Genomic DNA, 66,807 nt, shown 5'->3' with positions numbered 1-66,807 from the left:
ATAAACTATTTTAATACTCGTGGGTTTTTTCTTTTACCTAAATTAAACAGGCGCAAATCAAGGTTTAAATTTTATCTACTTGTCACTTTAAAAGTATTTGGATTGTACGGTTAGATATGTAATCTTATATTTAAATGTGCGACATGAAGTTAGAATAAAACAGGTATAATCAATGGTATCTTTTTATTAATAGACGATAGTTCATAAGATTATCCTGCTTCCAAGTAATCATCTTAACGAAACCGATCCTCACAAATATATATCTTCATACTTATGTAGATAGATGCTTTTTTTCATATCTATACAATTATTGTCGGGGAAATTTAAGGGTGTTCGCCGGTTGCGCTCTCCAATTTAAAACCACTAGCGTAATTGTAATGACTATGCCAAAAGATGTTTTGTGAAATGTTTTTCAGAGAAACAACTAAGTACTCAAGACTTTCATAACGTAAATTGTGGTAACATTGGTTTACCCAATCGTCGGATACCCACATCCGACCCATTAACATTTACATGTTATGTTATGTTACATGTTAATCAACCAATCGTTGGTGTCCGACGATGGGTTTACTCAAGCCATTTATATTACGTGACCAACCACATAATTATAACGTTTTCAGTTTTATAAGATTTTTTTCCTGTCCATATTTATTTTTAATTATAGTCAGTTTCGTCTAAACTTTCATGTAACGATTGACTTGACATATATTTTTCACATTCTTAAATTGCATTGTGTATTTATAAAGTATATCTCTGTGTAAACTAAGGTGAAAAAAGTTAGCACGTTAAATATCATTTAGCCCCGTATATATCTTTATCATAAAGGGACTATTACTTCTATGATTATAAACAATTCCAAATTTAATGCATAAAACTGCGATCAAAACACTCGATATGTGTAACTAAATAAATTTGTTTTAATAGTGTATACATGAGAAAACTCTCGTTCACCGTCATAATCTTTAAAGGTTTTCTGCGACAATATCTGTCTATTTTATGTCTGCCAATTTCTTTATAAACTTAGTAAACATGTTTATAAACAGTAAATGTATAAACAATATAATTATATAAATAAACTGCGTCACAGATTTATAATTTAATACTTAAAAATTACTTGGGTTTGAAAACAAAATCTTAATATAGTTGATTAAGAACTGTTTACCCAGCTGTGTTATGATATTAATTAATCAAATTATGACAGAGGTGACCTTGAACTACAATTATTGGTAGAGATGATTTCAATATTTCATATATTGCCTATATGGTTTATCAAAATGAAAATTATAACAATTATTTATTTCAGTTTATAGAATGCATAACATTTCATGGTACAAATCACTTAATTATTGTCATGAGTAAAACAACAACAAAAATGATAAAATAAAAAAAGAAACTTACAGGTCGTACAATTTTATCGTGTGTTTTTCTTAAGTCTGTTATAAGTCGCCGACGACGAATTTGATAATAATCTTCTTGATTTCCAATCACCGGACTTTGTATACTTTCGACTTTGACAGAATTACTGTATGGTTATTTATAGCATGTAAACGCGGGAAACCCAATAATTACAAAATAAGAATTATTTTAGTACGGAAAACCGCTAGGGCCATCGTGGTTATACTTTATAAGTATTTTACATGATAGAATATGGGAAACTAATTTTACTTTTGTCAATAGTTTTTTGTTTTTCTTTTTCTTTTTTGTATACTGAAAACGTCTAAATAAAATTATAAATTAATAAAAGGTAACATTTGATATCAAAAGATGTGGGAAATAAACAAGCTATATATAACTAACACTGAAAATGTAATTAACTGCGTGAAACTTTTAAAAAAAGTCGAAATATTTCAGATGAAAATCATTTAATGTTGACTTTTAAAAGATGCAAAAAATGTTAAATTGGTCAGTACTACATAGAGGCAATTTTTTTTCTCTTTTTTTTCTCTTTAAATACAGGATTTATTTTTATCGAGTGGCATGAAAATAAATATGTAACATATTGACTCGCTATAAGTCAGCTAGTGATTTAAGAAGAAGAAGATTTAAGAAGATTTTATTAAGGCACAAACATAATGTCTATTGCCATAAACAATAATGGCGTGTATACATACATATAAACATATTAACATATTAACAAATGCATAAAAGATCTAAATACGAGAAAAGTAATATTACATATATAATATCACAGTCATGAAATAAATATTAAGACTATTATAATTAATGTTTGAAATTAGTTGGAATTAGCTACCAGTTGTTTCTCTAGCTAAAGTTGCATAGTAAATAAATTGAGATAATTTCTTTATAACATTCTGTTGTGAGTTATTCATTAACATTTTAAATTTGTGTACATTTGGCCAAGAGCAGTAGTATTTAGGTAAATATTCTCTTGGTAGATCAATGTAATACGGACAAGCAAGTAAAAAATGATATTCCGTTTCCACTACATTCATATTGCATTTTAAACAAAATCGTTGATTTCTTTCAATATTTCTAAATCTTCCTTCTTCAATAATTAATTTATGAGCAGAACATCTAAAACGTGAAAGGGCTATTCTATATTTATTATTTATAATACAATCAAGATACTTCTCTTTTCCAAACGTGCTTTTAATTAAACTATACGTATCAAGTTTGCTAGAATTATTAATTTCAGAAAACCATTGTTGATAATATTGATCATATATACGTTGGATAATAGACTTAAGAAAAATAGAATGTGGGTTATCAAATAAGTAAGAAAAGCCTAAGTCTTGAAGGAGACATTTTACATCATTGGTCCATTTATTAACAAACTGATTGTTATTATCTGTCATCATCATAAGTTTATACAAAAATGAATCTGGATTCTTAGCAGTTCTAAACCAAAACTTTACAATACTAATCTTACGTAAAACCAGAAGGGGAACTCTACCTAATTCACCATATACGGTAGCATTACATGTTTGTTGTCTAACACCTAAAACTTGCTTCATAAACTTTTTATGAACTCGCTCAATATCTGGTGAATTATGAAAGCCCCATATTTCAGACCCATAGTTAAGAATAGGCATTATCATAGAATCAAACAGTTTAATTTTTTCAGAAACATTCAATGACAAGTTATCAAAAAGCGAGTTGAGTGCATATAAAGCCTTGAAGGCTTGCTCAGATAAACATTTTTTGTGCTTGATTAAAGCTACCGTTTGAGGAAATTGTTACACCCAAGTATACAAAGTTTTTAACAATATTAAGAATTTTATTATCGTAAAGGAAAACATCATTTGAAGGCCTATTGCCCTTTTTACATATCATTACAACTGACTTGTCGGGGTTAACAGTTATTCCCCAGTTTTGACAATATAAATGTAGTTTGTCTAATAATATTTGTAATCCTTCTTTTGTATATATGAGAACAACACAGTATCATCAGCAAACAATAAAAGAAATAATTTTAAATCTTCAATAGAGAAAAAATCTATATTGTCATCGTATAAAAAGTCATACATATCATTAATAAAAAATATAAACAACAGAGGAGATAATGGTTCTCCTTGTTTAACGCCTGTGTTACAATCGAAAAATTCACTTAAGGAGCCATTTACTCTTACACATGTTTTAACATTTTCATACATGACTTTTAACATATTTACAATTCTAGAAGAAGCTCCGTGTTTTATTAGTTTTAACCATATACCATTCCTATAAACAACATCAAAAGCTTTACGAAAATCAATAAATGCACAATATAATGTTTTATTTTCATTTTTTATTATTTTATTTATAATTGAGTTAAGAGCAAAAATACAGTCTATAGTGCTTTTATCTTTACGAAAACCAAATTGATAGTCGGACAGCAAATTATTACTTTCTGCCCACCCTCGTAGGCGAGAATCTAACATAATTGAAAATATTTTTGAAAAAACACTAGTTAAAGTAATGCCTCTATAATTATTTACATCACTAGAGTTTCCCTTTTTATGCACGGGAACAATAATTCCTTTTGTCCAGGTTTCAGGATAAACACAATTTATATACATATAATTGAACAATTTACAAAGGGTTGGTGTAATTATATCTTTACACTCTAAAAAAATCTCACTTATTAAATTATCAACACCTCCGCTTTTCCCGCACTTTAATGATGAAATTGCTTTTTCAGTTTCTGAGATAGTAAACTCTTTATCTAATTGTAAAATAACATTCTCTTCTAAACAAGCCTCAGCCAAATTACTCTCTGTTTCATCATTGCTAAATACATTGTCTACTGAAAAAAAAGGGTTTTAAAATGTTCAAAAAATTCCTCTTTGCTAATGTCACTCGCTGTTGATTTCTTATTTTTCATTTTACGTATTTCTTTCCAAAATTTTTTTGGTTGATGTTTTGCTAAATATTGTAGATTTTGCTTTTGATTTATATTGTATTTTGCACGTGCTTTCTTTTTTGAAATTTTATAACAATTGCGTTTAGTTTTTAATAACATTGTGTTTTCAGAAGATTTGTTTTTCCTATAATATCGATTAGCTATTCTAAACTCCCGCCGTGCCACCTCGCAGTCATTGTTAAACCAGGGACTTTTATATTTTCTTTTATTTTCATGTTTCTTATTTTTTTCAATTGAACACTTCTTACCAAAAATATTAAATGCTTTGTCGTAAAGAATATTTGATATTTGAAATACACCATCATTAACACCGATTTCCTGCGATACAATATTGCTTACAATATTATCTATATTACATAATTCTGATAAAATAGCAGATCTATAACAATCAGTTTTATTTTCATCCCATACGATTTTATCATAAAAACAACTATTATTACAAGAACATAAATTTGTACAAGGATGTACAGTTATATCTATTTCAATAGGACAATGTGTCGATTATAGAGTATAAATCGTGAACTATAAAGTTTGAAACAAGGGGGAACAACTCGTGCGAGCATAATGCATAATCAATCAGGCTATTGCCGTTCGGTGAAAGGTTCGTGTAACTACCAATACCGGCATCGTCACCAACCCTACCATTTATAATACATATATTGCTACTTTGACATAATTCTAATAATCTGTTCCCGTGTGTATTGATAACTGTATCCATAGAAAATCTATGGGGAATGTTAGGATTGTTATCACAATCATCACTGTGTTCAATAGTTGAAATAAATTTATCAAAATATGAACTACTTTGAACGTAGTCTAATTTACTACCACATCTAGAGTTTAAATCACCTATTACGGCTAATTGACCTATTTGAGAGTATTTACGAATACCTTTTTCTAAGACTTCAAAAAAAACCCTCTTCATGTAAAGTATAATATATGGAATTACTAGGTGGTATGTACAAGCAGCATAAATAAATATCAGTTTGTAATTTAAAGAACATTTTACATAGTTTAATCCACATAACTCCACTAGTATCTGTTTCTATCACTGAGATACCCTCTTTAAATTGTTTTCGGTAAAAAAGACAAATTCCTCCATGACCCCTTTTTGACTTCAAACTTTCAGGCCTTGGTACTGTCACACATTCAAATTCATCTATTTGATATATCTCATTATCTTTTTGCCAAGTTTCGCATAGAAAAATAATGTCAAAGTTAACAACAAAATTAAGAAAAATCATCGTCCTTAATACAATTTTTAAGGCCCTCAACGTTCCATGAAATAATGGAGAGGTCATACTTTTCTCGTAAATCCTAGTCACTAGACACGTTCCGTGCATAACTGTCGGGGTTAAATAACTGGTTATCGATAAATAGTTTGTCTCGCACCAATACCGCTTTTCTACCTTGATTTCTCGCTTTAATAAGTTCCGGAATTAACTGTTTTCTTCTTTCTTTGACCTCTGGGGGAAACTGTTCTGACACGTTATAATCACTTTGTTTTAAATTAATGTTTTTCAAGGCATTTTTTACAAGCATTTTTGAATCTGTATTTTTAAATTTTACAACCACAGGTCGAATTTTCCCTTTGACAAAGCTGCCAATTCTATGGGCTTTATCAATTTCAATTCTGCTACTTGCTCCTGATATATGTAATACTTTTTCGCAGAAATCAAAAATCTTATACACACAATTCTCAGTACTGGATACTGCCGAACTAGTCAAGTGTGACGTCATCGACGCATCGGTAGTGCCTGCGTCATAAGCACTTGAATTGCCTCGACCCATCCATGCAGGTTTTTGCGGCCCTTGATGTGTTTTGGGATATTCGATGTTACTGTCCCGGCGAGGATCTTCGATATTGGACTCGTTAGTCACACCAAGAGACGATAATGCTTTTATCTGCGAGCTGCCCTCCGGAATGCCAAAAATTAAGAGATTGTCACGCATGGAGCGACATTTAAGATCTATAACTGACTCCTTCAAGCTACTATTTTCATTGTTTATGTCAGAATTTTGTTTTTTCAAAGATTTAACTTCACACTGTAAATGTTCAATATTCTTCTTATTAACATTGGTGCAGACAGAAAGTGTGTCGTATTGGTCACTCATGAATTTTTGGCTTTTTTCAATACCGTTAATTTTCGACTCCATGCTATTCAGTCGTGATGTAAGGTCCGTTATTGGACTTTGAATGCTATTTAACTGGTTTAACTTTTGATCAACTTTGTCAAGCCTTTCCAGAATACATTCAAGAATGTCATTATGTTGACTTGTTTGTGTATATGGAATGTTTTGCTGTAAATGCACAGGCGAACCAGAGTTCAAATTCATGTATGATGGCGTATACGGGTATATTGGGGGTAAAGAGTATGACTGATTACCATGATTGCTTGGCGAAGTTTGTCCCGGCTGCACGGGTAAATCGATGTGCTGTTTAGGGTTGTTTGTCGCCATCTTGTTCTTTGTTTTTCTCTTACCGCCAGTGTCCGTTTCGTTCGGAGTGATGTCTTTGCGTTTTCTGCCCATCAGACAAAAACTAAAAAGCACCAACTTATTTCACACATTGTAATCCACCACTAGTTCAAATTGTTAATTAAAAGATATCCGTTTTGACTGTTAAATTAATTTTTTATTATCCGATTTACTGAGAAGAAAAAATTACACCGCCATTACAACGCATGCGCAAACTGGCCACTAGCTGATAAGCCCCGCCTAAATTCACCTGGTATCACCTCACCGTAGTATCATTAGTAAATAGAATTAGAAACCAGACGGCTGCGTTGTTTAATCTCTCTACCCATGCTTGTCCAGTAACTATGCTATAGCAGACATTACAAAATATTTTATGAGTTGCAGTATTATTTTATACATTTTTCTCTTTTTGACATACCAATTTGAAAGACTTGCCTACGATTTTGTAAATTGGCTGAATTTAGAAGAAAGTAGTCCGGCAAGACACAAGTGTAAATACGGAAAATATGTTTCACTGCAATGAAGTTTTCTATATAAATCCAAATATAGTACATTGATAAATCTAACTGGTCAACATTGTTCACTAAAGAAAAACTGCTAAACTCATATAAGTAATTTCTATTAGATTTAGATTTTAATAGGTCATCAATGGTTTTATTGTTCTGATGTAGATGTAAGATGTAGAATTTGTTATATTTACTATCATTGTAAAAAAAGAAATTTACGTCTGGACGAAATTTTCTCTATATATCTAAAATAAAATCTAAAATAAGTGGTAAAAAATTGTCACTAAAAGTTAAACTGGTCAGCAGATTCTTCTATATGTTTAACTGGTCAGCAGATTGTTAACTGGTCATCAGTTTTTCGCACAACGTATTGTACGTTTAATCTGCTGACAATAATTATAAACCTTTTTACGACGCGGTCCGTTGCTATGAAAAATCGACCGGAATTAGAATTTTCACGCGCATGCGCAATCTGCGTAGGGCAGAAAATGCTTCACCCTACATAGAAATATAGTAGAAGTTCATAAACAATTCCGAGTTAGTTCAAGGTAAACGGTACAAAATTATATAAAATAGCTTTCAACAAGTATAAAAAAGATGACTGTATAGCTTTGTGGCGAAGAATGCCATAAAAAGGCATGGAAAAGATACTTGTTTAACAATTACGACCATGGACCTGACACTGAGATCATTTTTTAAAGAAGATGTGGAAATATATCTATTAGCAAATGAAAAGTCAACTTATTTGCTGTTGAAATAGTTCATTTAAAAACAAAAGAAATTATATAACATGAAATCGAGATTAATTATCATTCAGAAAAAATATCAGAACAGGTGATAATGCATTTTTAGTGTTCAAAATATATCTGACTACATCCTTTATTTGATTTGCCTGTGATGCAAACAGAAAAAATTAAGTCACACAAATAGATTTTAAATAATTATTTTTTTTCCAAAATCTTGAGAAGTTAAGATGGGTTGTTTGGAAAAGATATATTTAACACACATTTTATCCGCTTCTTCGTAATGTTATTTTTAATAATGTACGTCACACATTTTTTCTCTTCTCAAAATCCATAAACATTGATCGGTATATTAAAAAGTTACATAAATTACCATTTTAATAAGCGTAAACTGATTAACTATTTCATGATATTTAAACGTCCCGGTTGAATGAACAAACTTGACACATGCCGCCTGACCAATCCAGTTATTCAAAGGAAGTGTACAATACAGAGTGTGTAATATTATGTAATACAGGGGTAATAAAATTTTACCTTGTACTACACCCTGCTATTTCAATTTAAATTACTGATGGAAAAGTAGTCTAATGATACCTTAAACAAAAAAAATGTGTGTGCCCGTTTTGACCATTAAATTATTATTCCCGCACATTTTCGTAGATCTGTTAAAAAATAAATTCACGTTTTCAGTACTTACCGGCTTAAGTCATCCCAAAATTAATATTTTTGGGTGACATGACATGAAATCGCATCTATTAAAGCCTTAAAGTATGATAAACTGTAGACATCGTTATTGCTTTTTGCCCTACGCAGAATGCGCATGCGCGAAATGCAACATTCGTTGCTATGGAAAATCGTATTGTAAAAAGGTATGTAGAATAAGAAGAAAATACGGCAAAAACCACTTGAGCAATTTTTTTTATATTTTAGTTGCTCAGCAGTGGTTTTATTGGTTTGCGAAATGAAGAATGTGTTACATTTACTTTTATAACAATATAAATAAGAAATTCACGGCAAAATTACATATTTATATATAATTAGTCAGCAGTTGTCACTGTAAGTGTAACTGGTCAACAAAACGTTAAATCTGCGGACCATATAGTATAGGAAGGTAAAATGTGGCATAAACCACAAAGCATTTCAAAGTGTAAGGTTTACTAACTTTTTTATTTCACATTTCACGGCAAATATCGTTTACCTCTATACATCAGCAGTTTCTCAGTGTTGAGCTAAAATCACTTTGGCTATATATAAAACAGGTGGACACAAAATCTAGTATATCTTAGCCCGGCACGCAATGCTTCTTTTTTTTAAATCTAACCATATTTATTTACTTCGCCTCCAGGTTCATCCTACTTTTCATGAAAATATTGAAAATGTATTTAACAGTAAAATATTGTGTAATGAACAAAGAAAGTAATTGACACATTGCAATCGTCACTTATGATACAAGTAAATTACCAATTAGAGGTCAAAATATGCAATAATAGCCTCTACTGAGTTAGTAACGCTTTAGAAATATGGTGATAAATACTGCAAAAAACAGTCATTAATTGCACATTAGATATAAATTATCACTTGAATCTTTTATCTGTTTTTCTTTCTTAAAATTTTAGTACAGTTTTACCAAGTTTAATTTTCATCTGAAGGCAATAAGACATATGAAAGCGTTAGGTTCACCAAGTACAAAAATGGCCCCATCTTAGATATTGATTTGGTAGGAAGTTGGTAGTTAGATATTCGAATAATCAACTAACTACTTTCTGGTAGTTGGTTATTCGTTTTTCAAAAAACAAATGCTATAGCTTATCAATTTTTATCGTAACGTACTAAGAATCTTAAAATACAGTAATAATATGACTAAGCATTTAAAGAAGAATTAAAACAATTAAAATCGGTGTGTTAACTAAATGTAATCTTATACACTGCAAACTAATAAAAAAAAGTTATATTGGTTTCGTGCAATTATTTTTCTGTTTATAAGTATTTCTTAATTGTATTGGATTTCTTAAAAACAATAATGACCTTTTATTGTTTTTATGACCTCTAGGCAACTGACTTCGTCACAATCAAGTCTTACAAAACGTCGATAATAGTATACTTGAAAACTAATGTATTACGTTTGTAACGAAAACATGTACTTTTTGCCACGGACGCGCCCTCAGGCGCGTTCAGAGCTATGTCATCTACACATGGGATTTTGTCGGCTACAATCAACCGAATAACAGTCCAAGAAATAACACATGAATTTGATCCTATGAAACTCCCTTACTTTGTCGGGATATCTTAAAAACTTCCATATTTAGCCTTTTCAATTTCAAATTAAGTTATCCAAGTTAAAATATGAATGTATTTGATTGATAAAAACGCTGTAGCTCCGTAGTATTATTGCGCAATATGCAAATAACTACTGAAACGATTTACCGCTGTCGAAAAAGTAGGACAGCAAATAATGCTATAATTAAGGAGTAATCTAAATAATTCCTAGAAATTATAGGTAGGAAATAAATATTTCTCCATTAAACAAACCAGTTTTATTAACAGATCAAAAGTTTTTCGTGACTCAGCAATTCTAGAATATCTCGCGCATTAATTACATTATTTTCTATGTCACGATATGATTTAACCTGCTATCAGCTAATGTGATTTGTGATAGATTATAATAGATAACACTATTCTAAAAATAGATTTTACCCAATCACCACTACATCACCTGTGCTGACTTTCGGACAAGCGATTAGGTAGTACACATTATACATGTAATAAATCAGCAGATACGTATACTTTGTTTACATGCAAGTTTTATACAATTGTAAGAAGCAAACAAGTTGAAATGGAATTTAGTGTTAATTGAAAGGGACAACTAAACACTGTAGTGCTTAAGTGACATTGAAATTAAAATAAAAACGATGTGCTCTGGCCTCTACATCTTTACCTTGTAAATAAAAAAAAATCTATAACTACAAAATTAATTCCTGATGATTTCAACCAAAAATATTTAAATGAGACATATCCAAGAGAAATTAAAATTAAAATACTAATTACTTATATTTTATTGTCTATATGCCAACTATGATATAACACGAAGCAATTCTAATTAACATTCTCGCATGTATTGTGTATTATGCTTGAAGTTTATTTGCATGGTTTTATTTTAGAAATATTTCGTTGACAGTTTTTTCTTTTTACAAATAGATCGAAAAGGACACTGATTTCAAATTAGACCGGAGTTTTGAGTAATTATATCTGGACGTGTTCTGCTTGAAAGTAGAAAATCCTAATGATTTCAGATTGGGACACCCTAAATCGATTGCTCTACAAATCTCGAACTTGTATGGAACAAATTGTCTCTGTTATATCTTTTGTGTTTTTCTTTTTCTGAAAAAGCCTTGCATGTCCGTCGCATTCAGTGCATTCAGCACTTTGATTAAGTCAAGCAATCAATATGACATTGCTAACTTCTATTTGATACGAATGCATTTTTAGCTCGATTGTTAAGTCTTATACATAGTGTATCGTCAACAAACTGAATATACAACAAACATACAATATGTCATTGTGTTACAAGCAGCATAAGTACATTTTCAGCATCTCAAAATATATGTGTGGAGAGTGAAATTAAACTTAAAGTTTAAACAAGTTTGAAGGCTATAATGCAAAAATGCATAGATCTTTTAAGTACTGATATTTAACAGTTGCTATAATTTAACGACATATAGTAATCGCTAATACAAATAGGGTATGCATCTTCGATATCATGTATATTACAATACAAAAATAATCGTTCATTTCTTGGTGTCCTGTTTACACCAAATTTTCCCGTTATGGGTGGGCAGGGAATGAGCCGGAATTCTCAGCTTCTTAATAAAAAAGTATGTCTTGTGGTACAAGATCCAGGTATTTTTCATCATCAAAGGTTGATTTAAAAACTTTGTACACTATTCCTTCTGATTACTCAGAAAAATTTCGTTTAAAACAATTACTTTTGAAAACAGTCGGGAAACATATATAAAAATTCATAGTTATCTAGAAGTTATTTTTAAACAACTTAACCAGTTGTTAAACTTTTTTTCTAACTGCCAGTTCATACAACGAGCTCATGATGATGATGTTTTTAGAATTAAGTGGTTTACAACAAAAATTTTAATTTGACAATATGGATAGCCTTCAAGTTCTCAATAAATTGAGAAGTTACTTAAACGTAATGGTACTTTAAATATACGTTTGCAAAAGTTCAAATGCAATCTCTTTCTAGTTTCTAATATTTGCAAAATGGAACCAACAAATGCATCGAATAACTGACAAAGCACTTTTGGTCATAATAATATTTTTTACAATTATACAACAAAACGTTGAATGCTGTTTTACCAGATAAGTATTCACTACATTATGTTGGCATATTTTTGCCACCAGATAACCATATATCTAACTAGTTAATTAAGAGGTTAACTGGGTACGTAACTAGTTGACCTCTTAATTAACTAGCTAGTTATGTATTCATCTGGTGGCAGAAATATGCCACCATAGTAATCCACTATTTATATTATCTTGTAAGATCAGCTATTTTTCTTCTAAGAGGAAATAAACCGAAACTAGTGACATTATCTCCTCTTGTCTAAGACCTATCGCATATTAAATAAAGATCTGAAAAAGAATTACAATGTTTACGCCACACATGTCTCTTATGAATCTCAGAATTTTCCCTTGTATACCAATCGGACTGGTCTGCATCATTAAAGGATCGTATAATATGGTTCCTTGCCTTTGTTTGCTACGAAAAGTAGTGTAAGGAGAAGGAACTCAATGCTACGTTAGTAAATTTTCAGGTCAGTTAAAGTAAACAACGTACTGTTAGTGATTTTATGTTTTACTATTACCACGGTACATGCTCCTCCTTGTTAATTTGTGTCATAATCAGTATAGTTAATACAAACACAAAACTTTGATTGATAATGTCTGGCAGAGCCAGACGTCTTTACTGTCTAAGAATAGATTATGATATAATCAAAAGATTAACCAGAAACTTCAATTACGCTGTCATATAGAAAACAATTGTAGCAAACGTTATAATAGATGACACAAAGTTGGACAACAAAAACCACCAAACCGTCCAACCAAAGGAGGAACGACAACCGTGAAAAGCAACTAAAAGTTTATTTGTTTATTTACGTCTCATCCATGCATATTTACATAGTACAAAACATTTACATAATACATATATAAAAAGCATGGCCAATCTATCGCAGATTTATAGGAGACTATCGTTATACAACTTTAAAAATACTAGATAAAATCAAAAATACAAATGATTAAACATTTTTGATTGTTACTGAGTATATTCTTTTCTTATTTATATCTTCAAAACTCTAATGATATACATTTTGTATTCCATCCTGACATATAAACATAGATAAAATATCATGTTGTAATAAATGATGTGTGAGACAGTAACATTTCTTTACCTTTACTTGTTTAAAAAAAAATAAAAATAAATAGAATAAAATTTAGATTACCATTGCTAATCCATACTTTAAGATCTGCCCTATAATCATGAAGATTAATATAACTGTTTAAAAAATAAAAATAAAAAATAAATAAATAAAATACACCTATAAAGACCTATATCAACCCTGATCAGACCAGAGATGAACTGATAAGCAATGACTAAATGGTTATCTACGTTTAGCTACAAACATATAAGAAATTTCCTTTTAAAAGTTAAATAAAATGATACAACATTTTATGTATATTTTTAAAAGAATTCTACATTTAGATAATATATATTTCAGTAAGCGTAACCTTATTAATGATACAAAGTACCAAAACGTGAGAGAAGTATATTATAGCAGGTTTTGGCAGTTAATTTGGCAATTTCGGGATTTGAGAGTACAAACATACTTTTTTGTTCATCATTCATATTAATAAAATCAGCATTGATATCCTTGGCTTTATCAAATAAGACATTTCTAAGAAGTTGGTAAGCAGGACATTGTGTTAACACATGTATTTCTGTTTCAACATTTTGTTTACAAATTGGACAAATCCTGTTATTAACATCTAAATTCTCATATCTTCCTGTTTCCAGACGAAGGGGTGCAACTCCACATCTAAATTTTGCTAATGCTGATCGATGCTTTTTAGGCATTGGTAAATATACATATTTTTCAGTTTCATACTGACATTTAAACAATTGATATGTGCGTAGTTTATTTCTGGTACTACCAACAGAACCAGTTGGACTAGATATACGTTGTTTCCATTCATTAATAAACAAATTCATACTATTTTGCCCAACCATATCACAAAATTTCCTAGATGACAAAACATTACATGTATCTAATATATGTGATAAATTTATCAATTTTAAATGTTCTACAAAGTTGAACTGCCAGTTTTTACATCTAGTGCTAGCTCTAGAATAACAATACGCTTAAACTTTATAATTAAGTCTATCTCTATTCATTCTATGATATCTATGCCACAGCCTAGCTACCGATACCCACTGTTTCACATGCGGTGGTTGCCAAGCAAGTTCGCCATATAGAGCTGCAGTTGGGGTGTACTTTCCCAAACCGAAATAAAAACGCATGGCTCGATTTTGCACTGCGTTTATACATGAATAAGACTTAGTACCCCATATGGAAGCGCCATAAGAAATAACAGGCCATACCATGCTAAAACGAAAGAGCGACAATTTAAATTGACATAAAGATTACAATTACAATTTACAAACAAAAAGATACGACAATTTTGAACGCGTGCATGTGCAATTCGCTCATAGGCCAATAATCAACATTTTCGCCAACTTTTTTTTGTCAGGTATTTTGTAATATTTTATTTCAAAATGCATTCTATAATTTTTTATATTACATGCAGCCTATTTATAGTTTTGTACACGTGAAGTAAAATTTGATATAATCTTATGTTAACATGTATAGTTATATTAAAAAAATTAAATAGATAAAATAAAAAAATAGATAAAGCAGGAAAGCTAAAATTAGTGTCACTATAAACAGATCTTATCTCATCTCATCTCATCTCATCTCATCTTATCAATGTATTCAAATTTTATCACAAACTGTTCATAAGTAAACATAAAGTTCAAAATAAAGTTATGATTAATGTGTTAGTAATACATAGTTAATGATGACTCTTGTGTGTCAAACTACAAAAACATTTTGATTTGTTATATTGATAAATTAAATTCAATATATAAGCTATAATTAACATTTAAGCGATACATAGTTAACATATACTTCAATATGTTGAACTAGTGTCCAAACTGGGATTCAATTTATCAAGACATTTTATTAATAGTTTGAAAAGAAATTACAAACTTTATGTATTTTTTAATTCAATTTATATTAAGAATTAAATTTTAAATAATAAGTTTTAGGTTTTAAATATTAATTTAAAATGTCCCTCCAGGGCTTCCATTTAGGCACTACATAGTTAACATACACCCCAATATGTTAAACTAGTATCTAAAACCGGGATTGTTTTATAAAAACATATTGATAAGGTACATGATGCATAGATTGAAAATAGAATACAAGGTAATTTTATAATTAATGTATACATTATAATTAATTTTTGAACAACCCATACATGTAGCTAACATACACCCCAATATGTTAAACTAGTGTCTAAAACAGGGATTGTTTTATAAAAAACATATTTATAAGGTACATGATGCATAGATTGAAAATAAAATATAAGGTAATTTTATAATAAATGTATACATTATGATTTATATTTAAACAACCCATACATGTAGTTAACATACACCCCAATATGTTAAACTAGTGTCGTAAACTGGGATTGTCTTAATGCTTTAATATTCACTCTATTAGATTAAAATCTATTAAACTGGAAATCGTTAATGCATAAATCTTGACAATGTTGTCAAATTATATCAATTTCAACAAAAACGTAATATCTTTCATTCTAGCATCACATATATAACATACACAATAATGCTGTAAATTGGAAACGTGTTATAGATATAATATCACTGTGTTATATACATAGTCAATTTAGGGAATGTTACAACGTCAATAAAATGTAATTATGTTCAAATTGTGATATATATTATTGCTAATTTATATTTAAAATACATCACAATATGTTTAAATGTTGTCGTAACTAAAACAACCACATTCATTTATCAACAAACATGTGTTAAAATAATAATGTATAGTATTTAAATTTTTACAAAGAAACTCATGATTAAATAAATAACATAATTATGTAAATAACACTTTCGACATTAATATTCACACTAGGATTGTAAACTTGTTCATAAATAGTTACCATCTCATAAATTCAGTTGTACTGAATTAAATGAATATAATTTTTTAAAAGATTCAGAAGTATGTAACAGGTTGATAAGTCTAACTAATGCCTATAAAATCACCCATACAATTTGTTACATGTGGTATTAATTAACACAGGTACTTAAACTACGCTGCACTACAGTGATACTGATTATCTTATCAACTAACATTGCATGGGTTCGTTGATACTATCAACAGTGTTATGTAATATTGTAATGATTAACATATCTGCATAGCAGATCAAAAGTATATGCTTATCTGAATTAGAACAACAAATATTGATAAAATCACATAAACTAGTCCTAATTATTATTATTGTAATAAAGAGTTAAATTAGTAAAACAAATATAGGACAGTGTTTTTACATGAAAGTAAAATGAAATTATCATGGTTAATTAGCAGACTTAATATCTATTTGTTGTATTGAACTTGATGCCGACATCGCAACTAGAAATTCCAACAAATAATTAATATCACAAAAAATTCATTTTTGATATTTTACCAAATTGTTTATAATTACAATCAGTCACTATAAAAAGTGTGTTTGTCAGTATAAAAAGTGTGTTATTTATATTCTTTCGTCTGTCTTTTAAACGTTTGTCTAAATGAATTGTCTACTTATTACCATACACCCCAATATGGCAGTTAACAAGATATCACAGATCAGGTTATTAAAATCCAGAAAGTCTCACAAATGATATTGTATACATGATATGTAAAATTGTCAAGCTCCTTAAGGTGCCTCATGTATTTTATCATGTACTTATATGAAAGATGTATGAAATGGTTCACACTCAAGAAATGTTAAAAAAATTGAAATATCTGGAGTCAATTTGTTTTTATATCAGTTTTATTGTTGTAGAGATCGTTATTTGGTTATCTTTGTGTATTCAATACTGGAATGTAAGAACATCCAAGTGTTCCCATCCTTCAGATTGTTTGTGGTAACGGTTTGGTTTTCCTTCCTTTACAACTAATTATTCCCTTTACGTGGATGTCCTTCTTTAATGTTTTTGTGGTATAAAACTATAATCTTTTTTTTTTTTTTTGTTTATTCAGTCATTTATTTTTATTTATTCATTTTTTATTATTAATTTATTCTATTTTTTATATTAATATATACACATGTATAAGCATATATATAGCAAAAGAGCTGAAGCATCTGTCTCTTACAACAAAAATGTAAATATTATTTGCATAAATGACCAGAGCTAAATTAGATTTAACTCAACAGTCTGCTGATAAATAATGTAGAAACACTGGAAATTACATTATATGATGTTACACTTAAATAGCATTATAGTAGAATTTATGTCCTATATAACGACACAAGATGATTAAAAATAAATCACAGCTAAAAATGTGTTTAGTTTAAATATAATGTATTGCTAACTAATTATACAGAAATATCGTAAAGATGACCATAAATAATGATTAACTTATACAACATTACGGTAGGATATTTATCCTACAAGAACACAATATGATTACAAAATGTAATCGGAGCTAAAATGATTTAGCTAAATTTAATATCCTGCTATATAATAATTCAAGGATACTTTAAAATGATATTATATAATGTCTATACCAATTTAACATTATAGTAGGATTTCTATCCTACAAAAGACACAAGATGATTTTGCAATGAATAACCGAAACTAAAAATAATTTAGCTAAATACAAATATCCTGCAAATAAATAATGCTGGAATATAGTAACAATGACCATTACTAATGTTACATCACTATAACATTATAGTAGGAGTTTCTAATTCCTAAAAGAATATGCAAAATCACTTGCTAAAAATGATCATTTTCAGATCAAAAATGCTGCTAATATAATGCAGACTTGTAATAAATGATAAACAAATAATAAATGTGTTCATATAATATATATCAAAATTTGATAGAAGAAACATCTGTCTCTTAAAAGTATATGCTTTGGCAAAAGTTAACAGAGCTAATTCCGGAAGACTTTAGCTCTTATTTCAAAACAATGCCTATTAAATAATGCATTTTTGTTGAATTGGTTACCTTCTATAATGATATATATTAATAATACGAAAACGTATATCAAAAACATTATACTTACGAGAATCAGCATGTCTTCTATCAAAAAAACGCAAATTTACAATTTACAATAAATGACCAATGCTAAAATTGATTTAGCCTTAAAATCAATAAGCCGGATAGTTAATTATGCCGGATTATTGAGAAAATGACAAGTTGTAAATGTTGCATCAGTATAACATTATAATAGGAGTGATTATCTCCTGAATTATAAGCAAAATTACTTGCTTAATGGTCAATTCTAAATGAAAGTTTTATAGTTGCTTTATCAAAAATTCTGCTAAAATTATGTAGACTTTCATAAAATTATATAAAAATTAGACAAATATGAAAATATGATAGGAGAACATACATCTGTTTCCTAATGAATATGCAAACAATAGTCTTTGCAAAATACATGTATGACCAAAGCCAGCTTTTATTCAATAAAATGCTTTTAATAATGTTAAATTGAAACTTCCTTTAATGATAAAGAGCGATAACATAATAGTAAGAGAATTAGTAGGTATGCTATCAAAATGTGCAAATATAATTTGTAATTATGACAATTGCTAAAAAAAGATCTTTTAATTCGTAGTCAATATATTTTTTTTTTGATGATGATTAAAAAAATATTGAAGAAAATGACCAATTATATTGTTAAATAGTAAAACATAGAGTAGGAGTATGCGTGTCTTGTTGCAATTTAGGCTTAAATTAATTTCCTCTGAGAAATTTTGACACAGAGTATAAATGGTTCAATTTTTCTAAATTTATTATATACAAGTATAGTTAGTATACTCAATCAATAGTAATTTATCTGTTTTCATAACGAAAATTTAGTTGCAAAATCAATTAAGTTAGATATATTTTCATAAGAACATATTATTCTAAACAGTTAACTCACATAATTCTAATCGTGAATGATGATCAAGTATTTGGAAATTGAGAAGTTCAAATCGTGTTGTCTGGAAGGATTCGCCATCATTTCAGCTACCATCGATGTTTGATTGTCTGTGTACATTATACACTCATGTCTATATATAAATCCAACCAGGAAAAATCTTTCAGCATCTAGTAATCCATTTATCTTCTAATCTTGTTTTAAAGATTTTTTACAGAGTTAATCCAAACGTTAATGTTGAACAATGTAAAATAAGTATTTAAAAGTTCAAAAGTTAATTGGATATTTCATAAATGATCAGTGATGGCTGTATATTTCGATAATCAAAATTCCTATAAAATGTCAGTAAAATTTATATAACGATATATATCCACTTTTGCACTTTCAGTGTAAAGAAAAAAGAATATAATATATATAAGTATTGCAGTATTTAACTACAAATGTTATTCCATTTCAAAGAAAATGGTACTGTATAGAAGTTGTCAATAGCGCGCATTTCAAAGAATGAAAGGGTTTTGCGTGATTCATTACAACTTAATCTCCCTTCCCATGTGAAAGTGTACAATTTGCGCACCTTCTGCTGTTATTGTGCAGTCATCAAGAAAGATCAAAGAAATATACAGTTGTAAATTCCAGACATATGGAACAGATTAATTAACGTTACAGTATAGGCTTGAAATACATATCTTAAAGAAATTGGTGATGGTTACTAATAAAACATAAACGAATTTATATGCGATATAAATTACGATTTTACGATGAAATGAAAGATGAAATCGAGTGTTAGTGAGCGACCATTGGTTTTCATTGTCAATTAGTTTGAAGTGCAATTTCACACTGAATAAATGATATTCGACATCAGCAACACTTTGTCTACGATTTTGTTTCTAAGAACTTCACGAAACTATTATCAATAAATATATTTAAAGATAAATCAGCTTCCGGCTCCTGTACTTATACTCCTGTTCTGTTTATAATAATTTTAGTGTTTCTCTAGAAAGAGTTTGCCAAAAAAAGAAAAACTCCAGTTAGATTGGGGCGTCAAAATAAAGTTTCATAATCCTATTATTTTTACTTTCCTTTTTACATTTAATTTAATTAAATTTTCTTGATTTTTTTTGTTTTTGTTTTTTCTCACGCAAAATGTATATGACATGTAAAATATGTAATATACTTTTAAAATGATGTTCAAATTGCTAGAAAATATTATCGCTCTATTTGTCATTATCAGGTGTTTGTCAATGTATCTTTGGCTTCTTGCTAGGACCTGAACCTAGAATTCTTACAAAGTAAGTGTGTTTATTAACACTACAAGAAGCAATCATGCCGATACGTAGACTACCTGTTTTGTATTTGTAGGTATATTCACAAACACTCAAAAGGACATTCCAGTTGTACAGGTGCATGGAGACATCAATTACACATATGCCAAAACAACAATGGCCGACTATATAGTGACCACGATAGTATTCGTTTTTCAATAAATTGTAATGTGTTTTTTTCCGACTGGTTTGCATTTATTATTATAATTATATTAAAAAATGTAAAAACTCAACAATGTGAAAAAGCGAAAACACAACAATGCGAAAAAGTCAAAATACAACAATGCAAAATTGCGAAACCATTACAATGGAAAAAGTCAAAATACAACAATGCGAAAATACGACGGATGGAATGTAAATAGTCGACACGATAGTTCATGTTGTATTGTCGTCCTTCTGTCGTATTTTCACTTTTTCGCCTCGAAAATCCGAAAAGCGAAGACACGAAAAGACGACTGTCGTCCATTTGTGTTTCGCATTTTGGAGGCAAAGAAGCGAAAACAAGACATTGTGTAAATGAGCTGTGTTGCAGTTTGGAACGACAGTCAGTAGATGATAAACTTACCTCGATCCTCATGTCAACAAATCTGAGACGCGTATCACCTTAGTAATAAAACGCATACATGTATTTAAACTGATGAATGTAAAAGCAGATTGGTTAAACTTAAATGACATTTCTAAACTAAGCAGATTTCAACTAAAACATATGTGAATACTTGTGCATTGTTGCTAAAATCTAAAAGTAAATCCCTTTTAACATGTATAAATTTTCTTATTAATAAACTGTACAGTATTTTACCTGCATTGTTTCTGAGCTTTTGTCGTAGCAGTGGAAAATCTGTAAATAATTATAATAAGCAAAATGTATATTCGTGCCAAAAGTTAAGAAATCCATTTTGGTTACACTAAATCCATGATGTATTGAAATAAAAATAAAGTTTAAAGAACTCGAGTACTTTAAAATGATTTCAACGGGAAGTACATCAACATAAATTTAAAGTTTGCTGTATTTTTGTTATTTCCTTTCAAAAAATCCATTTGGCATTTCAATATCTATACGATCAGTATAACCAAACACAGTCCCTTTTTCTTTTTGTAATGTAAGTATCAAATAAATCAAAATTTAGCTACGCTTATCTGTTTTACCGCTGTATTGAATTACTTTTTATTCATGCAGTCAGGAAAAGGTACACACTTCTGGGAATGCTTTAAAGTATACGTCAACAGCTGCATAAAAATATTCCTAATTTATTTACTTTGTCTATTCTGTAATCGTCAAAAACGAGCGACAAAATTAAATGATACAAATTATGGTTCATAGATCGTTTTTAATGAAACAAATTACAGTCTTCCCTTAAGATAAAAGAAAATAATGTATTTTCTTTTACTGTTTACTTTATAAGCACGGCCTTACTAATTTATTGTGTGGTAAACTGTATTACAGTGAATACAACGTATATTAAACAGAAAACACCAATGACTGTAATCACCCGGCAGTAAAAAACATACAAAAGACGCAATATCGTTCGTAACTTTACAGATATACCTTATTAACTATTTTAACTGAACTGTCAAGTTGTTAACGAGTGGGTATGAAACTTGTGTCATAAAGTATTAAACATAAACCTATCATTTTTGTATCTTCGGGTGTACAATTGCAAGTTGTTTTTTTATCACATACCTTGCATGCTTTATGAGACATACACGAGGGCGAGAGAAAGCGACACGGAACAGTAGGTGAACATGCTTTTGGAACTATTTTCTTAATTCCGAGATTTAAAACTTTACAAACGGAAAACTAGCACAATTAAAAACAAGAAATGTCGAACGACACATATGCCCCCCTTTCTAGCCCCTGACTCACATTATTGGTAATTATGTCAGAGATACTTGCCATAAATTGGTACATCGAAGTGTTCAATTATGGGAAAAAAGAAAAATAATGAAGACTCTTTGATCAATAGTTTTCAAGATAATGAGACATTTAAGGCCCATGTGACCTAGACCTTTGAACTAATGACCCAAAATCAATAGGGGGCATCAAATAGTTCTGACCAATCAAGATTAGAAATATGGATACTTTGTGATAAATAGCGTTCAAGATAATGAGCGGAAACCATACTAACATTCAAGAACCATGTGGCATTGGCCTTTGACCTAGTGACCCAAAAATCGATAGGGGTCATTTACTAGTAATGACCAATCATTATGTGAAATATGAAGACTTTGTGATAAATAGTTTTCAAGATAATCAGTGAAAACCATTCTGACATTTAAGGCCCCTGTAACCTTGACCATTGATCCAGTGATCCCAAAAGCAATACAGATCATCTGTTGGTTATGACCAATCACTATGGAATATGAAGACTTTGTGATAATTATCTTTCAAGATAATGAGCTGAAATCATGCTACCATTCAAAGACCCTGTGACCTTGACCTTTGAACTGGTGACACCAAAATCAATTAGGGTCATCTACTAGTCATGACCAATCAATATGTGAAATATGAAGGGTTTGTGATAAATATTTACCAAGATAATAAGCAGAAATCATATAACCATTCAATGCCTCTGTAACCTTGACCTTTGACCAAGTGACCCTAAAACCAATAGGGATCATCTACTAGTTATGACCAATCAATATGTGAAATTTGAAGATTTTGTGATAAATAGTAACCAAGATAAAAACGGATATCATATTACCAATCAAGGCCCCTTTGACCTAGTGACCCAAAAATCAATAGAGGTCATCTACTAGTTATGACCAATCAATATGTGAAATATGTAGACTTTGTGATGAATACTTTTCAAGATAATCAGCAAAAACCATTCTGACATTTAAAACCCTTGTGACCTTGACCTTTGACCTGGTGACCCCAAAATCAATAGGGATCAACAACTAGTTATAACCAATCACTATATGAAATAGGACGACTTTTGATAAATATTTTTTAAGAAAATAAGCGGAAACCATTTTGCAATTTATGGCCCCTGTGACCTTGACCTTAGACCTAGTGACCTCAAAATCAATAGGGGTCATCTGCTATTTATGACCAATGCAATGTGAAATATGACGACGACTTTGTGAGGAATACTTTTCAAGATAATCAGCGGAAACCATTTTGACATTTAAGGCGTCTGTAACCTTGACCTTTGACCTAGTGACCCCAAAATCAAAAGGAGTCATTTACTAGTGATGACCAATCACTATGTGAAATATGAAGACTTTGTGATAAATAGTTTTTAAGATAATTAGCGGAAACCATCTGGTCTACCGACGGACAGACAGGCCGACGGACCGACAGACACACAGACCGACATTAGCAAAACAATATACCCGCTCTTCTTCGAATGGGGGGGCATAAAAAATATAAGCTGGATAAAACGTGTAGAAATGACCACAGACACTTGGGGTTTGGAGCTCAAAACGCCTTTAAAATCCAAATAAAATGCATATTTGTCAATCCCAGCACATGTACTGATCATATATATCAAAAAAACTTAATATAAGCCGTTTTGAAAAAAATCATATTTCAACATCTATAATAATACACGTGTATTATTATAGTTGTTGAAATATGATATTTTTTCAAAACGGCATATATTAAGATTTTTTGATATATATGATCAGTACATGTCCTGGGATTGACAAATATGCATTTTATTTGGATTTTAAAGGCGTTTTGAGCTCCAAACCCCAAGTATCTGTGGAAATGACGGATGAATTCGTAATTCTTGCAAAACCAGCCACGCCCTTAATAATTTTAGTTCCCGTTTTCAAAGCAAAGATCGGAACCAACGTCAAAATAGTCCGGCACTGCCATATATGGTACCGTATTTGTCACTAACATAATACGGAAATTTCTTTCCGTTGAAGCTTGAAGCGTATTTGCGCTTCAAGATTGGAGAAAAATTACAGGTATATAATAAATATAGATATTGGATCATGTATCCCACATATGGAAGTGTCGGACTATTTTTGACGTTGGTTCCGATATTAGCTTTGTATGACGTTGCAATTGTCATGAATTTATTTTTTGACAACTACATTTCATTTTCTGAATAAAACGAAAAGGTACATAATAAAAGGAAAATTATGTTGTAGTAGCTTTCTGAGGCTATGTATTTTTCTACAAGCAACGTTGGAAAATTGATATCTCGCACGACCTTCGGTCTGGCGAGATATCATTTTCCTCCGCTGCTCGTAGTAAAATACAAACAACATAATATTCCGTATTTAGGGATATTCAGGCAAAATAATGGCAAAAATAAAAAAGTGATCTTATATACTCAAATCACGCTAAAATGACATTTCTTAATGTTTCAGCATGAATTTCTGTTTAAATTCTATATATTTTGTATTTGAAGCATAAATATATCTATGTATGTTGAAGCCAATATAATCACTGAATAGTTTTAAAACAAGTCAGGTGACTTGAACAAACCCTTGAAGTTACAATAACAGATATTGTGGATAGTGTACGATTGAAACAAGTCTAAGTCATTCATTTGACATGTTCTTTACCGTTACCAGAGTTCAGTGTGACAACTATTGTGAAATCCGAGCGCTCTAACCTGACCCACGCGGGTCAAGTTAGCAAACCACCATTTTATCTTTATATGAAGAAAAGTTTTGTTCCTTTGACTGTCTAATATATTCATTTTGAAGGCATTTAGAGAAAAATAAATGAAACCTTCAAAACTAAGAATTGAAAAATTTTGCATGTGTCTTCCTTTTCTCGCGTAAACATTTACTATATTTTATAGTCGAATGCGACGTCACATTGTGTCATTTCGATTTATCATCCTGCAAATGAATATCAAACGGTCAATAGTTTTTTTTTCTACTATAATTATTATTATTTTTTTTTTTTTGCAATATTTACCACGGGCGAGTAATCTATGTAGACTTAGGAAAACGTATTGTTCTAGTTCTTTCCCCTGGCCGCTCTCGTAAATCAAATATCACCGCTGAGGTGTTATTTCAGTTCAATGGTCGCTAATATGCACTGTTACCCTGAGAGACGTGTTATTTTTATATTTGAAGCAGAAAATAATTTGAACGGAATGAAATCATTCATTGTATTGTTTGGTTTAGAACTATATCAACATTATTATCTTTCTTTTTATTTATTAAAATGAAGACTATTATGTGGCTGTTTGAACGATTATTTATCGATTTCTCGGCTTTGTTAATATGGATTAAATATCGATTTTAAACAGCTGAAATGAGTGAACCTTGTGACAGACTGTACCTGAGGTCTTCATATATGCTTACTATATATCGGGGCTAATTTTGTCATTTGGTTTAAACATATTTATTTAAGCTCGATTGCGAAAGAAGATCTTATATTAATCACGTTCGGCTCCGCTTCCTGAAACCAAACTGTACTGGTGTGATATGAAGAACCTTTTTTTCTTTTTTTGGATAATGAAATTAAATAAAAAGGCTATTTTTTCGTTTTTCGTGAAATACGGTTTATATTTTCACGAAACATGATAAAATGTCACAGATTTTGACTCGCCGTATCCTCTTTATACAAAATTTAACTTCTACAACGTCGATCAAATGGAGCAACTCTATATCCGATTCATTTATTATACAACAAAGTATTAGTCAAGGCGGCGTGTTTAGTGCCGATTTATGAAAGATATATATTAATCCTCTTTTGCACCGTTCACGGCAACGTAGAATGTTCTGCTACTGCTTGTGTAGATGATGTTACACTGAATAGTACAAACTTATAGACATAGCTTTTGACTACAGTTTGAAACAAAGATATATGATACAACATGCAAATACTGCTATATACTGGAAATAGGAAAACACAAAAATACAAATTCTTATCATATTGGTAAAACAGTAATGTCAAGTGAAAAAACAGCAACACATCTTGGTATTCAAAGTGCTACATCGACAAAGAAACAAATACTGAGTAAACATACTGTCAATGATAATCTCAAACAGGCAAGACGAACAACTTATAGTTTATTTTCTGCCGGGTTACAGTATATGGAGAAAATAGTCTTGATCCCGAGACGACGTTTATATTTGATAAGAACGTAAGTATCTCCAGTGGTGTTATATGGGTTAGAGGTTACAATCCAATCTTAAAAGTGCATATTACAATTGGGACTTTTCATAAGAAACTGCTTAAGCAAAAATATTATCGCCCCGCAAACTGTTGCAGAACATGCGCCATCTTTACTGTCGGGTTTCTACCAGTCGTGGAACAACATAAGAATTTTAAACATTTTCAATAATGTTTGTCATCAGAAAGTGGTGTTGAGAAAACTGGTTATAGTTAAAAGTATGGATAGCTCCAGTTGGTTCACTGAAGTTAACTTAAGAAGCTATTTTGGAAATACGAACTTGGTGATATCACTTACAACCTGGATCATCCTCATAAAAAAGGGTATGAAAAGGGGAAATATTTTAAATCGTCTCTTCACAGTTGAAGGAGAAGTTGATGACCATAGCTAAAGTATATAAATCATCGCAATTCATGAATATAGAATATACTCCTTGAAAAGTTCACCCGAATATCATAACGAAAGGAAACTGTTCGTGAAATAAATAGACTTCCTGTTCAATTATAGCTACTCACTTCAACATATATACAGGTAATAAAGCAGCATTCAATCAAAACACGGTACATTCAATGCGTCAGCTGTGTAATAGAGAATCAGAAGATATTGAACATTCCCTGTTCAACTGTGAAATCCTTAAACCACAACGTAAAGTAGGGATGTGTGTGTACAAAATATTAACTGGAGGAAACTTCATAATGATCTTTCTTCAAAACAAAAAAAAACTGGAATTAATTTAGACTGCACACATATCCCAGGTATTAAACCAGAAAACCTTCAAAAACTCGAGTATCTATCATTGCCAACGTCTTACATCATGTTCATATCTTCTTCATTCTGCAAGAAACAAGTCGTTATCGTTGGCAGAGTAATCAACACAGTGTGCAACATACATATTGTTATAGTTCCAGAGTTCACATAGATTGCATATGATATATACATGATATATACTGTGGGAGAAATTGTGAATAAACGTGAAGTTGTACAAAGGTAATTGTATGTATTCGGTGGTTGATTTATTGTCTATAAGACCTACATAGAGGTTCGTCTTTAAAGGCAGTGAAGATAAATAACAACAACAAAAACAAGGCGACTAGCAGAACCCATGCTACTGCTGTACCGACTCAAGGTCCAGGTCAACCTTGAAGGTTAAATATCAGGCAATATTGTGTATCCGTTCTTTAAATACTTTATCCTTTTTTCCTCACCAATGTTAAAATGTTCACATCAACAAGGCAATAAAAGGAACCTGTGCCGCAGCTGTGCAGACTCAAGCTCAACATTATTTTTTCGTATCCTCTTCGTTAACCCTATACCATGTATACCCCTTAAATGATTTTTTTTATCAAACTTGGTGCAATCTTTCATCTTAACTAAACAATATAAATATCCAATGCCGTTTCTATGCAGGTTCAATGGCATGGAAACCCTTTATAGTCGAAATTCGAACAGCTCGTGTATGCACTACAAATTGTATTCTTTTTAAATGACTTTTGCTCAGACCTAACTTAAAGGTTTCTTCTTGATATAATGATTAACTGCACTACATAATTTCCTTTGTGATGAGATCAAGTGGGGATATTCATCACTACTGTTGCAGTTCTTGTTTTTAACAAATTCCGGGCTCAGCTTATTTGTAGAAACCAAGTAACGATGCAATGCTAAGAAACCATCTGCTTTTCACCAAAAAGGCTGGTCGCAAACGCACTATGTTGGTTTTGTCATGACGCGGCCCATTTGGATTTAACAATACCATTTCATAATCGGAAACAACTTACCGGGAAAACTTTATTTCTTCTTACTCAACCGGACAGTAACATGTCTTTCCTGGATGTCAAACCCTTAACAATTCTTTTTAGATGCAGCTGTATAACAGTATAAACATAGCGAAAATGCAGATTATGAATAAAAACAACCAGCATATGAGTAATATGGAACATCAACTCCAAAAATATAAGTTCAAAACATAACAGATTTATTAACAATAACTATATTTATAGATGAACATACATTGTGAATGACAAGTTGTTATCTCATTGAATGAATGGAAAATGATATAAGAATAATGTATTATTGAATGTGATGTTTGAAGAAATAAGGTAGCAACATGATTCTTAAACAATGTAATGCCCACGTGCATGTTGAGGTAGAAGCGTCAAAATCGAGATTTTCACTCACATCTCTTCTTTTCCTGAAATGAAAAAAAAAACAACAAATCATCACTTAATGAGTTTTTATATGATCAGTGTAATCAGGATATCTATAAAACTGAAATTTAATGACTATGTACACTGTTTTTATTTTACATAAGATTCACTGGTACTGAATTCTCAAGATGCATATCAAAGAACTATTCATCATCACTTATATTTTGGTCGGATCACAGGCGTTCTGTAAGCTAGCTAATGTTAATTCTTAAATATAAAAATTCAAGTCATTCTCAAACCAAAATAAGAGGTTAATACACGGCAGGAGAGGGCCGGAAGGTGATAATCGGCCCGCAAAATGAATAATGGACCCGAGGGCTTTAGCCCGAGGGCCATTATTCATTCAGGGCCAATTATCACCTCCCGGCCCTACTCTGACGTGTATTAATGTCTTTAATACACGTTGTAGATCTAGTAGTAGCATTTTTTTTTTAAATACAACAACAAAGTTCTTTCGTTGAAATTCTTGTCTACTCTTCTACTGTTCTGTACAGAGATGTTTACTGTTTGTGTGTTGAAAGCAGTAGAATCTAGAAGCAAGTTTTATTTTCATTTTTTTCGGAATAAATTTGTCATATCATTTAGTAACAAAAATGTGTTTGTACTAAAAACGCTTAAGCTCTCATAATAAAAACAAAACAATTCGTGCTGACAACCTACTTTCACTTTTACAGTTAACTGTTTGATGACGTAAAATATGACGTCATTGTTTCAGTTTGTGCACGTGCACATGTTCTGCGGGCTGACAACTAGTTCTCGGCCCCGGGCCGCAAACTCATAATAGGTCACGTGACACTCATAATCAGTTGAAATCATAGGCAATTTTGTTACTATATATAGTAACAAGTGTATTAATAGCTTTAAAAACATATTCCAATAAACATAAAGATATTTGAAATCAAATATTTTCCAGAATAAAAAAATTACAACTGGTCATTACATATTGTGCTATTAAAATACATTATACTGATCCTCCATTGTCGAGTTGAGCTTAATTAGCTATATATAGAAAAGCAGTGAATATAAGTCACCAACTAATAGACAATGAAACTTTTTTTCTATCATTAAATGTAAAACTGCCTTTCAATAAGGGCTACGTGGGTTATTAATTATACTTATGAACAAGACTATTAAATTGAATGCAATTAAGACAAAATCTGTTGACATAGACCTGTTCACCCACCATTTACACTTAAAGGCATAATGTCACTTTAAGAAAAATGATCAATGAACCCGAAGGACCAGGAAGTATTAAATAAGATAAAGTATAAATTTTACTTTTAACAGGTGCTGCTGTGAATATGAAAATATGAGCAGATAAATAGGCTACCTTTTATGCTAGATATGTGCGAACTGTCCCTTTTATATATTTCCCACAACCTTCTACCGAGCAGTATCTAATAGTTGGTGCACAAGTTTCACATGTAACTAAATGTCCACATGGTAGAAAAACGATGCATACATCATTTTGTTTACATTTGGTACACAATGACTGTTGTTTCAACTGTTCATTTTCTTGTTTGAGCTTCTTCTGTTCTAAAAGTTGTGCCTTTTCTGAAATAAGTTAGTGAAACATAAAATTAATATAATATAAAGCCGTCAAGCTGTCCTGATCGATACATGTTAACGGGTGTGATAAAAGGGGTGTTTATATTTGTGTTAAGTGTCAAGAACGTAAGGTCCCAGTTATCTAATGAAAATTGCAAACTTTTCTTCCATGTATATTTAATAACTGTAAACAAATAAGTTTATGATTTTACACCCATTTTGTATGGGATAGTAGCTTTAAATTGCAATACATGCTTTCATACCAACCCCTTATTAAACTATATTCATATACACCTGTCTAATATAATTTCAACATATCAATCGTTTTACACACACTTTAAGAGTTTTGTAAAACATACATGTATGGCATGAAAGTATACTTAATTGGCGGACCATTGTGATCTTAAATCCTTCGTGTGTGAGCCATTGCTAATCATTATCTAAATTTCAGCAATTATTTTTTTAACCAAAGATTTTATTTTTTTTTGTCGTGGACAACCAGGCAAAGCTATTATAAGTTTATCAAGTAGTATAGTTCAATAGATCTCTATATAAGAGTGAATGATATTATTTATATCAATATAAGGTCTCTACGTGTTACAATGACCTTTAAATAACAATTCTTGCTTTTGAAGATGATATTTATCTCTTGAACTTGAAATTCATACAAGTGATTTGACAAAGAAATGGCAAAGTTACAGTCATATTTACTGACTGATTTACTCAGGTATAAACTTTGAGCTGACGATGTTTACAAAAAGGTATCGTAGACAAAAATGTTGCTTCAAGAGAGATAGCATTTTTATTGTTGTAAATGGCTCAGATGATAGTTTGTCCATCAAATATAAAAATATACAGTCTAATATTTTCAGTAACTAGAAACATTTTCGCAAAAAAAAGATAATTTTTTTAAATTATTATGTGAAAACTAATAATTTCGCAGAAAATTTGATCGATAAGTCTTCGGGTGTTTAAAATGTGTTGACACACACAAAAAGATGACGAACTTACAGAGATAAAACAAAGTAAAATAAAGAAAAACACCACGTACTAGATGCCCGTGATGGCAATGATCCATTTGCATTCATAGTCAATGAAGGTCCTTCTGTTTCTGATCCTGCATTAACACTGCTAAGTGCGTTTGCACTGGATGTCTGATTTTCGGAATTCAAATGCCTTTGGACAATGTCAGTTTCACTTCTATGTTCTGTTGTGTTTGTATCTACTCTAATTGTAGATTCGCCTCTATAAGTGGACGTATTTGCAACAGTTTCATTAAGTTGCTGTGGTAAAACTGCATTTTGTTCAGCACTTGAAATGGCGTCAGAGTCTTCAATTTCAAATATTTTTTCCATCAAATTAGTTGCTGATAACGTTGCCTGACCTAAATTGACATGAAGATAAAAACATAAACATGAGCCAAACTCGACTTTTTTATTATTCCAAAAGTCAAACACATTGGTAGAAGATTATTGCAATAAAGAATACTCCTAGAAAACAGACATAACAGTCTTGATTCAAATATCATATTCGGCCATAAATGTCGGTGTTTCGCATACATTGTTTTGTCACGTAGTGTCGTTTCATGTTTTTAAGTTTTTTATGCATTTAGCAAACCAAGACCTTCAAGTTTAGAGAATTAAGAAATATTGACATTTTTATAACATACTATTTGCATCCTTTATTGCCTGTATAGCTCTTCGTATGATATCTGGATGATAACCCATTTCTAAAACACTCTGTGCAGCATCAGTGTGCATCAAATTTTCAACATTAATTCCGTTGGCTTCACCACTGTTCGGCTCTAATAAGAAAATTGAAATGATCAATAGAATAAAGGTTGACAGTGAGAAATATTTTGTGTAAAAATAGAAAATAGAATTTAAAATTTTATTTCAGCAAAGTAATGTTGTGTGCATAATACTAAATCTGACTTATGTATTTATAGTTAAACTCAAAACAAAATCTTTAGAATAAACAAAATTTCTCTACCTGAAACAGATGTTCTGCTTTCCCCATTTGAGGCTTGCTAGACAAAATAAATGAAAAAGATATTAATTTATATTTTGCGTTTTCTAAATTGTTGTATGAATACAACGACTTGAAATTTAAGTGTGAAAATTAACAAAATATTAGAAAAGTCAAATAAAATGTAGTGTCTTTCCAAAAATATTCACAGCAATTAAAGGGTAAGATTGTTTTTACAATGCAATTTTACAACTATAAAATGTAGTTTGCCTGGACTATTTCTTATCAATATTATTCTATCCAATTAGAAAATTGTCTAAAGAAATCTATGATGTATTATGTATAATGTGAATAATAAACCAAATTACATTCTGGGAATACTGCACAGCCATTTGAACAATATTCACAAACTCTTGACCTCTCACTTGTTTAACAAATAAACAATCCTTTGACCATCTACTATGTTCGATCCAAGGATCATCTTCTTCTGACCAATGACGAAGACCTGAAAGACGTAAATTGAGTTAAGTAAAATCAAATATTAAATCAATGAGAAATCTGCATAACATATAACAAATAAAAGTTTTGGTAGAAAAATTAGGTGTGATTCCTCCACTACAATTTTAGCTATATCCAAAACAAAACACTCATTGAGTATGAAACATTACAAATTGCAATAACTTCAAAACCATGCAACAGGTGTTACACAACACTTTCCCCATATAAGATCTATCTGGCCTAGAAGTTTCAAGCTGATATTTCTAAAACATTTTAGTTACGCATTAAACAAAAATGAAGCAAAATTACAAAGGCCTTAACTTCATGACGCAATACAGAAGTATAGTTCTTTGACACTGAATTTTTCCTAAATATGATTCATCAAGTAAATGCCATAAATAGATTTTGAGAAATGCCCTAGATAGTTAAAGAATGACATTACAAGGACAACAACGTCAAAACTATATAAAGATAGTTCAAATTCAGTGGCACTCCAACTTTCCTAACCGAGTTTATAGATCTTCCTATTTTCAAGACGATACCAAAAATACGCTTTTGAATTATACCACAAACAATATTCAGTTAAACAAGAGTCATCGTGGGGCGAGGGCAATGCTCCACTTTTTTCTTTCTGATTTTCCTAAACAATTAATTGATTTAAACAAATCTTTAAAAAAAATGATAAGACATATTTTTTTCATTTTATTAATTTCAATACGCACTTGTTGCTTTGTTAAAAAATGGTCAAATTAGATGATATCAAAGTTAATACCTGTACATCAAAATAACATGAAAGTAGGTCACTTCGTTAGATTACTTAGGTCAGCTAATATCAAATTTCAGTCTAACATCTAAAACTGTGTACATGGTTCAAATTTTACAGCTGTACATCAAAGGTCAAGAAAGTAGGTCATTTCATTAAATTATCTAGGTCAATTTATATCAAACTTCAATTTCATATCTAAAACATTAGTTGCAAAGTCATAGCCATAACAGTAAGCTTTGTGTTCAAGCAAATAACACAGTAATAACCACTAATAGAATCACAAGAATGACCTGATGGACCAGCTGATTACAATATGGCTACCTATCTTACAACGTCATTGTATGTGGGTATAATTATAGAGATTTGTATTGGTTAATTGCTTGTTGATGCAGTGATTAGAGAATCAAATACAGAGAGTACTTCTTAAACACATACCGTTGCTTCTCTATTCAAATGATACATTCAAAGCTACACAGCATCAGAAAAAAATGTATAAAAACCAAAAACAAAAGAATTCATGATAACGTACCAACGCCACATTGGAAGCATCTAACACAGTCACCAAAGCCAGCATAAAAGAAACCAGATGTAGCTAGACTGTCAGGCGGTATAACTATATCACCACAGTCATTGTAACTTTGTATACGTGCAGGTTTACTTGCATATCTTGGATATTTTGGTAATGAAGCTGAAAAGAATGTTATAATCATAAGTGATAATATAAAACATGTTAATAAATAAAATACATTTTTCAAGGTGTGAAGTTATTAATGAACCAAAATCACAATATACTTAAATGACCTTATACTGTTCATGATAATTATATTTATAATGCTCACCTGAATTATTAATTTGCGACCCACTTAATGCCGTTGCTGCACTGCTCTGCTGATTGGCCAAGTTATTTTCTAAAGGCTGGTGCTGTACGTCTGACGACAAATCAGTATTTGTACCAACAAAATTACCATGAGCCCTTATTTGCTGTGATTGTGTATCTGCTCCAAAGGTTCCATTTGTGATTCCAATCCTGCTTGCAGGGGCCTGCGAAAAGCCTGTACTATTTGTCATGGTTACATCATTGCTGCTTGCATTTGCTGTTGAAATATTCTGAAGGGTTGTTTGATCAGCTACAGTCGCCCTATGTAATGTAGAAACACTTGTTCCGTTTGTAGATGACAAAATTGACAATTTTACTGGCACATTAACCTCTAAATTTCGCAAAAGAAAGCTACAGTTTGGATTCAATTGTCTATGTATTTCCATTGGATCATCATTTTCACGCCAGTTATTCTTTCTTCTAGCGCATGTGTAGCAAACAACTTCATCTCCAGTATTAGCGTAATAAAATCCAGCAGCTGCAATTTTTGTAATAAACGGCTTATTTTCCTTAGGAAATGACCTTAGTGTACAGAATCGTAACATCTCATATCGCATTGTGGTTTGAGGGGGTACTCTTTCTCCGGAAGCTATTTTATCAATTACATTCATCATCGGCTCAAATCGATGTATATCAGATTCATCAGTGTTTGGATATCTTGGTGGTGAGCTAGAGTCAGTAGTAACAGTAACTAATGATGGTGAGCTGCTTTCATTTTCCAATGTATCTAAACGTAATCTATTTTCATTTTGAGGTAGATCTGGTGGTAGATGTCCCCTTACCCTATGACCTTCCAACGTTTCGTTTGAATAATTGTTTGTGTCTACACGACCAACAACGGCTTCCGTATTTAAATTGCCAACCAAATTTCGTGAATATTCTTTTGAGTTTTTACCATTTTCTGCTATGTTTGAGGACGCATCACAAACATTCTTATTTGTGCTTTCTTCAACTAATTCATCTGCACATGCACCTGCACCACTTGTGTTCTTTTCTATGTTTCCATCTTGTAATGGCATGCTTCTTGGAGGATAAGCGCTCAGGGCACTATCAGTAAAAACTTGTGGCATGACATTGATAACTGGACCTCTGATATGCTCTGTAGCATCATTCCTAGATAATGTAGAAAGATTGTCATTTTCAAGATCACAAGAGTTCATTGGCGGTACACTTGATGTTCTTTCATGATTTTCATGGGGTGCAGATGGGCCATGTTGATTTTCATTGGATAGTGAACGCCGACGTTGGGTTTTTTTCTTTGCATTTCTGACCGGTGCTACAACGTAGTCATCATGTCTTTGACGATTCTCGCTTGGCATCTCAGTGTTGTTTCGAACAGTTCTTTTCAATGAGTCAAAACAATCATCTTGTGATTTCTTGTCCTTTGAAACAATGTCTTGCTCAATCTTTGAGCGCAAGTGTGTCCTATCGTTTTCATAGTTTTTAGTTTGTAAATTAACATCGCCATAAAATGACTTAGGCTTATTACACAAATCATTTCGTGTAGGCTTATCATGTAATTCATTTAATTTAACAACGTGTTCATTGTATGAACAATTTTCTTCTCTTTTTGACTTAGAGCACTCTTCAATGTTAGGAGATTGTAACGGTTTCATTTTAGAGCCATAAATATGATTTGCAGAGGAACTTAAATCAAGTCTTACAAGCGACACAAACCAATTAATGAAAAGAATCCATTCCAAACTGAAGTGTTTTTTATCAAAGTTTGTAATTGACTTATGCAAATAAAGACTTAAATTACAGAATAAATGATAGGGAATATATACGATTTCAATGAAATCTGACACTAAACGACGTAAAATTTCAAATGATAAATCTGACTCAATAAAACTAGGTAAAAATAATCCATATTTCGTACTATAGACTAATGAAGACGAAATTAAGAAATTGTCAACATATAAAGTGCGTGACACCCTAATGCCTGATTGTTTCAAATGTCTCATCAATGCGAACATCATGCAATGAGAATAAGAATTATGTAGAATACACACTTCATTAGTGTTTCTAGACAAATCCTTGTTTTTAATGTTTGCATGTAAATGTTTTCCTAGAATGGCTAGAATTGTTCTCCATTTTGTCGGATTCAAATCTGAAAGAAAAGATCAGCTCATGATAAGTATAGCAAACAATGTATTTTTAACATGGATGTCCCCTTTATGGAACTCAATTAGTCATGTAACAGTTCTGAATTGGTAAACTGTTTAAGAATGACCCAAAAGATTGATAGGTTTCATTCACATGAGGGTCATCATGGCCCTGAATTCGCTCACCTGAATATAGAAACTCACCATGACAAGAAACAAGTAATATTGTAAACAATAAACAAAAATGGATATAAAATCTAAATCTTAAACTGGTAACACAAAGTTCATATTTGTATAAAACCAGAACTGTGTCCAAAGGACATGGATGCCCCCACTGACAACATATATATGGTATATAGTGAAAAAATCAACAAAGGGCCATAATTCTGTTAAATTTGGTTGCAGCAAAAATTCTTTCCTTTACTACCATCTACACATTAAGGTTGTTCATCCCTGGAAGTTTAAGCAAAATCTACCATCCGGTTTAAGAGGAGTTGCGTTCACAAAATTTCTATATGGTATATAGTGAAAAAATCAACAAAAGGCCATAATTCTGTTAAATTTGGTCGCAGCAAAAATTCCTTCCTTTACTACCATTTACACATTAAGGTTGTTCATCCCTGAAAGTTTAAGCAAAATTTGTCATCCGGTTTAAGAGGAGTTGCGTTCACAAAATTTGTAAATGGTATATAGTGAAAAAATCAACAAAGGGCCATAATTCTGTTAAATTTGGTTGCAGCAAAAAATCCTTCCTTTACTACCATCTACACATTATGGTTGTTCATCCCTGGAAGTTTAAGCAAAATCTGCAATCTGGTTTAAGAGGAGTTGCGTTCACAAAATTTCTACATAGAATATAGTGAAAAAATCAACAAAGGGCCATAATTCTGTTAAATTTGGTTGCAGTGAAAATGCCTTCCTTTACTACCATCTACATATTAAGGTTGTTCATCCCTGAAAGTTTAAGCAAAATCTGCCATCCGGTTTAAGAGGAGTTGCGTTCACAAGATTTCGGGACGTACGGACAGACAGACGTACGGCGTGACGGACGGACGGACAGACGGACGGACAAGTGCAACGCTATATGCTCCCACTCTGTGGGGGCATAAAAAGTGTATGTGTAAAAACATTAATGGTTGCTACTGCTAATGGAGAACAACAGTTCCAACTAGAACTGCCACTATCATGGCGTGAATACCCCGCATACCACTTTGTCAGAATCAACAGTGGCCATTTAGCGCTAAATGACAACCACCCTGCCAATTCTGAGGTTACTAAGCCAGTGCATTGCTAACTTATGTATTATACATGCTTCAAATGCTTCAAAGCAGACAAACTTATTATAGTAAAAATCCCTGTGACCTTGACCTTAGATACAGTCAACTAAAAATCAATAGGGGCCATCTACTAGTCATAAACAACCTCAATACCAAATATAAAGACTGTTGACCAAAGCATTTTTAAGCCATTGAGGGAAAATGCTTTAAGTCAAGGTCCCTGTGACCTTGACCTTTGACCCAGTGGCCTCAAAATAAATAGGGGTCACCTAATTGTCAACCTCCATGCCAAATATGAAGACTGTGAGTCAAAGGTTTCTTAAGTTATTGGGCGGACAAAATTTTTGAAGTCAAAGTCCATTAAACCTTGACCTTTGACCCAGTGCCCTCAAAATCAATAGGGGTCATCTACTTATCATGATTAACCTCAATGCCAAATATGAAGACTGTGGGAAAAAAAAATCTTAAGTTATTGGGCGGACAAGCTTTTTATAGTCCAGCCCCCTTGTGACCTTGACCTTTGACCCAGTGACCTCAAAATCAATAGGAGTCATCTACTAATCATGACTTACCTCCATGCCAAATATAAAACCTGTGGATCAAATGTTTCTTAAGTTATTGGGCGGTCAAGCTTTTTTTAGATAATGCCCTTGTGACTTTGACCTTTGACCCAATGACTTCAAAATCAATAGGGGTCATCTACTTGTCATGACTAGCCTCCGTGCCAAATATGAAGACTGTGGGTCAAAGGCATCTTAAGTTATTGGGCGGACAAAAAAAACCACCGACGGACGGCCAGACGTCCGGACGGACGGACGAACTGATTCCAGTATACCCCCTTACAACTTCGTTGTGTGGTGGTATAAAAAGATGTGTACATATAAGGAAATTCAATAGCCCAAATAGACGGGGCCAATTTATCCCCCAGGGCTTTTATTTGAACAAAACTTGGTAGACACTCACTGGAAGATGTTTTAGGCTTAATGTCTGAGCTCTAGTTCTTTGGGTTTTTAAAAGAATATTTTTTTTAATTTTTATTTCTGTTGCCATGGCAACCAGAGTTCTAAATGGAACAAGCAATTATCATAGTATTGCAAGCAATCCATAAGTCCCCTACCGGTTAGGACCCCATCAACATTCTGAAGGGCCATTGGCCATTCACTAATGTTTCAATTTTTTCTCTATTTTAAGTAAATTTGTTCGAAAAGTTCTTTAAAAGTGATCACTGGAAACAGTTTTAATGAACATACAGACAGACGGACTGATGGACACTCTTAATTTAATATTTGAAACATCCCTGTTACCAGAATATAACATTTTAAAAGCAAAATTCTTAAAGAGGAGATAACTCTTGAATTAAAGATGCAATTTCATAAAAAAAAATTCAGCTCTTTTTGACTTATCACAAATATTGTTATATTTGCCATGTTTTAAGCCTATCTGTTGCCAAGGCAACCAATATTTTTTCAAAATAGGAAGAACAGATAAGACATGCATAATCTCAAAATTGCCATCTACCCATATTTCAAGTTTCATAAAAATATTTCCAGTACTTTTTGCGTTATCACTGGATCCAGTTTATGTGTAAAATTTGCCATATATTTCAGTCTATGTGTTGCCATTGCAACCAGAATATTCAACATAGGAAGAAAGGAAAAAGACGTGCATAAACTTCAGACTGCCATCTACCCATATTTTAAGTTTCATAAAAATATTTCCAGTACTTTTTGCGTTATCACTGGATCCAGTTTATGTGTAAAATTTGCCTTATTTTCAGCCTATTTGTTGCCATAGCAACCATAATTTTCAACATAGGAAGAAAAGAAAAAGATAATCTCCATACTGCCATCTATCCATATATCATGTTTCATAAAAATATTTTCAGTACTTTTCAAGTTATCGCGGGATCCAGTTTTGTGGACTGACGGACGTTCTAACAGGAGAGTAATTATGTGGCTACTCTACAGTATTGTCCTCTCTATTGTTCTTTTTAGCCACACAAAAGAAAATAGCCACATAAAAGCACATAAAAGCATTACGGAATGAATGACATCAAAGGGAAAGAACAGTTACCTATTGTCCCTCTAGCCACATAATTACTCTTCTGTGAGTGCGGACTGACAGACAGACGGACAGACGGACGGACAGACGGAAACAGCTATATTTCTTAAATTACCACAATGTATTTTTGTACCATCATGTTGAAGCTAAATAAAAATGTTTTATTTTTAAAAATCTCATCGGTGTTTGACCGTATATAATCGATATAGTCTTTCAACATAGTTACACGATGCTATTTATAAAATAAAAACACCTCTTTGAAAAAAAAATCAAATTTAATTCAACATATCTTTGAATGGACATACCCTTCTGCTCCTTCCTGCCAATGCCAAATGTAGTTTTGTTGCTACTGCAACTTTCATAGGTATTGTTTTTGCCAATCTTACATTTTTTGCCACCAATAAAATCCTTCGTCGCTATTTTGCCATCGTACATAGTTGTTTTTATGTCAGCATCACTAACACCGTAACTGGAATGTCTTCTGCCACCACTGCCACTGACACTGATTGGTTTTCTGCGAATCTCATTACTCAAATTAATCGACTGAAGATCAATCAACCGTAAAACCTATTAATTATGAAAAGGTACCTTCACTCACATTGCATGTATAGTATAAGAAAAGTAGTCTGGACATTTTTTCTATTTAGTGTGGAAATTGCACCAGTAGTTTTCGAGAAGTAGTGCAGACAATTTTTGTAACTGATAGACAGACTTACTGACAGACGGATTTTTTGTAAGTCGTGGCTACTTATGTATCAACTGCTTTATAGCTGACAAACGCCTTTATGCAAGCACAATGACTCAGCCAAAAAATATTCAAGCGGAAAACCAATTGTTCATGCAAAGGTTCTTTAGCAACCTATCAACCCTGTAAAAGTTTCATTCAAATTGCATTATTGATATAAGGGAAGTAGTCTAAATAAAAGAACAAGGTCAACATTGTCCCAATATACGCCCGTTACAGAAGCTTTTGACAGAGATGTGGGCGTTATAGATATGCATATAGGAGATATTCTCTGGGCAAATTACGGAAAATATTTGGAGATATTATCATCTCTAGTGATTTTTTATCTGAACTTTGACCCCTATGTGTGACCTTGTCCTGGCCACAGGAACTTCATTTTGCATGCGACATTTCGCCTCATAATAGTGAACATTTGTGCCAAGTTATATTGAAATCCCTCTATGCATGTAGAAGTTTTGCTCCAGACAAGCGTTTTTCTATGACTTACAATTGTGACCTTGACCTTTGACCTAGAGGCATGATTCATGCGCGCTACACGGCTTCTCATAGTGGTGAACATTTGTCTGAAGTTTCATAAGAATCCCTCTGTATGTGTAAGAGATATACTCTAGACAAAATATCTATATTTTACCATCTTTAGTGACCTTGACAAAAATCTTTAGTGACATTGACCTTGCACATATTGACCTAAATTACATTTCACACCAGTTGTCATGATAATGACCATTTGTGTTTCAATCTCTCAATTAATGATGATTAAATGGTCTCCATACACATTTTCATATTTTTATCTGAACTTTGACCCATCTGTGGGACCTTACCCTTGGCTACAGTGACCTAAATTTTGCATGCGACACTCCGTCTTACAAAAGTGAATATTTGTGCCAAGTTATATTGAAATCCCTCTATGCATGTAGAAGTTTTGCTTCGGACAAGCGTTTTTCTATGACCTCTAAGTGTGACCTTGACATTTGACCCAGAGGTCTAGTTCATGTGCATGACACGGCTTCTCATAGTTGGTAACATTTCTATGAAGTTTCATTAAAATACCTCCATGAGTGTAGGAGATATGCTCCGGACAAAAAGTGGACGTCGCCCGCCAGGGGGGGGGAAACTTACGACCCGTTTTTCAAACGGGCGTATATAAAAAACATTAAAGGGCCATAACTGTTGACGATATCCACAACTTCACTAGGTTCTGATCATACCTGTAAAATTGCAACAGTAATTTTATAGGAGAAGTCCGAACAGGTTTTGTGACGTAGGGACAGACAGACATTCATACGGCGGAGAAGTCATCCCTTTATGTCGCCGCTACTCTGTAGTAGGCGATATAAACATATGTCTCCAAAAACTTGTATGGTCACTCATGTGAAGTTTCATTGAAATCCCAGGAGTAGCTTGACCTGTGAAAGGCGGGCAAGATTTTTCTATTTATAGCTCTGACGGCCATTTTGTGCAGCGAAGCGGAACATGCCAGTATTGTGCACAACTAAAGATGGTACTGATCATTCCTGTAAAGTTTGGTTAAAATGTCGCAAAATTAACTACCGTTAAATGTCGCAACTGTAATGTTAAATGTCGCACGATTTACCCTTACCGGTAATGTCGCAGCACTACCGTTAAATGTCGCAAGAAATATATTCATGATAAAATTAAGCTTGTTAGTGGTATTATATTAAATAATCAAATGGTTGTAAATATTAAGTAACTTTGAAACCCGAATCTGCTGACTCAAGACGAAATATGCTTTTTTAATGTTTAACTAGAAGGGTTTTTGTCAAAAAAAACATGTCTTCCAAAATTATGGATGGTCCCTCATGTGATGTTCATTGAAATCCCATCAGTAGCTTGACCTATGAAAGCCAGACAAGATTTTTCTATTTATAGCTTTGACAGCCATTTTGTGAAGCAAAGCTGAACGTGCCGGTATCGTGCACAACTAGGAATGGTACTGATCACTCATGTAAAGTTTGGTTGAAATCTTACCAGTAGTTTGACCTGTGAAGGCCAGACAAGATTTTTCTATTTTTAGCTCAAGCGGTCATTTTGTGCAACCAAGCGGAACGTGCCGATATTGTGCACAACTAGGGATGGTACTGATCACTCATGTAAAGTTTGGTTGAAATCCCACCAGTAGTTTGACCTGTGAAGGCCAGACAAGATTTTTCTATTTTTAGCTCTGGTGCCCATTTTGTGCAGCCAAGCGGAACGTGCTGGTATTGTGCACAACAAGGAATGGCACTGATCACTCCTGTAAAGTTTGGTTGAAATCCCACCAGTAGTTTGACCTGTTAAGGCCAGAAAAGATTTTCCTATTTTTAGCTCTTGTGGCCATTTTGTGCAGCGAAGCGAAACGTGCCGATATTGTGCACAAATAGGGATGGTACTGATTACTCATGTAAAGTTTGATTGAAATCCCACCAGTTTGGCCTGAGATGGCCGGACAAGATTTTTGTATTTTCTGATCGAAGATCAGTAAAAACAAAGCTGACATTCAATCTCTGACAGAGAAATTTCACGACAAACCTAACAACAAGTAGTACTCCAAACAGCTTAAAACTAGCGATTTAAAAGAAAGAAATATTTTTATTTTGTTACAAGTATCCAACAAATTTCAACGCATTCAACGTTGGCTTATAGAATTGTCAATAAATGCAAAATCACAAATTACGCGGATGTATATGATTTTAATAAATGAAAATGCTATTTTAGCGATGTCGATTACCGAATACTACACAAATAAATCTGACTGCCGAGTAGTGGAATATATAGATTCTACATGTCGAACTGTTTGTGCAAAAAGATTTTCGCTAAATTATTTACTTCAAATTTAAACAATAGGTTTATCCTGAACAAAATACCTCGCAATTAATAAGGATTACAAACCCGAAATGCAATGGAAGTTCTAAATTTAGAATGACTAGATTTTATTCAGGCATCGTTTATATAACTTCTCCGTGATGCAGGGGTAACGCGCTCGTCTAGTGTGTTAGAGGTCTGGAGTTTTCTTCCAGTCGAGGCAACTTTTTTAAGTGTCTTTGTTAAGGAAGTAGCCATGATATGCAAGGATAAAGTGTGGCTGTCATAAAAAATGAACATAAATGATTTTTTGATGCAACTCTAGTTATGCAAAATTCCGTATGTATCAAACGCTGGTGCCTTGCAAGAAGAATTATAGTACATAAAATTAAACTTATACAGGAAAATACATACAGATATACAGTACGATTTAGATTGCAAAGATCAGAAATTACCACAGAGCTTGCAGTCCTTTGATTCTATTTTTAGCTCTAGTGGCCATTTTGTGCAGCGAAGCGGACCGTGCCATGGATGTGCACAACAAGGGATGGTACTGATTACTCCTGTAAAGTTTGGTTGAAATCCTACCAGTAGTTTGACCTATGAAGGGCGGACAAGCTAAATGTGGACGGACGGACAACCGGACGGACGGACAGACAGACGGCGAAGGCAAAAACAATATGTCTCCAAAAATTTTGGGAGACATAATTAATCTGTAAAAGTGATTGATAAAGGTTACAGTATGCAAATACGCTACATGTTAAGTGCATATAATAATCATCTGTTTAGTAAAATGCTTTGCGTACTTTTGTCAATCTACTTGCCCCACACCGCTGTGGGTTCGAATCCCCGCAAGAGACTTAGTATTCTTTTATATGAGGAAGATAGTCCACCTAGTTTATGGAACGTCGCTGGTTTTATTCAAATTCCCGTTCGTGACTGAAATTATGCACGGAAAGGCAAATAATGTCCTTCTTCACCAGTAAGGCGGAAAAGTTACCATGTCCTGACTCTGATGGTGCGCATTAAAATCCAACAAAATTCTATTTGTATCAGAATGCTTATTTTGTATATATTGCTGTAAGTGCTAACGTTCAACAATCTGAATATCAACTTGATTATTTTTGGTTATACGAATTTGTTTTAGTTCATTTGTGTTGGAAGCTCTAATCGTATTTAAACACTGGAACTGAAACTAACGCGTATAAAGTTTTTTGCTAACAGTAAAAACGTTTTGCACCTAACTGGGTTTGAACCTACGTAACCATCTTTAGATGTCTAGTCTGACGCGTTAATCACTCGGCCATACCGCCTCTAACTTGATTGTTTTTTAATAATCTTATTACGCACATTCAATGTGTTCGATGAGTTTAAGACCCAGTGAATCAGTTAAAAATTTAAATTTTTAAAAATTTTGGGTATTTTTTGGGTTTTGGGCATTTACGGCTGTGCAATTTGGCCTTTATTATCCCCAAAACCAGGAAAATTTTCTTTTGAAATTTCAAATTGACAAACGAAATGAGAATATAAAAAATTTAAAATTTTCCCGAAAACCATCAAACTTTTTTAAAACCTTTTGGCTTAACTCGGGAAACAGGCCTATTAACCGGGGGCCAAAATAAATATTAATGTCAGAAATTACAGTTTTTTGGGAAATTTCAAATTTTTAAAATATAAAATTTTTTTAAAAAAAAAATGGTACGTGAGATACACCAGTTTTTAAAACCTATTCTGGCTTTTAAAAGGGGTAACCCCATCATTTTACTTCCCAAAGCAAAGATTTTTAAAAGGGATACCAAAAAAAGTCTTTTATATCCCTTTATTTCCCAACGCGACAAATTCAGGCAATAACTAGCTTTTTTTCCTCAAACACATCCACCCTTCATTTATTTCAACGGTATCAAACTACCAGATATGAATTTATATATTGCGACATTTAACGGTGGTGTTGCGACATTTAACGGTAAGAGAAATTCCTGCGACATTTAACGTTACATTTTCAATTTTAACGGTAGATGATTTTGCGACATTTAGCGATAGTTGCGACATTTTAAGCGGCAATGTTGCGAAATTTAGCGGCAACTGTGCGACATTTAGCGGCGTTGCGACATATAACGGCGCCACACACCGTGAAAAGAAAATTACCTGTGTTGTGTTAAACTGAGGACACTCTTCACTTTTCATACTGCTGCCTATAAAAAAAATATAAGTAAATCGGTGATTAAACATCCCACAATCAAAAAAACAACCATTGCTGAGAAAAAGTGAACAACTTCCATTTTTTTTACCGGTTTCCCCCAAATTTTTTGGATAAAAAACCAAACAAGGGGGGCCCGTGTTTGGCCCAAAAAATTCCTCACAAATATTGGGCCCCGGGGCAAAGGTAAATTTTTAAACCCAGGGGCTTTTTATATATCCCAAAATTGGAAAAATAAAATAAAACCCCCTTGGGGGGGGCCCAAAATTTTAAAACCCCCAAGGTTTTTATTTGAACAACGGGGAAAGACACCCACAAAGAGATTTTTTCATTTTTAAAAATATTAAGCTCAGCTTTTTGGTTTTTTTAAAAAAGGAAAAATTTTTTTAAGAACAATTTTTACTATAATACAAAAAAGGGAAAAATCTTTCCCCCTTGGGGGGGGCCAATTTGACCCCGGGTATTTTTTTTGAAAAAAAATTTTGGTAGAAAACCGCATAAATAAAACACTAAATAGTAATGTAGGAACACAGTTTTTTGTATTTTCTGATCGCAAGATCAGATAAATACATAGCTAACATCCACGGTCTAACACAATATTTCCCAACAGTCCTAACAACGCAATGTAGTTCTCACTCAAAACTGCTTAAAAACCAGCAATTTAAAAGAAAGAACAAGTTTTTGTTACAAGTGTCCAACAAATTACTACACATTCAAACTTTAAAAGTAGCGTTGGCCTATGGAATTGTCAATAAATGCACACTCACAAATTACGCGGATGAATATGATTTTAATCAATGAAAATGCTATTTTTAGCGATATCGATGACCGAATACTACACAAATAAATCTGACTGTCGAGTAGTTGAATATATAGTTTCTACATGTTGGACTGTTTGGGCGAGAAGATTTTTGCTAAATTATTTACTTCAATTTTAAACAACAGGTTTACCCTTAACAAAATACCTCGAAATTACCCTAACCCAAAATGCAATGGAAATTATAAATTACGAATGACTTGATTTTATTCAACAACTGATGTTATAAATTGTCCGTGGTGCAGGGGTAACGCGCTCGTTTCACGTGTGAGAGGTCTGGAGTTCAAATCCCAGTCGAGTCAACATTTTTTTAAATTCTTTTTTAGTGTCTTTGTTGGAAATAGCCACGATATGCAAGGATAAAGTGTGGCTATCATAAAAAATGAACATAAATGATTTTTAGCAACGGATATACATGTATACAATCATTTATAATCCATATGTGTAAATGCATGATCAACACCACACTTGTTCCTTATTATGTTATCGCTATTTAGCGAAGACCCCCTCTAAAGGTATCTGTTCAACAAAAGCATAACATTAGATATAAATAACTGCTTCTGTATATATTTTGGGTGAATTTTATAATTTCTAGACATTTAATATATTAGTTGAAGGTATCGACTTTTTAAAATGTGTATCGATTATTGATCGGCAAAAAAATATCAACGATACATCGATATTGTCGATATCGATGACAGCTCTATGTTTATGTATAATAAAATCAATAAATTTGAGAGTTGATCTGTGTTTTATTAATTATTGTAACCAAACTAAGTGACAAACATTCATTTGAAAAAACTTATATAACTGTAAATATTTGTTCTGTTCTGTAACGATATCAAACATCTACTCGAAAACCGGGAGAGACGGACAATAAACGTGTGGTACTGTTCGCCGGTCACTAGTAAATTCCGGTCAAAATAGACCAGGAGAGACCGGGAATTACCGATTGGAATACACCCCTCTATAAATAGATTTTCGGAATATATAGGTCACCAACTCATCATTCTTTTCAGCTTTCGGATACATGAACCATAATAACCCACTGTGTGTACTACAAAATGATAAATAAAAATACCCCGAAGAGCGCGATTTATTGACGGAAAAGGTTATTTCATTTGAAAATGTTTGCATTGCGAAATTCTCCAGTTCGCTATTCATTGTATATATCGCGACATTTCATTTTTAAATAATAAAATGGTTTCCTGCGGGGAAAGTTTTTAAATGATATTAAATATATTTCATTTAACTATTTTCAGGGGGTGGGGCGAGGATAAATAAAGGTTTGTATCTGGATATATTTGACAGTAATCGATTAATATAGAAGAAGGTCTTTGGAAACTGGTGACCGTTGATGACCGGAGAAGATCGAACATAAAACAATTATTTCTTTTTTAAGAAAAAAATTAAATAGGCCTACCATTTTATGAATAATTCCGAGCAAAAAAAAAAAGTAAACACACAAGTATTTATGATGGCAGATGCCACTACGAATATTTTAATTTTGTAGATTTTCAGTATAAACAATTTATTGTTTGTAACATTTTGAGATACATATTAAAGAAACATTGATCATTTTCAAACACATCATTCAAGTTTTTCCATCTTAAACGGTAACATAATTATAGAAAATTAAAAATATCACGTAATAGTTTTTTGTTCTTAAATAGACCTGTGTCTAATTCCCTAGAGGATTATCTGTAACGTACCAGCCAACGGTATTTATCCAGGTTTCCGAAAAGGTCAATTAACCAATCATGTACGGTTTACAGATCACATGCTCCTCCATGTACCGAAAAACAGGTCACGTGCTCCTCCATGGCTCTAAAGTTAAACGCGTACCAATACCCTGTGGTCTCCAGACCGCAGTTAAGCACCCTCATACTGGTCGGAATAAACGGCTTTTATTATGTCCGACTAAAAGGCTCGAGAAGTTGCTGTCGCCCTTTCACATTGCGCCGAGGACGCCAAAAATAAACTTATACAGGAAAACAAATACATGTACAGATATACAGTACGATTAAGATTGCAAAGATCAGAAAATACCACAGAGCTTGCAGCCCTTTGATTTTATTTCTATACAGATTGCCATAATGCATAGATCACTACCTATCTGTTATTATCAGATTAGTACCTTCAGACAATAAGATTTTCAATATTTTACTTTATGACATAGTGACTGAAAATCAATGATCCCTAGGGGCGGGCCAATTTTGACCCCAGCGCTTTAATTTGAATAAACTTGCTAGAGGTTCACTACACAATATTTAATGCAAAATCTCTAGCCTTTGTCAATTAGAGAAGATGATTTTTTTAAAGTTTTTACTATTAACATGTAAGGAAAACCTATGACCCCCGGGGCGGGGCTAATTTTCACACTATAGGCAAAATTTGAACAACTTTGGTAGAGTACCTATAGATAATATCATATACCAAATATCAAAGCTCTAAGCATTGTACCTTCAGACAAGAGGATTTTTAAATTTTTTACTGTAAGTACATAGTGAAAATCAACGACTGGGGGTGGGGCCAATTTTGACCCCAGGGCTATAATTTGTACAATCTTGCTACAGGTTCACTACACAATGTTTCATGCAAAATATCTAACCTCTAGCCTTTGTCAATTTAAAGAAGATGATTTTTTAAGTTTTTACTATATACAAAAAAGGAAAACCTATGACCCCCTGGGTGGGGCTGTTTTTGACACTAGAGGCAAAATTTGTTCAACTTTGGTAAAGTACCTATAGATGATTTCATATAACAAATATTAAAGCTCTAAGCATTGTACCTTCAGACAATAAGATTTTTTTATTTTTTACAATATGTACATATTGAAAATCAATGACCCCCTGGGGCCCATTTTGACCCCAGGGCTATAATTTGTACAATCTTGCTAAAGGTTCACTACACAATGTTTCATGCAAAATATGTAACCTCTAGCCTTTGTGAATTTAGAGAAGATGATTTTTTAAGTTTTTACTATATACATATAAGGAAAACTTATGGCCCCCGGGGTGGGGCTGCTTTTGACACTAGAGGCAAAATTTCAACAACTTTGGTAGAGACCCTATAGATAATAACATATGCCAAATATCAAAGCTCTAAGCCTAGAAATTTTCAGACAAGAAGGTATTTTAAGTTTTTACTATATGTACATATAGTGAAAATCAATGACCCCGGGGCGGGGCCGATTTGGACCCCAGGGCTATAATTTAAACACTCTTGTAAGAGTTCTACCAGACAATGCCTTATGCAAAATATCTAAACTGTAAGCCTTTTGGGTCTATTCAAGAAGATTTTTTAAATTTATTCTTATAATTCATTTTGGTTACCATGGCAACCAGATTTCTGCATGGTATGAAATTCTTTGAACAACTTTATAAGCCCTTCACCCAAGGATCAATTCTGCAAAGCTTGGTTGAAATTGGACTAGTGGTTTTTTACAAGAATATCCTTTAAGTTCACTATATTATCTATATAACACACACACAAACACACAGGTGAATCGCTATATGCCACCGCATCGCAGATGCTGCGGTGGCATAAAAATGTGATCACTTTTTCGGCGCCGCCCCCATCAAAAAGGTTTATCAGGGAGTTGCTTTAATTTCTGTTTCGGGGGTTTTAAAATTTTGGACATGTGACAGGCTAAAAATGGCCTCAGGTCGATCGTAAGGTAATGCTCATGCGGTAAAGGGTTAATGTTACTGTGGAGGTTACTGTTGCTAAGGGAAATCAATGATTACTGTGGAAGTCACTGGTTGCTTGGAAATGTCACTGGTCCCCTAAGCAATGTAACATGCAAAATATTTAAGCTCTTTGCATTCAATGTAGTTTCACGAAAGAAGACTTAAATGTATTTTCCTATACAAGTCTATTTAACTAAGTGACCCGCAGACAGGCCCAATTTTGACTCCTGTGGCATAACTACCTCAGAGGAATTATTTATATACTTTTGTAGAGGTCCACTTAACAATGCACTGCAGTGTGATGTATATATATATTGTAGATGACCACAAGTTGATACTACATGCCAAATATCTAGGCTCTGGATATTGCATTTTCTGTGAAGAAGGCTTTTAATTTCACTTACTATGTATGAACTTCAATAAAATGACGTTATTTCGGTTTTAGGATGACGTCATTTCGCCGTTGTTATTTAAAGATGTAAATTCATACTCTATTATTAGAAAATAGTTATGGCTGAAAGGACTTTAATTCCCAAAAACAAATATCTTATTGAGGTAAACCATTTTAAATATAAAAGAATATTGCAGAATATGCAACAAAAAAGTATCTGGCATGTTTGCGTCTCAGATCGAAAAACAGTATAACTTCTGAAAACCGAACACCTGTGGACGTTCGGAATTTGAAAGTTTCCGGAATTCAGAAGTTCGGGATTATCTGGACAATTTAAATAGAAACATTAAAGAACTGCAAAAAGCACTAGATGCAATGTCAAGTTATTGTCAATTATGGCATTTACAAGTTAATCCTAGTAAAACTAAAATTTTTGTTTTTGTAAAAGTAAAGAGGTTTATGTAATGTCCCAGCCTTTAGTTTTGAAGGTCATTTGCTAGAAATTGTTGATGATTTTTCTTACTGGGTGTTAAGTTCTCTTATAATGGTAAATTTGCTAAAACAAAGAATCATTTATTAGAACAGGCAAGAAAGGCTATGTTTTCAATTATAGTTAAGGCTAGAAAATTGGATTTACCTATCAGTATGTAAATTCATTTATTTGATAGCATGGTAGCACCTATATTGTTATATGGTAGCGAAGTGTGGGGAATTGAAAATGTGAATATCATAGATAGATTTCAATTAAAATTATATAAACTCATATTAAATTTGAAACAAGTACTCCAAATTGTATGCTTTATGGAGATTTAGGGATATTACCTTTATTTATTCATATAAAAAGTAGAGTTTGGTGCTTTTGGAATAAGATTTTAAGTAGGAAACAAGAATCAATAAGCCATATTTTGTATGTTATGTCACACTCTTTGTATTGTAGAAATGTGTTGAAACTCCCATGGATGAATAGTGTTTGTAAATTACTAGATTCACTGGGTTTATCAAGTTTTTGGATTAATAATGTTGCCACTTCTCTTCCATTGTCTTTTTTCACTTCTTCTTGTTTCACTTCTTATCAATAAGATCTATCATCCTATGAAGTTTTAAGTCTATAGCTTTTATAATTTATGAGAAATGGTCTGGACAAAAATGAAGTATGAAAATTAACAAGAGCCCGGTTTGAGCCGGGTGATGCTCCCCGAATAGGTTTTGGACACAGGAAAGTACACCTCTTGTAGTTTCAGAGTAATGTCCCTGGAAAAAGTTCAAAGTGCAATAATTCCAAAATTAGGCAAGGCAGAGTTACTGTTCTTTGCACTGCACTTATAATCAATGTGATCTATCAACCTACAAAGTTTCTTGATGATATCTCTTATGATTTTCGAGTTATGTCCCGGACAACTTCAAAAAGTAAAAATAAAAAAGGGCAATAACTCCAAAATTAGGCAAGGCAGAGTTATGATTCTTCTGCACTGCACATCTACCCATTGAGATTACGCTCATTCTCAATAAAACACAGCATTTGATGTTCCACTGGGTAGCTCTTATACGAAGGTTTTTCTTGAGGTCAAAATGTCGTTAGAAAGGTGGCTGCCACTTTGTCTAATAGGGACACTCTCAGTTTTACATTTCTATCTGTTATTTTTCTTTTACAAGTACCATTAATGCCCTAAAATGTAACATACGTTACTGTCGCCACCTAGAATTTTCAACTTTGAAATTGTGTTTCAGAAAAATAAGTTCCAGAATAAACGAAACATGTGCAATTAGTCATTGCTGTGTGTATATGCACTTTGATTATTGGTAAAAATTATATTTGACTGTGAAAATCTCATTGATATAATGAATGATCAAATGTCGCCAAATGCATATAAATAAATAGTGACAAACCTAAAACAATAAGAAGTGAAACCCAAATTACATAATTGAATCGATGCATGCTTAATAATACAGCATATATATAATTATAAGTAAAAATAAGCTTGCAGCCTCTCAAATATCATTCTATTTTCGGAAATTTTCAATTTTTATTCAAATCTTTTCAATAGCACTTTATAAAGAAACATACGTTACCATTATTTAAGAGCCAATCCATTCAAAGAAGAATCCAAACAAGAAAGAATATTAACATGTGTGTAACTCTGATATATTAACCACAAATTATGGCGACTTAAACGGTCTTGCGTCATTTTTAACCCACTTTCAATGTAAAAATGAAACATACGTTACAGAAACATACGTTATCAACTTTTTAAAGTAAGTTTATCAAAAGGGAAATTGAAGTCAGAAAGCACGTATAACATCAACATTAACTTCTATTTGACATTAGTAAGTAAATTTTGTTAACTTTGGTCGTGTTTTTACTTGTTTAAGTAACCACAGTGAAACAAACGTTACTTTTATCAAACAGACTTTATATTGTTTACACATGCATATATAAAAACATAAAATCGCATTTTTATGACAATAGAATGATGTGCATTTGATTCCTAAATAAAAAAGTCGATTTTACATGTAAGTTTAAATTCCGTGATAAAGTTCATAAATAAGCGAGTGTGAAACATACGTAACTCCAACTTACAATTCAACAATTTTTGAAAATTAAAGATAAAATTGGGATTAGCATGCCTGTTAGTAACGGTTACCTTCTATAAGATGTAAGAAGACACAAAATTGTTTTTACAAAGGAAAGATATGTTAATAATATGTTGATATACCAGCAGAAATGTTAAAAATATAGTACAAGATATTGATGTTCTCAGCAACCACTTATTCGTTTCTGCAAAGAGCTTACTGGCCGTATTTCATTCTATATATAATAGTGTTAAAATAATATCCATAAATATAAATTATTTTACAAAAAATAAAATTGTTTTCTCAACCTTTACTTGCATTTGAATAAAATGAAACATACGTGACATCCTATATGGGGATGAATATCGAACTGTTTAGTACTAAATTTTCCAAATATTAAGAAAGTGGAAAGTTGAATATTTTGAGAGAAAAAAATGCTTATACAAAAATTGTGTATGCATTCGACCTCTCATATATTATATATGATATATAACCTTTGAATGAAGACATAAAATAATCATTTTCAAAATTGACTATTTTTGCTTTCTACGAATATTTAACTTTGAAGAAATTGACTGAAAATTAGCAAGGTACCAAACTTCTTTGAATTTTCCTGGGTTAGAAAGTCCCTCTAGATGGAGAATTTACAGATTTTGATATATTCTACAGACATTTTTTATTAATAAGCAGCCAATATGTTACATTATTAGATCTGAAATCTACGTTACCGAAGAAATACAGTGTCATTACCGAAATAAATGCCATCCTGTTATATCATAGTTTCTTGTTCAAAATATTTCTGGCAAACTTGCAAAATACCATAAACATTTACTTCAGCGATAAAAAATGACACAATGACAACATCAAATTTTTAATATTTTTCAACCTCAAATGCTTTATTTTATTGAGAATGGGCGATATATCTACCTACAAAGTTTCATGTTGATATCTCTTATAGTTTTACAGCTATGTCCTTGACAAGATTTTTCTAAAAGGGGAGATAATTCAAAAATGAGGCTTAACAGAGTTATGGTTCTTTTGCACTGCACCTCTACTCAATGAGATCTATCTACCTACAATGTTTCATCTTGATATCTCTTACAGTTTTAGAGTTATGTTCCGGACAAAGTTCAAAGTGTTAAAATTAACAAAGGGCAATAACTCCAACATTAGGACAAAAAGTGTTATTGTTCTTATGCACTGCACATCTACCCATTGAGATCTATTCACCTACAAAGTTTCATGTTGATATCTCTTATAGTTTTAGAGTTATGCCCCGGACAAGATTTTTCTATAAGGGGAGATAATTCAAAACCGGGCAAAATAGAGTTATGGTTCTTTGACACTGCACTCCCCCTCAATGCCCTCTACAACTGTATGAAGTTTCAACAAATTATCTCCAAGGGTTTTCAAGTTATGCTCCGGACAAGACAACGGACGGACAGACAGACAGACGGACGGACGGACAGACGGACAAGGCGCCGACTATACGCTCCCCCGAAATTTTTCGGGGAGCACAATAAAGGGTAATAACTCAAAAATAAGAAGTGCAGAGTACAGTTCTTGTACACATCACTTTTTCTTAAAGAGATCTATTATCATATGAAGTTTAAAGACCATAGCTTTTATACTTTAGGAGAAATGTCCTGGACAAAAATAAAGGATGAAAATTAACAAAGGGCAATAACTCAAAAAATAAGAATCTGACTTATATTGATTGACTTATGCTCCGGACAAGTTTAAGGGGACGCCGACACCGACGCCGACAACGACGCCGACGCCGCCGACAAAAGTAACCCCTATATGACTGTCGCCTTTTTCAAAACGACACACTAAAAAACAGGAGTAGAAATTTCGGGATCCTGAAAAAAGGTCGGATTCCATAAGTTTTCATTCTTGCATATCAGACTGGTGTTTTAGTTAATTTTATCGATGCCGGAAATTTCATCTAGCATAGGGGTGCCAATAAGTTGCGCGCTCTACAAAGACGTCATTTTAGCGCATTTTATAAACGACTCGCGTAAAAATGACGTCAGTTTGGTGTTCTTTATGAAGCTATCAATAATTATTATCAATGAAACTATCTGCCTACGATGACGTCATTTAGCCGTTATGGATAAAGTCATAAATTCATACGCTATGTTTATAGACTTTAACCATTTTAAATGTGATAGAATATAAGAGAGAATATCTCGTAGTAGAATATGCAAGAAAAAACATCTGACAAGCCTTGTTACCGATATAGAGAATATAGAATGGTAATACCTTTTGTCTCGCAATGATGATAAGGACACACTTCATCACTGTTTCTAGACAAATCATTGGTGTTACTGTCTGCATGTAAAAGTTTTCTTTGCGAAATAGATTGCATGGCTATATTTCTTCTCCATAATTTTGCTTCCAAACCTGAAAAAGATAAATTTATGATTAGTATAGCAAACAACAGATGTTTCTGAAACATGCATGTCCCCCAAATGGAAATCAAACAGTCATTTTACATATTAGAGTACTGTTTAAAGATAAGAACGCAATATTCAGTCCTTTTTCTAATCCACTTATGACTAAAAACTCATTAATCATATACAAAAGGCAAAGGCCTCTACTTATAATTAAACACATTTAATGAAAAATAAGATATTTTTATTTAGACCAACGTGATCTTGGTTTTAGACAAACTTAAGTAAACAGCATTATAAGCGTCATCTCCTAGACATGACCAACTTCTGCACCTAGTCCAAATATTGTTTGTCAAGGCCAAGGTGAGCTTGACTTTTGATGAACTGATCTCAAAATAATATGGGTATACTGCTAGCCATAACAAACATTTTCAATATTTTTAATTTAATAAAAATAGAAATTTTTATCACTTTATTAAAGTAGAACTACGGAATTTAACCTAAAAATTTATTATAGATAAGTAAAATTTTCAATTCCTTTTACTTACCAACAACTGGCGGGGTATTTTGAGATATGCAAACCATGATTCTTCTAAGTTTTCGTCTGAAAAAAGAAATTTAAGTTATATTCCGGTGCCTATCTTCCTGTATCAATAATAAATGTCTGTTGTTGCACTTTCCATTACCGTCCATGAACAGGCTCAATCAAACCGAGCCTGCAACATTTTCAATTTTGTTTTGTTGGGCCATGTGGGCTTTCTTTAGAGATTCTTTATTTCTCTCTATTGTATTGTGTTCAATTATTAAGCAAAATTGAATTTAGTGGCGTTGATCCTTGCATTTTGAGAGAGTACCTGTCGGATACGAATGTGTGGCAATCGCAACTACTCGGCCCTTTCGGATAACGACCTCAATCACAATAGTATGATTACACAGAACGGATGCGGTATTTCGGTCAAACCTACGCTAAGAAACTAAACATGTAAACAAATAGTAATTTAATGCTTGGAGTTGTTGACAAGTTTATTTCTAACATATTATGTAGGAAAAGTCCAACTGAAATAAGTGAAATTATACATATGTAGGTACAACAGCAAACAATACATTATCTATATAATTATTATTATGGTATAGGAACCGAAAGTACAAAAAACCAACCTGTTGACATTTAGTCGGATTTGTTTAAAACTGTACATCAGTGGACATATTTGAATTACAAATTAATGTCAGACATATTTTATATCATAAGAATACCGAAACATACATTAAGCGTAGTTAAAGGCTTTCAAAGACGTGATTGTAAGTTATGACACATAGAAAACAGAAATTTTGGGATGAATTAGAGCCGTTAGTACTTAAAACGTGAATTGATATTTATAACAGATATACAAAATTAGCGTTACTAATAATTCAATGACCAAATGTTCTCTGTTCAAGGTATCATTAACTGACCTTTTCATCAGTAATTCAAATTGAAACAGCAAGGTGTTAAAGATAAATTTCATAACCCATGTATTACATAATATTACACAATTTGTATTCCTTTGAAAGTTGATTGGCAAGGCGGTAAGCGTCAAACGGATTGACACGTGACCGGTTATTATTTGCCAGCCAGCATACAATATCATTCAAACGGGACGCTATAGTACCATACCATAATCACTTAAAATTATGAAACTAGTAATTTAAGTTACTTTTATTAAGACCAATCTCATCAATGAATATCAATTTTGTGAAGTGACAAATAGTGTACATGAGGTGCATTTTCAGGTGTTACGAGGAACCGGATAAAAAGTGTGTTATTTCACCACCCATCTGAACTTCTTAAGAATTTGAAAAAAAAATTAAATATATTTATGTGACTTAAAAAAAATATGTTGGGCATCACAGTCAAGTCGGATTAAGTATAAAATTAGGTAAACTGAAAACTAAAAATGCATTTTACTATCATTATCCGACTTATTTTCAGAATGATAATTAACTTCGATTTTATATGTTATAAAATTTCTTTAGCTTTTATACGGACGGTTTCAACAACTTGTTACAATTAAATTGACTTTTTATATGCATATATATATATATAAATTTCCCCATTTTTTACAACAATTATTTTTATTATCTCAGTGTCAGGTCCGTGATCGTAAAGGGGAATTCTTAAACAATCGTCTTTTCCGTGCCTTTTACGGCAATCTTGGCCACAAAGCTAACAAGAGGGCCATGATGGCCCTGAAGTTGCTCACCTGTATATAGGCCCCCGGAGCGGGGCAAGTTTAAACCCCAGGGCTTTTATTTGAATAAACTTGGTAGACACCCATTAGAATATGTTTCATGCTAAACATCTAAGGTCTAGCTTGTTGGGTTTTTGAAAAAAGATTTTTAAAGTTTTTTCTTTACACATATACTAGTATTTAAAAACAATGACATTCCTGGGGCAGGGCCAGTTTTGACCCCAGGGCTTTTATTTGAACAATCTTTGTAGACACTTACTAGAAGATGTTTCATGCTTAATATCTAAACTCTAGCTATTCAGGTTATTTCCAAGATTTTTAAGTTTTGCTTTATACATATAAGGAAAAACAATGTCCCCTGGGGCGGGGCCAATTTTGACCCCAGGGTTCTTAGTTGAAAAAGCTTGGTAGACATCCATTAGAACATGTTTCATGCTAAATATCTTAGCTCTAGCTCTTTGGGTTCTTTAAAAGAAGATTTTTAAGTTTTTACTATATTCATATAGGGAAAATCAATGTCCCCCGGGGCGGGGCCAATTTTGACCCCAGGGTTCTTAGTTGAAAAAGCTTGGTAGACATCCATTAGAACATGTTTCATGCTAAATATCTTAGCTCTAGCTCTTTGGGTTCTTTAAAAGAAGATTTTTAAGTTTTTACTATATGCATATAGGAAAAATCAATGACCCCCTGGAGTGGGGCCAATTTTGATCTAAGGGCTTTTATTTGAACAAACTTGGTACACACCCATTAGAAGATGTTTCATGCTAAAATTCTTAGCTCTAGCTCTTTGGGTTCTTTAAAAGAAGATTTTTAAAGTTTTTACTATATACATATAGGGAAAATCAATGACCCCCTGGGGCGGGGCCAATTTTGACCCCAGGGTTTTTTATTTGAACAAACTTGGTAGACACTCACTAGAAGATGTTTGATGCCAAATATCTAAGCTCTAGCTCTTTTTGTTTTTTAGAAGATGATATTTAAAGTTTTTTCTTTTGGTTGCCATGGCAACCAGAGTTCTGCATGGAATTAAATTCTTTGAACAATTTTCAAAGGTGACCACCAAAGGAACATTCCTGTGAAGTTTGGATGAAATTGGCTCAGTGGTTTATGAGGAGATGTCATTTAAAGTAAAAGTTTACGGACGACGGACGGACGGACGCCGGACGAAAAGCGATCACAAAAGCTCACCCTGTCACAAAGTGACAGGTGAGCTAAAAAGGCATCTTTTGTGTTTATATTAAAAGCTATTTTATACAATTTTCTATTATTTTTCCTTTAACTAACTCGGAATTGTCTATGAATTTCTACTACATTTCTATTTAGGGCGCTTTGTTTTTTGCCCTACGCAGTTTGTGCATGCGCGAGAAAATACTACTTCCGGTCAATTTTTCATAGCAACGGACCGCGTCGCAAAAAGGTCTATAGTAATTGTGTTTACCTCTAACTAAAGGGGGCAATACACGGTTTTCAGGGCTTCTCGGCAAACACAAGTCTGTAATCACACACCTGAAATAAAATCATTTCATAATTAACATATACATATGTATCTCACAACAAACAATTAAAAATACATGTCCATTGTTCTACGACAAAAAGAGTGGATTATCCGTATTCGCAAAATAACAAACATATATTAATGTCACAAAATTAATTCACAAGCTTTATGGTTTCTTTCTTCTTATACAATTCACTATCTGAAAATAATATCCAAACGGGAGACATGCAATAATTTTTTTTTACTATTTTAAATCTTCATCATACCCATTAATTTTAAGAGCTGTTTCACCGGCTAGCTCCGAAAACCACGCATTCATTCGGAACTGCCTCGGCTATTATCTATAATTACCTCGGAAACAATACGGATTGATATGAAAACAGAAACAGAGATAAAGTAAAACGAATGTATATATTTGACATCCAAAGCGGGTTTTTTTTATATCATTAATATTGGTTATTTGATAGAATTTCAAGTTCCTGTGGTAGCGACAACACGACAAAGCGCCAAACGGCGCTTTGTTGCGCTCTAGCGAAGCACTCCATAAGGCGCGTTGTAGCACGGCGCAATGTCGCACTGTCGCTTGGCTTATAAGCCAATCCTTCGATTTGAACCGAGTGACATCGCGACAACACGACGTACGAGAACGCGTCGTTTGGTGTACATCGTTAGCGACAGGACGACAAGACGAAAGTCCGACAACGCGCTGTTTGGCGCTTTGTCCTGTTGTCGCTAGTGCCAACACGACGCACAAAAGCTTTTCAAATCAGCCACCATACAAATATGATATTACTTTGTATCTGAACTAGTATAGTGTCATTTTGCGCGTTTAAAATATTTCTTCATTTTCTGTAAATACATAGTGTTCCCTCTTCAAATCAGACGAGTCTATTTAGTTTATTGTATCGTCAGTTATAGCCCGTTTGAAGTCAAAGGAATTGACACTGCTGTACAGGCGTTATCGAGTATCACTGTTGAAAGTGTTGAATAATATAGCACGAAGAAAGCGCGCGTTAGTGAACGACCACGAGTTCTATTTACAATCGCAACTTTTTCGGCCTTTCCTCCAGTCTTCGGATAAGGATGAAGATGTCCCGACTGACATTTTACACAATTTCGGTTTACGGCAATCAATCTCTCGCAAATCTGCATTATGTACTTTATCATCAGCAGCATATTTTTCTTCGATTTGTTTCTTGAGAACTCTAAATAAGAAAATAATATATATTAAACTTTAAAAGCTACATTAAATAATTAAAATATGTAAAAATATTTTGCCGTCGCCTAAAAATCAAACATTCTACAGTTTCATTAACCTGTTAAACAGTATTGTTGTAAATCTCATCAAATATTGTTCATAAATTAGGATTTTAAACGGAAAACCCCACTGGTAACATACGAATTTTAACATGCAAATGAAGACATATAAATCAGCTCGTGTAACTGCGCTACGTCACAGTTTTATAGTTGCTATCCAGCACACAGCAAATACGATATTTTCTTGTGCAAACGCACTTTAACCGTTTAAGCTTCACGGTGCACTTAGCCTGGGGTTCAGTGAAAGTAATCATCTCGTAAAAAGATTAAATTTGTATGAAAACATCCGTTACAATGCGGAAATATACACCGTTAAATTAGGACTGCTACTTATAGTACGGATGATCCGAAGGCGGAGTTTCTCATGCAAAGAGAAATTGTACTTCCCATTTCGCCACAATGAGGTTACCCCTTTGTATGCTAATAAAACTCATTTTGGTTGTCTGGACACCAAAATAAGACCTGGAGTCGATATAAAACCTAATTTATTAATGAAATGTCGCTATTTAGTTTTTTATGAAATTTATAAAATGTAGCTTTAAAGATATATGTAAATCTTTTTTTAACCTGGACACCTGTTGAAAATGATATTAATAAATTTAGTGTTGCCCTAGAAAGAATTTTGATAAGCAGGACTTGTGAAATTGAGGCTTGAACTGGAGGAGACCAAAAAGATGTAAAGACCCTGCAACTCAGCTGAGTTTGTATCGAAATTACAAAGGAACATGCACATGTTTGCATTTGTGTCATTGTAACATGGATGCATGTCAGATGTTGAGATCTAATTGAACTTTTTGAAACTGGTGATGATGTGATGGGTGATAAAGGGTTTTCATTAAGGAAGGAAAGTGTCATTGAATATTTCAGCATTTGTATAAAAGACAAATTTACACTAGAAAATGAGAGAGAATGATCAGCAAGAAGCAAAAACCAAAAGAATTAAAGAGTATCATCTGTTTCATTCGGAACTGCCTCGGCTATTATCTATAATTACCTCGGAAACAATACGGATTGATATGAAAACAGAAACAGAGATAATGTAAAACGAATGTATATATTTGACATCCAAAGCGGTTTTTTTTGGATATTATCATTAATATTGGTTATTTGATAGAATTTCAAGTTCCTGTGGTAGCGACAACACGACAAAGCGCCAAACGGCGCGTTGTTGCGCTCTAGCGAAGCACTCCATAAGGCGCGTTGTCGCACGGCGCAATGTCGCACTGTCGCTTGGCTTATAAGCCAATCCTTCGATTTGAACCGAGTGACATCGCGACAACACGACGTACGAGAACGCGTCGTTTGGTGTACATCGTTAGCGACAGGACGACAAGACGAAAGTCCGACAACGCGCTGTTTGGCGCTTTGTCCTGTTGTCGCTAGTGCCAACACGACGCACAAAAGCTTTTCAAATCAGCCACCATACAAATATGATATTACTTTGTATCTGAACTAGTATAGTGTCATTTTGCGCGTTTAAATTATTTCTTCATTTTCTGTAAATACATAGGGTTCCCTCTTCAAATCAGACGAGTCTATTTAGTTTATTGTATCGGTCAGTTATAGCCCGTTTGAAGTCAAAGGAATTGACACTGCTGTACAGGCGTTATCGAGTATCACTGTTGAAAGTGTTGATTAATAGCATGAAGAAAGCGCGCGTTAGTGAACGACCACGAGTTCTATTTACAATCGCAACTTTTCGGCCCTTTCCTCCAGTCTTCGGATAAGGATGAAGATGTCCCGACTGACATTTTACACAATTTCGGTTACGGCAATCAATCTCTCGCAAATCTGCATTATGTACTTTATCATCAGCAGCATATTTCCTTCGATTTGTTTCTGAGAACTCTAAATAAGAAAATAATATATATTAAACTTTAAAGCTACATTAAATAATTAATTATGTAAAAATATTTTGCCGTCGGCCTAAAAATCAAACATTCTACAGTTTCATTAACCTGTTTAACAGTATTGTTGTAAATCTCATCAAATATTGTTCATAAATTAGGATTTTAAACGGAAAACCCCACGGTAACATACGAATTTTAACATGCAAATGAAGACTATAATCAGCTCGTGTATGCGCTACGTCACAGTTTTATAGTTGCTATCCAGCACACAGCAAATACGATATTTTCTTGTGCAAACGCACTTTAACCGTTTAAGCTTCACGGTGCACTTAGCCTGGGGTTCAGTGAAAGTAATCATCTCGTAAAAAGATTAAATTTGTATGAAAACATCCGTTACAATGCGGAAATATACCGTTAAATTAGGACTGCTACTTATAGTACGGATGATCCGAAGGCGGAGTTTCTCATGCAAAGAGAAATTGTACTTCCCATTTCGCCACAATGAGGTTACCCATTTGTATGCTATTAAAACTCATACATCATGAGAATGATCAGCAAGAAGCAAAAACCAAAAGAATTAAAGAGTATCATCTGTTTCACACACCTATTTCATTTCTGTCAACCAGGTATGGACAGTAGCATGTACACTACCGGTACCTAATTTTAATGAACCCTTTATGCAATCATGGACAAAATGTAATAGTCTGTCTTATGTATTATATTGTTTTTATATGTATATATAAATTGGTTTTCAATAAAAAAAAGGATAATGATAAACAATATAATATTAGGAAGTATTAAAGTTTAGTCTTTATTAAAATTTTGAAATAAATAAGAAAATTCATTCTTTCTCTGTTATCTATGGCATTTCCCTTAATTATACTGCGCAACCAGTATCTATCTGCTGGTAGTACTGGAATTCATAAAGTACATGTATACATAGAATTTGGCTAGGCATATTAGTTTATTTCAGATACTGTGGTAAACGGTCTTTATAACTGAGTCAATACATCTTTGATATAATCCACCCAATACACATCTGATTAAGATTTTCCACAGGTCATTAGGGGCTTATCTGTAAGATTCAATTTGCAATTACCTTTATGTTGGCATCAAGAATACATTAGTAACAGAACAACTAAGATTATATAAAACAAGACACCACAGATTTATATCTATAAACCTTATATTATGTTAGGAAATATGCTTACGACAGCAAAATTGAAACCGAAAGTAAAAAAAATCTCTTCTCTTACTCACATCTTAACCCATAAATGGATACCTCACAAATATAATTGAATTCTTTATAGAGGGATTACCTTTGTTTTGTTCAATATATAACTCTACAAATGAGAAATTAATGTTAGGAACTAAAGATAAGTCAATTTCATTGTATGCACAGCTTATACTGGCTTATCAGCTTGCCAGTTACATCTCGTTCTGGTACTAAATATACGACCAGATCATCTCATTTATCGGGTAAAACGTAGTTTATCTTCCCAAGTAGTGCGTAGTAAAGCTATTTAAAACTGTCGGACTTTCCTATTTTTGTTGCTATTTTTAGCTCGGAAAAACCGAATCGCAAATGTCAATATCTATTTATACACATTTCCTCATAGGCTAAAAACGGCGCAATAAATACTATCAAAATAAGTTATGCAAAAACATGTTATTTATATATTTGTCCAATAGGATTGCAATATTTTAAATGAATCGTAAACACATTCGACTGTTTATAGCAACTTAAAAACTTTAATTTACGTCGTTTCCTTGGTTTCCTTGAAGCTTAGATATTGTACAACTTCACATGTTTCCATGAAATAAGACAAAAATTCGAATAAACAGCGGTGCGCATGATGGGCATCGAGTATACGTGTCCCACTTAGTTTTAAAAATAATCAAAGTATACCAATTCTAAAATGAATGTTTATATTAATGCGTATTATAACTATTTTTTACCCAAAATTTTCTAAATTTAGATGTTAATTTATTGCAAGTTACAACTTAGATCTATGTACAACTTTTTGTTTGCAATTTGTATCAAACTCATTTATTTCATAAAAGATATATTATGACACTATCCTACATAATTACTGATGTCTACAAAAAACTGTAAAATATTTGATATATAAATTTGAACTGAAGAACATTTCAACGATAAATTATTATCTATCAATCAATATGATTGTATGAGCCTTTTATTAGTAGAGTATTGTATACATGTAGAATTGCAGATGGCTGATGCATATCTTTAAATTATTAACGTGACTATTAAAGAACAGAAAGTAAAGTGATACTGTAAGGTGATACGGCTGATACAGTGATAAAGGGTATAATTATTAATTATATAGCAATATCTGATTTTTTGTAGAATTTATAAACGGTTAAATTATGTTATATCCATAATCGCATGGTCGCTTCTCTAAAGAACATCTCTGTTAATTAACACACATCAAAATTGTACATAAATAGAATAAAATTATAAAATGTTACGGAAAAAAATCTATGCTGCTATGTTCAGTACGATTTTGACCGTTAAAGGCAATGGTTTTCTGCATATAGACAAAAACACATTTCTTCAATACAGTACAGATTTTTCTTTTCAAAATTAAAAAGAAAATACTTAATATATAAACTACAGTACTTGACACCAGATATTTTGTTTGATTTTTCAGAGCTCATCGATAAGGGTCGTCAGACCAGTAAGATGTGTTAAACTATGAAATAATGGATTTTAGCAATAGGGTTTTTTAAAAAAAAAAATGTGTACAGAAACGAATTAAAATTTTATATAAGACATTGACATTAATTTAAGCTCACTTAGTATACAGATCAAGCTCATAACTGAATTATTTAACATGTCAATGTTCGCGTTCAATAGAGTACATAAAGTATGAATCAATTTTTTTCATTTATAACAAGGTTATGGCTATTTTAAAAGGGCTGGTGTCATTTTGCCAAAGCACGACACATTATAAATATGTAGATAAAATATTCTATAATTTGACCTTAATGGTCAGGATCATTGTAAGTATCGAAGTCAAAGTGAAACTTTAACAATTCAACATTTCGGTTTTAACACAAGTGTCGTTTCCTCCAAGTGTAAATCAAATTTCCTTTGTAAACACACAAATTAAGCAAAATTAAATGACATGACCTTGATTGCCAAGGTCATTTAAAGGTAAAGGTCATCAAAATTATTCAACATGTCGATTATTTAAGAAGCATTGTTTTGTCCAAAAATGAATCAAATCTGTTAATTTTATAAAGTAACAAAAATATGGCCGATTTAAGCAACTTTCAATAAAATATTCTTCTAATAAATCAAAATTTCTTTAAGTGTAAGTGTTACGCCTAGCCCTAAGTTATTTCAGCAGTTGATTTTTATAATTCGACATGCATGAATAACATAATGGTCAAATCAATACGACTTTCACCTTTGTGTATTATATCATATAATACACAAAGTTGAAAGTCGTATTGATTTGACCTAAAATGTGTTTAATTTCATGTAATATTATATCTATACCAAACAAGATCCTTTGATAATAAATGATAGTTTTATGATAAAGATCTAAATCCCCTTAATAAATTTAGTTCATATAACTTCTTCTATGTGTCCTAATTTACCAGTAGGCCTACTGAATAAAACAAAATTGTTCAATTTAAACTAGTTTAATGGTGAAGTTATTTTTATAAATAAATAGAAAAATAATACTAGATGTGTACTCACTGTTCGTAGGTACGTAGGCTTGGAACGAAAAATTCCTCTAAAGTATAGTACAAAATCAATGTACAATAATAATTATCATTTACACACACGGGGGAAACCACTACACGACGAACGATATCACGGACACGATGTGAACAATTAAGTTCTTCAAATTACCAATAATTCTATTCATGTACGGTTTCCCGTCCAAAGTATATAGGTCAAATAGGTCAAAGTGATAATACTTCTTTATCGAAATTGCGGTCAATTTATAGTTTTGTTCTGTGTATAAAAATAACCCACGTGACTCACTTTTTGGCTTGCAGCCATTTGTTTTGAATAACTTGTTCCGGTAAGGTGGTTTCCTGTTTCCATTTGTTAGTGCATGATTGAACGGGAAACCAGCTGCAATCGTGCCAATCGCAACTTTTCGGCCTTTTCCGTCACTCTTCGGATTAATGATAATAGCCGATGTAGTTCCGATTGCAATTGTGACAA

At 32.5% G+C, this 66,807-nt stretch overlaps 1 protein-coding gene across 3 annotated transcripts; it reads right to left on the bottom strand.

The window, feature by feature from the left end:
- Positions 1-28,741: 28,741 nt before the first annotated feature.
- Positions 28,742-66,462, bottom strand: LOC132759771 (uncharacterized). Of its 3 annotated transcripts, none has more exons than XM_060751614.1 (14): positions 66,331-66,461; positions 59,374-59,441; positions 56,256-56,311; positions 55,577-55,717; positions 45,789-45,835; positions 40,402-40,663; positions 34,616-36,763; positions 34,306-34,464; positions 32,881-33,017; positions 32,537-32,573; positions 32,214-32,348; positions 31,596-31,928; positions 30,327-30,550; positions 28,742-28,980 (listed from the first exon to the last, which is right to left on the bottom strand). In XM_060751614.1, the coding sequence occupies exons 3-13, from the start codon at positions 56,290-56,292 to the stop codon at positions 30,330-30,332; spliced, it is 3,657 nt and encodes a 1,218-aa protein (XP_060607597.1). In that variant the 5' UTR covers positions 56,293-56,311; positions 59,374-59,441; positions 66,331-66,461; the 3' UTR covers positions 28,742-28,980; positions 30,327-30,329. The 3 variants fall into 3 exon arrangements, with proteins under 3 accessions (XP_060607597.1, XP_060607598.1, XP_060607599.1); XM_060751615.1 differs by lacking the exon at positions 66,331-66,461 and adding an exon at positions 59,697-60,518; XM_060751616.1 differs by lacking the exon at positions 28,742-28,980 and having other exon boundaries at positions 30,326-30,550; positions 66,331-66,462.
- Positions 66,463-66,807: the final 345 nt, after the last annotated feature.

The sequence above is a fragment of the Ruditapes philippinarum genome, unplaced genomic scaffold (genome assembly GCF_026571515.1).
Source record: "Ruditapes philippinarum isolate M1 unplaced genomic scaffold, ASM2657151v2 ctg38_1_1_1_1, whole genome shotgun sequence".
NCBI classification, from domain to species: domain Eukaryota; kingdom Metazoa; phylum Mollusca; class Bivalvia; order Venerida; family Veneridae; genus Ruditapes; species Ruditapes philippinarum.
Note: the sequence above shows the minus strand (reverse complement) of the source record. Positions and strands in the feature narration are given on the sequence as shown.

Coding starts and splice junctions, on each gene's coding strand:
- LOC132759771 (XM_060751616.1), bottom strand. CDS start 56,292: ATGGTTTGCATATCTCAAAATACCCCGCCAGTTGTTG. Junction 55,718..56,255: donor AAATACCCCGCCAGTTGTTG/GTAAGTAAAAGG, acceptor TATCTTTTTCAG/GTTTGGAAGCAAAATTATGG. Junction 45,836..55,576: donor TCATCATTGCGAGACAAAAG/GTATTACCATTC, acceptor TTTTTTTTATAG/GCAGCAGTATGAAAAGTGAA.